Below are 72,089 nucleotides of genomic sequence, written 5' to 3'. Positions count from 1 at the left end.
ACAAGTATGGGGATCTCTAAAGAACCGATGTTGACTTCTCTAGTATCCTCAATTAGAATAGAAGACACCTCTGGTCGATTATCTTGAGGAGGCAATGCTAAATCCTCATGTTCTGCTTGTGACTCTGGATTTTCTTACTGAGGGGTTCTCTTTGCTGCCTTGGCTAGTCTCAGATTCACCTTAGTTCCAGTTTTGGGTGTATCGGAACTAGGTTGGGGATTTTCTCCAAAATAACCCTTGGGATCTAGCTTATAGATATAGGTAGAATCTGGCTTTATTTGCTTGTGAGGAGTTTTGGCTCCCACGAATCTCAGAAGTGCTTCCTCTGATGTGAACTCATCAATGTGTATGACACTTGGTTGGTCCCAATCTATGAGTTGTGGATGGGTGAGTGGTAGGTCAATGAAATGGATGGATAGTTCTTGGAGAACAGAGTCTCCAAGGAAGATTTGGTCTGGGATATTGTCGTAGGCTTTCTTTTCAACTTCCTCAAGAATGTCTTCAATTTTGACAAGGTCGCGGTGAATGTTTGGAAAAGCGTGACCGTTCTCATTGGTGCCCCTGGTTGTGGGTATGCCAAAGCCAAGACCTGACTTTGTTTCCCACTTGTGTGCTTCGATGGGGCACTACATGCCTCTTTCTTCTGGTCCTAGACCACCACCTTGATAGTTCCATTTGTCAGTGATGAGCTTATGTTCTTGGGGATACTTCTGGCTGAAGTGATCAAGGCGTGATTGATTTCTTGGAGGTGCATCCTTATGCAACCAATTGTTGATATCTGGAGTGAGCTCCTCATGAAGAGGGATTTTTGAGGATACAAAGGTTGTTGGGCCAACTGTTTGTATCGAGGAGGTAGAATCTCCTTAGCTTTGTGATATGTCGGTCGTCCATGGGTGTGCGGATCAAGTGGGAGTGCCCCGATAGCAAATGCATCTGACAGACTATACTCTCTATAACCTTTGTTATTGATCTTCATGGTAGACAGGGTGGAGGCGAGGATGGTTTTTGGGTCATTACAAGTGTGGGATGAGTTGGCGATGGCTGTGCCGATATCAATTCCAGGGCAATGGTTTATATATGAGGCTTCAACCGCATTGGAATAAGCAAAGGGTTCTGGATTAGCATGGATGGTTACCTCAGTGCCCTGATGTGGAAATTTGACGCACTGATGGTAAGTGGATGGAACGGCTTTCATGGCATGAATGCATGGGCGATCGAGGAGGATGTTAAATGGTAGGTTTAGATCAGTAACATGGCAGAGTGTTTCTTGGATGACTGGCCCAACCTTGATTGGTAGCAAAATAGTTCCTTCTGTGGTTCTTTCCATGTTTTCATAAGCTTTGATGGTGATAACTTCACTGATGATATCTGCCTCTGTATACCCAACTTGTTTTATGAATTTTAGGGTGCAAATATTCAAGGCTGATCCATTATCTATCATTACTCTTTTTACGAAAAAATTGGATACCATGATGGCTATGCGAAGCAGAAGGGTGTGATCTGGCTTGACCACGCGTATGTTGGTGGGTTTGAATGATAGGGCACATGAGGAGGATAGGTGTCCAATGAGATTACGAAAATTAGTAGCGTTGATATCTGAAGGGACACATGATTCTATGAGAGCATTGTCAAGGATTTTTTTGTACACAGGACTTGTGCGGAGAAGGTCTAAAATGGAGATTTGGGCTGGCATGTTCCCAAGGTGTTCCAAGATATTGTATTGGCTCTTTAATGGAGCTGATGGTGCTGGTGAAACAGGTGGGCCTACAATGTTAAATTGCGCTCTTCGAGTGGTGATTGCACACTCATTTTTTGGTCCTTGGATATTGATAACATTGATAGAAGGCTCTTTTTCAGATATACAACCGATGAGGCTACCATAGTCTATGTAGGATGAAGTGTGGTCATTGTTCTTCCCATGCTATTGGTTTGGCTGGCGGTTGTTGGTGTTTTTGTTGTTGGTTTGGATAGGTGCTTTTCCAGGATTTTGGTTGTTGTGAGGAGGAAAAGCATTTTGATAGATCTATAAGCCTGCATTGGGAGAGGTTTGGGCACCAACGGTGATTTCTTTCTGATCAATGAGGTCTTGCACATAATCTTTCAATTTCATGCATCTGAGGGTGTGTGACCTTTTACCCTATGAAATTTGCAGTACTCATTATCTTTGTACCATGCAGCTTTGGATTGGCTTGGGTTAATTTGCTGGGTAGGAGGAAATTTGATGACGTTTTCCTTAGTCAATTTCTCAAAAATGACATCCAAAGGTTCACCAAGGGGTGTATAATTTCTAGGTGCAGGTTGGAATCTGGGCTTTTGCCCTGCAGCTACATTGATGGCATTAGCTTGATTGCTAGACCCTTGAAAGTTGGGTCTTGGATTGTGATTTTGATAGCTTTGGTTATTTTGCTGTTGGTAGTTGATAGCTTGTTGATTGTTTGGTTGATAAGGTGGGTTGGACTAGTTTTGGGAAGGACCAACAATATTCACATGTCTCGTATCGGTAACCCCATTTGTTGCAATGTGCTTGTTTTTGTTCCAATACCTAGACTTGTCATGTGAATGTGTTTGATTTTGGTTGGCTTCCTTGTAAATCTTGACCACACCATATTTAATGAGTCCTTTCTCAAGGATCATTTCTTTCTCTTTGATATCTTTGTAGGTCTTCAAACAGTTCATGGTCATTTGGTGAGCCAAGCTAGGATGGGCATTATCAATAAACATTTTCAGCAACTGGCGCTATGGCAAGGTGCAAGATATGCGAGTGGTAAGGGTTTGCCATCTTTGCAGATATTCGAGAAGGCTTTCTCCACCTTTTTTCTTAGTGTGGACAAGATCAACTACTAAGAGCTCTGTTTCAACAAGATGGGCATATTGGGCTACAAATGCCTCAGACAATTCAACAAAGTTTTTAATTGTGCCATATGGTATTCTATAAAACCATTCAAGAGTTGGTTCAGCCAAGCTTTTGGGAAAGAGACGCAAGAGGAAGACGTCATCGTATGCCACTTCTTGACAGTGCATGTAAATTTTTTTGATATGTGTGACAGGGTCTCCTTTTCCTCTAAATTTGTCAAATTTGGGTGTCTCAAAATGCTTGGGAAATGATGTCATGGTAATGGCTTTGTCAAATGGGTAAGGACACACATTCTCAAACTTGAAGGTTTTTGGATCATTTCCCTCCTGGATGTTTTTCAAAGTTGTCTTCATGGCTTACCATTCTAAATTAATGGGTGATGGCTAGGGTGCCCCCAATGTAGGAGTGCCCTAAGGTAAGTATGTGCTAGATGGGGGAATGGAATATGGATGGCTTTGAGGTATGGGCTGGTAGGGATTGTACATTGCTTGGGCAACTGAATGGTGGATGATGGGTTGTTGAGGTGGAGGTGAAACATATTGCTGCATGTGTTGCGAGGCTTGCTGTTGGTATGGGATTTGGGATAGGTATTGAGGGATATAGGCTAGATGTGGGATAAATGGATTGCTTTGTGGAGGTAAGGTATAAGATGGGTGTGAAGCTTGGGGAAAGGATCGGGGAGCTTGTGGAACTTGACTTTGAATTTGAGGAGTTTGACCAATATATGTGGGCTATGCCCCCATCTAAGAAGGTATCTGCATGGCAAAATAGGCCAAGTAATTGGTGGTTGGTGGTGGTGGATTTCATCCTAGAAGTGGCATATAAAAATAGGTGGTAATAGGAGGTAATGGACTAGTTGGTGGTGGAGGTGGTGGGAATTGAAAGCTTGGAAATGGAATTGATGGGGTTTGATATCTTGGTGGCTGGATTTGAAAGCTTGGTAGAGTGGTGGCAGGAGCTTGGGTCACTTGAGAGCTTGGTAGAACATTGGTAGTGGCTTGTAGGGTTTGATAGCTTTGTGGATTGAGGGTAGTAGCTTGTGGATTTGTGGCTGATGGCACTGAGCTCCAAGGACCTAGTGGAAATGATGAAATTGTGTTCTGAGCTGAGGTAAACAAGCTGGGGGTGATGAAAGGTTGATTACTTGGCCCCATATCTGGCATCCCAGTTGTATATTGCTAAGGTTGGCCAAAGATACTAGTACTAAATTGGGAGATGGGTGGATTTGGAAGGCTGGGTTGGAGAGCAGTAGTAGCAATAGTGAAGGGACTTAATGGTGAGGTGTTTTGGGCAAAGGGGGGTTTGGGATGGAGTGGTATGGACCAATGGTGGAGTGGTGGTGGCTGGATTGGCTTGCGGAAGGGAGATTTCAACTTGAGTGCAGGCTGGTATGTTTGGGTCTATTGGATCATATGGGGTGGGTTGGGGCTCTTCTTTTGGCACATATTGAGGATAATTTGAATCGTAAGAGCCTATTGGGAGTGGTAGTTGTCCAAACAACAAGAGAGATGGCTCTGATAGGGGAGGAGGTCTTCCAAAGTCAAAGGCTCCAATGTTGTCCCTTCGAAAGTTAGCCATGATTGTTTCTTTGTTTTTGTCTATAATGGCGTTCACCAATACTGCATTTCCTGGTTGGTTCATGAAAGCTTCAGTGTCAGTAGGTGATGGTATGGTATTCTCTAGGCTGAAGGATGGTTGACTGCTCAAGGGGAGCGATGCTGTTTGATCCAAATGATAGGGCTCCATTGTTTCCTTCTTCTTCTTGGCTAAGCGAGTGACGGGTGGCATGAAAATGCAGAATGTTCTTAGGGATGAGATGCAACAATGCTGATGGATGCAAAAGGGGAAGGCTTTTCTATGCAAAATATTTCTTAGGTTGAGGCAAATCTATATGACAAAACCTAAGGAGGATTGGGTTGGGGATTCTAACTTCAAAGATATGTTGCCAAAGCATGAAAGGTCTTCTTTCCTATGTGCAAGCTTGGTGGTGATTATGTCAACTTAAGGATAGACTGATGATCCTTTAGGAAGAACATGAGATTGACCACTTGTGGATCCCAACCTTTAGCTCAAGGTGATGAGGGATAACAAGTGACAAAGCTAGATTACCCTAGACAAAGCTCTATCAAAGGGATAACCTTGGTGAGATTGGTGGATTTTCAAGATGGTAGGAATGACAGACTTTGGCAAGGTGACAACAATTTGAAGACTTGGATGTGAAGTTTTTGGATTGCTGGCTAGATGGTTTGGTTCTAAATGAGATGGATGAACTAAAATGCTTAAGGGGAGGACTAAAGATGGCTGGCTTTCCTACAAAGATGAATCTAAAGGGGAGCTTATGCAAGAAGATGTGGAGAAACAAGGGAGTCTAATCATAGAAATCATGCCTAGTTGGTAATGCATAAACAGGGTTAACTCCTGGATGTTGGCTAAATTTGATAGTGCGATCTAACCAAGCTTCTTGAAGGGCTTCGTTGGCAGCTTTGTCTTCTACTTTGTGGAGTTTGGAAATTTCAGGGCTTGGTGTTACTTCCTTCTTCTTAGCTGCAATTTCTTGGTATACTTGAGATGGCTTGAGTTTTGCTTTGTGAAACTTCTATTTGGGTTTGTGTTGTTCTAACATAAATTCCTAAATCTGCTTGGCTTTGAGAGATTTCAATTGTTTTGCTTCAACTTGTTCAGCTTATGGAACAAGCAGTGACTATGCTAAGTGTGCCCTAAGCTAGGATCGACCAAGTTTGGCAAAGATTCATTCAACAAATAAAAAATCAAGCAATAGATAGGAACAACCAAATAGAAATTTTTGATTCTCAGAATGTGATACTTGCGCCAAGGAGTGTGTATGTTTTACAAATGTTTTGATCAGTCACTTCAAACACATTAACACCCTAGATGGTTTTCTGCAAGGCTGATAGTTGGTTTAGCTAGGGAGTCCTCGATATACCCAAGGTACGTGAGACCCAAATCTGTAGATGAAACAAAAACAATGTCACACAGCCGAGAGCAGAGGTAACCCACTTCTCCTCTTTCACTTCTCAAGGGTATAAAGTTCCTTTAGGCTTAGCCTGAGTGACAAAATCTTGATTCCAAGAGAGGTGTCTTTGGATTCACCTCTCAATCTTTATACTCCGCTGGAATGCTAGAGTTGAGGTCACCCCAAGGGGTGATGAAATCCCCAAGCAGGCCTCCTAAAACTTAAACAAGATTTTGAATCCTAATCTTATGCACCCAAGATGGCCTTGAAAGATGACAAGGGGAGAGAAGACTTGGATGATCTTGGGCTAAAAACACATTTTTTCTTTTACCAACTGACTCTTATGTGTGCTGATCTAGACTTTGCAAGCACTCATGTTTAAGATGCAAATGTTCAATTCCAACTTTGAAATGTGCCAACAAAGCAAAATCGATCGAAGAATGCAAACAAGAAGAAGAGTTAGGGTCAACAAGAAAGTAAACCCGTGCGCCCAGAGGCCCTCCATGTCAAGTATCGATTAATTTCCTTTAAGGCATTCAAGAGTTGGTGTGATTTTGTTTAAAGCCCAAAAAAAAGATGTGTGAAACTCAATTGTCAAGCACGCCCCCGGAGGCCCTCCACGTTAAGATTTGTTTAATTTTTTCTATGCCCAAATGAAGTGTTAGGGAGACTAATGCTCATTCAAGAGATTTTTTAACTTAGAAAAACCACTAAAAACCCAAGTGAGTGGAGTTTGATTTGCGTGGAGCACTTAACACCCTCTTAGGTAGACCCATCCCCATAGATGGCGCTGAGATTGTAACCAATGGTTAAATTGATGGGTGATTAAAGAGGGTGAGTCCGACTACAAACTCACTCAAAGCGTCTTTAATTAGTTTTTGTAACTTAGAAATTTTTTAAAATGTGGATTCTTTTTATGCCCGAAATTGAAGTGTGAGATATTGCAATGGTTAATTGATCCTTTGTATTCAAGATTGAGTTTGTTTGTTTTAAGCATGCATTCCAAGAAAGGTTGATTTTATTCCATGGCATTCGAGAGTGATTTGAGCAACATTCATTCAAAGAAAAAATGTTTAAATATTCAAGTTCGTTTTAAGAAAAACTTGCAATGGGACAAAAAACAATTCGAGCAGTCACCCAAAATCTTTCAAAATGAAAGCTTAACTATGAAGAAAAATAAAATTAACTTTTTAATTTTTTTTGATATGCGTAAAAATGCTTAGAATGGTCTAATCCTACGAGACTACTAAAAGTCAAATTTTGATTTATACTCTTTTTTTTTTTTTTTGTTAAAATAAATAAATATGATTAAAGATATGATGAGAAAACCTGCAGAAAACTAGTTAGAATAAAAACATGCACTAGAAAATGTTAAAAAATTGAACCAAGTAGCTATCAGAGCGATCCCGCGGGTTAAGAATGTGTTCCTGCAGTCACGAGAATGCGAGAACTGTTAGCGAGAATGCGGCAAATGTGAAGTAAAGCTTTGGTCAGACAGACAAGGTGATCTCGCTGGAGTTCCTGTTCGTGGGAATGATAATCCCACCATGAATCTGGATCGCGGGAATGACAGGAAAGACTGTTAAAAAGAATTAAAACTGTGAGCCAAAAACCCAAGAGCTCTTTTTGACAAAGCGATCCTATGGGTTTATGCTCTTACAACGTTTCAGCAAGCGGGAATGATGATCTCGCTAATAAAAATTTAATACAGTCCTGAGAAGTTTAAGACAGGAAATGGCAAGGCGAGAATGACGATCTCGCTGTTTCTAAGGCACGTTCCTGCTGGAGGATTTGGTAGCGGGGATGAAGAGGTTGTTTGATGATACGTGGCAGACTGTTTTGTTGATGAAGTGCGAACTCGCGGTCGTGGGTTCACATTCCTGCTGGAGAGTGCGTTCCTGGGGTCGCGGGGATGCAAAAAAAAGTTTTTTTCTTAAGGTTGACTGGGTCAAAACCGCTTATAGGGTTGTATGCACGTTCTTGCGACGGTCAATAGTACCTTGCAAGCAAAAACCACAAGTCAAAGACGCAAAACTTAAAGCACAAAATGTTAGTTTCCCATGGTTAGTAAAAACATGAAAAAGTATGTGAAACTAGCAAAATGGAGATTAAAATGACCCTTGCGGGGTCCCACCAGGCATGCCAACATGTATATGAGAAAATATGATAGCAAGTAATACTAATCTATTAAAAAACAAAAGCATTAAGTAGCATAAAAATCATAACATATGAGATAGACAAAGTGAAACTCTCAAATGAGAATATGAGCCATGGAATGGCTCTCCCAATGAGGATGGTCACTTGATTTAGGGATGAATCTAATTTGGGTATGGATTTAGGATGTGTGCTCAAGGTTCTCAAACTAACTTCAATGTATTCTTGGTATTTGGGTGTGGGTGTATGGAAAAGTATGAATTTGGGCTTCTCAAAAGGGCATTATAACTTTAGCTCAAGGATTGTGATGATATGGCTTGGGAGGGGATCCAATTTATAGGCTAAGGGCTTGAGGGATGGAGGGTTAAGATGCAAGGAGAGATGAAAGCTTAAGGAGGGCTAGGATGCACTCAAAGGGGAGCACATGGATTGTGCTTGTTTAGCACCAAATAGGGAGTGACACATGTCACAGGGTGAGTGGATGGATGAGTCAACAAAGGAGGCTCAAGGCTTTAAAGACCCTCATAAATGGCTTGTAAGAGCAATGAATGGGCTTGTAAGAGTCTTTATGGCTTTGTAAGAGCAATGAAGGCTTGGTGGTTGGGATATTTTGGAAGGAGTTGAGATTGTTGACTTTTCTTGGCTTAGGAAAGTCTTAAGCTTACTTAGGGAATGTGACAAGGTTAAGGGGGGGGGGGGATTAGAGGTGATTTAGGATTATATTAGGCTTGTTAGAGATATTCAAGTGGATGGCATTCATGAGGGTGGGTGAGTTAGTGGCTAAGCTTGGTTAGTATGGATGGATGGGGTGGATTAGGCTAAATGGAAGATTTAGGATAGTTTAGGGGTTATTAGATTTGAGGGCTTTATTTATCAAATAGATTTATTTAATAAATGAGGGTTTTGGAATTAGATAGGAGAATATGATTAATTGATAAATAATGGGTTATTTGATTTATCAATTAGGACTATAGATGATTAATTAAATTAATCAGCTAGGGGATGGCAAAAGGATTAATTAAATAGGAATTTAATTAATGATGCCTTTAGAGATAGCTAAATAAGATTACCAAAGTGGTGTAATCAGATTTAGGTGTCTACAGAACCTTTATGATATTATCGATTATAAATTTAAAATCAATCAACACTTAATTTATTGAAAACTACACAAAGGAGAAACAATATGTAATCTTTTCTTCATTCATCTTTCCTTCACCAAATCAAAATTTGTATGCACTTAATCTGTGTACAATGTTTAGTAAGCTTGTAGTTTATGAATATGTCATCCTCACTAAATGTTTAAAATTCTATATGTACAATTTGATTTGACTCTTACCTCAAAACCCATCACATTGAAGGTAGGAACTTTGGCACTTGTGCCCCTTGTTGTATATGAAAATGGTTTCCTTTCTATGTGCCTGTGATTTTTTTTTTTTAAAACTAGTGTTTCTTTTGGTAAGTAGGAGAATTTTAAGTTGGAGATAGTATTTTTTTTTTGGGGTTCCTCCCGAGTTGCAATATTTCAATTTGTGGATAATGAAATGACTCGATTTTGTAGTTTTTCTAAAACTTGTGTGAGTGGGATGGGATTTTATTATTTCGATAATTAATAGTGTGTTTTGTGTGTGCTTTGTAGAGGTAGAAAGAGTCTATATTTTATTTTATATTTATTGTGTGTTACCATGATTAGTATTATGTTTTCATGTTGGATTGTGAAGATAGAAGAGTATATAGTGTGCTTGCTTAAGATTTTCGCTGATCTTGCATTTGTTTTATGATTTTCCAATCAACTATTAAAAATCACTTATGGAAATTTACTTTCATTTTTCATAATGCTAAAAAATGAATAATCAATAAGTTCGCAACACCTATTCCATAATTTATTACATTTGGTCTTAGATTTTGATTCGACCTATTTAATAAAATGTTGTGAGATATATTGAAATTTCCATTGAGATATGAAGAAATGTGTAGGTTAGAAAAAAAATGTACAATGCTTTATTTATTTTGTTTGAGTTGTCTTAGTTGTAATTCATGTTCATACAATTTTCAAATGTCCTTAATTTTAAAAATGCTTTGAGATTTTGATTTTACATGTTTTGAATGCAAATGAGTAAGAGAAACATTTTATTTAATAAGAAAAGTGTGGACTTTTGCAGGTTTATGTAAATTTTGTGTGCAATCTTACTATATTTTTTTGAAAACAAAATAAGATTCCATTATGTATTGAGTGATGTACATGCATTGTATTAAAGGCTCCTATTTCATCACATGCTCCAAGAATGGTGACAAAAGTTGTTGAACAAACAATGCTTAACAATTTTATTATTTCTCTCTTTGATAATAATATGCATGTAGTTGGGAATAATAACGGTTATTTTATTTTTTTTGATGGAGGTCAGCTTTTTTTGCCAAGCCTCTTTGGTTTAGAACCAAGGACTAAGGGGTATCCATTTAGCAAGACTTGATCCCTAGTGGGCTCCCTGTGAGCCTTTCAACTTCACTAATAGACCAAGGGCCTTTGACAATAATAGTTATTTTGAATTTGATTTGTCTTCAATATGTAGGAAAGTAAATATTAGTTAATTTTTTATTTGACAATTAATCTTAAAATTAATATATTTTTAATTTAATTATTAATTATAAAAAATTAAATTTATTTTAATTCTATAATTTAAAAAAATCTACGTGAAAAAGAAATAATAAGATTTTTGTTACTATATTTAGAAAAATATAGAAGTGTTCTATTTGTATCTAGATTTTAGTTGTAAATTAATTGTAAATTTTTTTAGTTCTTTTAAAAAATTACAATTTATTTTAATTTAAAATATGTAAAAGTTTGAAAATAAACTAAATAGAAATATTCTTTATACATTTCAAAAAAGTTTAGAAAGGTTCTCCATATACTTAGATTTTAGTATTACATTTTTCTAAGACTAATTCAAATTTTAAAAATTAAAATATAATTTAATTTTAAAAAATAGAAAACTTACTTATATATGTAGATTAATTTATATATTTAAAGTTTCACAACTAAAAATATATTGTATACATTTATAGTCACTAAATTCTACTAATGTAAATAACTTATATTAGTTTAGTTTCATTTAAAAAATATATACAAAAAAAATTAAAGATAAATTGTTAGTATAAATAAATATAATAATAAAATACTAAATCACTATTTTCTATTGCATATCAAGAAATAATGAAAGAGTTTTTACAAAATTAAGGGACCATAAACAAGGATATCCCAACTCAAGAGTTATATCAAATTGGACAGGAAGTTTGTGCAATTACATTGCCTAAATACATATACATATATAAACAAAAATGAAAATCATAGAATTAGATTTTGAAGCTACTCTTCGTCCTCCTCACTAGTCTCTAGAGTAGTGAACTGAATTGGAGAAGGCCAGTTTAGGGACACATCCTCATCCTCTAGCTTCCTCTTCCATTTCCTTTCCTAATTTAGCTTTTGTATGAGGTTTGAAAGTGGCACGTTGAAAACGATTAACATAATCATTAGTAGTAGTGTACCCATGGCAAGATCTTTCTTTTCCAAAGTGCATTTCCCGTCTATAAGCAACTGGAGGAACAAGGTTTCTTTAATCTTGATAACAATAGTGACCTGCAAGGCAACGTCAACATATATGAGTCTCCTTAGAGACTCAGTAAGGTATCTACTTTTACTCTGAAATATGTCTTTCTTCCTACATTTCCATAGAAACCAAAGAATAATAGAGGAAAGAATAGACCATTTTTTGCTACCATAGATTTTACAAAAATTGATATTATCAATAGAAAAATTGCCATCGAATTTGAATCCAAATATTGCCCAGATTTCCCTAGCAAAGAAATAGTGGAAAAGAAATGGAGCACAGATTCAGGCTGTCTATAGATTAAACAAATGTTATACTCCCCCCCCCCCCCCCCCCCCCCCCCCAATTTTTTGAAGGGCAATTTATGTAGAAAAAAATCTATAGAAAACAAGTGACTTTAGGTTGAATTGGTTGTGCCCAAAAATTATGTAGGATTTTTTCCACTTAGGATAGGTAAGATCAAGGCTCCAATAGGTATTAAGGTGGTCAAAGATAAATGTAGAAGCTGAAAGCAAAGAGTAAACATATTTAGATTTGACAAGTTCAAAAGGGGTAGAGTTCGACCACCGCAGGTGGAAACAACATGAGGAGGGAGAGCAACAAAGAAGTTTGACATCGCTTTCCTCCATGGCTCTTTTTACTAGACAATATGTTCTTTAATGTTATAGAGGAAGAAGATATTTGTCTCTGAGTTCATCCCACTGGATCAACATGCCATCCTAAAGAATATCCTCAAATGTGCATATTCTTTCCCTATCCCATTTCTTAGCTTAGCAACCCTAAAACATAACCAAAAGTTTAGAGTTACTTTTCAAGTTCCACCAAATAGACCCTTTGGTACACCATATATTACGCTCCTTTGTTCTCTGAAACTTGCCAAGAAAAGGTCTAAAATATGCCTAGCTCTTCCACAAGGACTTGAAAACATTAGAGCCTCCCACAAGGGTCCTTGATTCCAGAGCTAAGAAGTCCAAAATATCTAAATTGTGCCAAAATTTGGCACCACAAGGATGCCCTCTACTAATGTTATTTCTTATTAGCACCTTCCATGACTCCTCCTCTTGGACTGATTTTGTAATCCATTTGACCGCTAGGGCCATCCCTTGTTGTCTAAGGTCCTTCAACCATAGGCCTCCAAGTCATTTACTTTTCGTTCACCAATCCTACTTGACTGCATGAGTTTTCTTGCCCCCTCTACAATCTAACCAAAGAAAATCTCTAATAATCTTTTGAAGCATCTCAAACTGATTGGTATTAAACAACTAGGCTAAGGAGAAGTACACCGAGTAAGAAGAGAGAATTTTCTGACATACTTGAATTCTTCCAGCAAGGGAAAGGTAAAAAGAGATCCAATTGTTAAGTTTAGCAGTGATTTTATCCTTGATCCAATTCCACATATCATTGGTATTAGGACTGACTGCAAAAGAAATTCCTAAATATTTCACAACATGAGAGAGCCCTTCCAAGAAATGCCATACTTAGCACACCAAGGAGGAGAAGAAAGCTCCCACCCTAGTAAGAAATATTTAGAAATGGAATTTTTGTTTCCTAAGGCCTGAAAAATAGGTCCAACTTAGTCATCAAATGCTCCATATTCCCCTCTTCTAAAACAAAAAGAATGTTTGTATTATCTACAAATTGAACATTGGAAATCTCTTCCATATTCAGGAGAACAGTCCCTTGGACTCTAGGGGAAAGAGAGGAATCCTTAAGGAGATAGTGTAGAGAATTAGTAGCAATATAAAATAATGCTAGAGCTAAAAGGAAGCCTTGTTTGATCGATCTAGACTATGAGAAAAAATCAGATATGTTCTCGTTGACTTCCACAATAGCTCTAACATCCTTCATAAGAATTTCAATCATATTAGAGAAAATTGAAGGGTATCCAAGAGCTTCTAACATCATTAAAATAAATCCCATTCCAAACTATCATATGCCTTCTCATAGTCTATCAATAATATCCCCACATTTTGGTTCAAAAATTTTGCCCACTTCAAAGTCTCCCAACATGTGATGAGATTCTCAAGGATTTATATACCTTTCACAAAACCTGTCTAGGTAGGATTGATAATCTTAGGAAGAATATTTTCAACTCTTAAGGCTAGAATCTTATAAACCACATTAAGAAGTGTGATTAGTCTCCAATTCTTAATAAGTGTTTTGTCTCCTCCTTTATGAATCAACTTAATCATTCCTATATTAATGTTTTGCCCCAAGAAACCTTTTTCCAGGGAAAAGTCATAGACATCCTTCAGCATTGGGCTAATCCACAAGGAATTAGTTTGAAGAATTCTACAGTGATACCATCTAGACCAAGGGCCTTCTCTTTAACCATTAGAGAAATCACAGATCTGATCTCCTTAATAGAAATAGGGTTTCCTAGGTGCAATGAGTCCTGTTCTCATGACCTTCTAGGAACAATATTGGAAATTTTGTCCCAAGCTTGCTTCATGCTGGAGCTAATGTCTTCAAAAGAGAACACACTTTTATAAACATGAGCATAGATAATCATGAAATGTTCAAGATCTGAGATGATAACCCCATTATCACATACATAATCTATCCTATCCTTAGTCTCCTTTCTTTTTAGTAATTGAAAGAAGACTCTAGCTCTGGTTCTGACCCCTTGACTCTTTCTAGTTTACAATACCTTGAGAGCATGCTTGGCCTTAGTTACTTGTTCCACTGCTTGGGGTTTGGAAGGGAGGGCTTGCTCATTAGACTCTGCAACTAGGAGAGAATTAAGAAGAGACAATTCCTAGGCTCTACTATCCTTGGCTTTCTTTTTTCCAACTACCTTAAAGATATTCCGCCACAAGCTTACTGTTTGATTCCACCTAGAGACAAGGTTTTCATGCAGACAAATGGAATAGTTGAACCAGTGGATGATCTTCATAGCTGCTTGCACTTCCTGATCTTCCAAGAGGGAAGAGTTTAGCACAAATGCACTATTCTTCTTGTTCAAAATATGAACTGATGAGCCTAGTTTGATAATATAAACTAGGATGGGGTGATGATCAGATAAAGAAAAGGGGAGGTTTTTAGTAGGGTTATCATTTGAGGTTGAGAGTAGTTGAATACATGATTTTCAAAGTAAATACTATCCAGTCTTGAGTATGTCCTTCTATTGCTTTTTTGGATATTAGACCATGTGAACCAAATCCCTTTAGATTGGTTCTTGAGATGAGAAAGGGAGTCAATTAGATTGAATTTTGATATAAGTCTATTCCAAAAGTATTTATCATTACCCTTCTATTCCAATTTAATTCCTCCTACTTTATTCTTTTCCCTTTCAACCATATTGAAATAACTTGCTAAAACCCATGGGATATTGGGAAGGTTAGAGAGTCATTGCCATAGGACGATCCTATCAGTGTGCTCATTAGGGCCATAAATGGAACAAATACCAAATTCAAACTCTATTTTTTTGAAGGAGACCTAGGTTTCTCTATTGCAAGGGCAACTCCTTTTCTTATCAGCGGAGTTCCTCCATTAGGGCCAATCAAGGTAGAAGTGCCACTTTTCCCTTGCAAATGATTGGTAGACACTAAAAAAAAATCCTTCCAAATACATTTGAGGGCAATATCTAGTGCAAACTTGATATATTTCACTTCTTGCAAAAGAATAATGTCAATTTCCTTGATCCACCTAAGAAATCTTTTAATCACAGACTTCTTGTTAGAAGATTCCAACCCTTTGACATTCCAAGAAGATAACTTTAGGAAATCCATGGTAAGAATTATTTATCATTTTCCATGGGGGACTAGAAACCTTTGAAACAATCCGACATTTTTGTCCTAGCCACCTTGCAAGGCTTAGGATTACCAGTCAGTAAGGGAGGCCTTCCTCTTTTCCTTTGAATCACTTCACCATAATCCAAAATCAATGGTTCATGTTTCTTGGATCTCCTTTTCTCCTTGGGATTACTAGAGCTAAACACAAAGGCTTCCTCGATATGATTGATATCAATAGTAGACCCTTCCCCACCACCATTTTCAAGGGTGCCAGCAGATGACCTCTCACATTCCTTCTGATTACCCCCTACAAGTGCATGATAAATAGTTTGGTCCCCTCCTTCAATCACAAAAGGCTTTTTGGAGGTTGTAGGAATAACAACCGTAGAAAAGTCATGAAGTCTTTCATCCTTGCTAAGATAATCCAAAATGGGGTCATTAAGGGATTCAATCTCTTGATCATTCTTTGAGAAACCAAGCTCAATGGGGATAATAGGAACATGGGACGTAGTCTCCTAACAACCCCAAATGGGGATGGAGAATGATTTCTTTATATGGTGCAATTCTTCTCTCTTCAATAGAGAAACTTTCTCATTAATAGATGTTAGTGCTAGTTGTTGGGCATTCAAAGGAAAAGCCTTATTAGTAGGGTGATTAGTCTCAAAGTCCTAAGTGTAATGCCTCGCCAAGGGATCCAAAAGAATTAACCTAAAGTTTTGCTATGTTTACCAAACATTTTTTTTAAAGAATAACAAACACAACAATCATAAAGTAGTGGAAGCAATAACATCCAATCATACATAAGCAAACATAACAAATTACATTCCTTAAGGATCGCAAGATGTTGAGTCACATATAAAGTTAAATAATACTAAGTCAAGTAAATAATACATCCATATGAAAGAACAACTACAAGTTCATTCCACTTAAATAATATACATTTGTTCTAAATGCCACTTGGCAACAAAATTCGAAATGCACAATCATCCACTGTACATGTCATAGGGTATGAAAAGTTAAAAGAATATACATTTATAAAAATATATTACATCATCCCTTTCAGATCCATGAAATAAAGTACAATATAATAAGTGAAATCATCCATCATAATACATAAAGATAGAATGAAAGGAAATATAGACAAGGAACTAGAGCCACGACATCAACATACATATCTCAATGGTAAAAGTAAAAAGCACTACCACCCGACCTTGTGGCAACCCAAAAAGGTCCACTCCCACCACTTTGAGGAGATAGTCTCAAGTCCCACAATGGATGTCAATCCAAAAATCAAAAGTAATATCTATGTCAAGGAAACCCTAAAAGTAATCTAACTCAAAGGTTCCAAGATAAACCAACATCTAGACCCAGAGGCAAACAAAGACACGTAGGGAATCTACTATGTAAGCAGGAAAGTGTCATCGCATGAATCAACACTAGAGTTATCTTGGCAATCTGACTTGAACTCGATCCCCTAATGACTTTATGCGGCACTAGTATCCTTTCGTACTAACAAGGCATACTAATGATGCATGGTCGCAACCAAGTGTTCTCTCTACTCCCATCCTAGTTTGTACTAGCACTCAAGGCATGCACGAGAACATACAAAGACTCTTATTAGGTTCATTTTAATCCCCTTTAATGTAGTGTTTTCACTTATTAAACAATTTACAATTGGTTACATTGGCAGCCACTTTGGGCCTTGAAGTCCATTGCAAGCCACTTCTTGACATTACATATAGTTAACCTACCTAAGCTCATAAAAATTACAAATAAAAGAATCATAGTATTTCCCTCAGTCCTATACAAGTGACTAGAAAACATCAAAAGATAATTCATAATAACCCATTAGTTCTTTACAAGCATCTGGAAAGCATCCCAAAAATACTGCTCGAAGACTCAAAAAGATTAGGTCAAATATGTCATAACATTCATCTTGTTATCCCACAAGGACACTGAAAGCAATAACAAACAATATAACCAAACTCATCATAGAACATGCCAAACACATTACCATGGTTGAGATTAAAAGATCAAAGATCATATCATCATATCACAAACACAGAACTCCCAAGCCTCTGGTAGACGTCCTAAAAATTGGTCAACACTCTAGTCAACCCCAAACCCAAAACATAGACAACATACAGATAATAGAGTAGTTTTATAGTTTGGTTTGATTTTAAAAACATAGGTGAGTTAACGGTATGGTCAAGTTTTCATTTCAATGTATGTTTCAAATAGATGAGATTCACAGTTTACCCTTACAAATTAACCCATTTCTTATATTTGAATAAAATGCACAATTAATCCTTAATTTATGAAGTCACAATTAACCCCATTAAATATCACATGATAACTTAAAATAATTATCTATCAAATTACTAAATTACTAAATATTGATTATTAAATAAAATACTCACGATCTTGTTAATAATTCATTTATTAAATAATAACAAAGTAAATATGTTATAACATTACTGATTGATTTCATCAATAATTATTTAGATTACTAAATTAATAATTATTAAATAAAACTCTTTAATATTTAATATTTATTAATTTAATAAATATTAATAAAAACTATTAATAAATAATAAATTAAATTTATTAATAAACAATAATTTTAATTTAAATAAAGCTAAGTTTTTGAAAAAATTAACTCTTTTTTTAAAACATTGTCTACATAGTTAAGGCTCGTTGGCCAGCCTTAATAAGCAGTTGTCGTGCAACTACAACTTGTCTGCTATCACACACAATAGTATTTAATACTATTGCTACGGTGGTAGTGCAGACTGCGCCGCAGACAGTAAATGAGCCATGGGGAATTAATGGCCCCACCCCCACCTCTCTCTGTGTGTGTGTGTGTGTGTGTGTGTGTGTGTGTGTGTGTGTGTGTGTGTGTGTGTGTGTGTGTATATATATATTTATATGATTTAAAAAAAAAAAAAAATTTAAAAACAAAACAAGCTCCCCCCCCTCCCCAATTAACATTTTTAATTTTTTATTTTTTAATATAAACTTGCAAATTTACCCTAATAGGGAAAACATGACAAAGCTGTCAAATTTATATTCTAAATTTTTTATTTCATTACAAACCTTCTTGATTAAAATATTAATGTATTTACTCTATAGAATGAGGGTTTCTAATTGCTTTTTCAATCCTGATATACAGATATAATTCGATACGAATATTGAGGAAACTTTTGGAATCGTTTGATCCAGTTTATTAGTTTAAATTCCAAAAAAATTCAAGTCTTGCTTATACTCATTAAAGTTTTGTAATTTTCTCATATTTAAAAAACAAGGATATTACTATTTATTAAAAATTCTATTGGCTTAACACAAAAAAGGAAATGAAAAATTTATTTTTTTGTGTTAAAAAATTAGTGATTTATAGGATGTGTTTGCCACATATCAATATCATTAAATGAACAATAAAATTAAATAATACTATTGACAGTTGTTCATTTACATACAATTAAATCTCCATTACTTCAGTGTCTAACAAACTAAGCTTGATTTAATTGTTTATCAAGTCCACTTCCTTGTTGCTGAGGAAGATACTTTCATCCATCTTTCTTCATCTTTTACTCGACATGGACTATTTAGGGAACATCTGTAGAAGCAAGGTTTGATTTTTTTGCTATTGTCAAGAATTCCTGGTGACAGGTGTTGATTTACGATGGCATTTGAAGAAGGTATTACAATTTATTTTTTAAAGTTTACCAAATCAACTGGAAAATTTGCTCACATTGTTTTAGTGTAGTAAGGTTTCTTGGGTTTCCATGTTTTTAGGATGATTATCTTCGAATTTTACCCCTCTATTTCCAGAAATCATTTGTTTCCCCTTCAACATTTCCTTTGATTGCTCTGATTTTTGTGGAAGGTGAACCATATTGCCTTTCATTGTGTGCTTGACGATTATTATGATAGAATTTTCTTTGGTTTTTGCTAATCATTGAATGCTCATCCATTCAAAATGTACAATGTTGAGAAATTTGGAATATTTGTTAAGCTATTTGTTTTTTGGTTGCATTTTTGCTAGAAACTATTTTGTGACCATCTACTTCACACACTCATTTTTGTTTTCTGCAAAGGAATTCTACATCAGCAGGCTTGGGATAGCTGTGTTGGTTTTATGCATTATGAAAAAACCCACTAACCAACCTCACTATTGTTATGAAAAACTCCAATTTGCTGGTGCACTATTATTTTCAGATAGAACCCCTAGGTGAAATACCAAAAAACTTGTTTGCGTGATGTGCGTCATTGTGTGTGTGCCTTGGGCCAACTTTGTTCTTAGCCCAACCGACCCCAAAAGCAATGGTGGATCAGCCCTAGTGGAAGTAGGGCTAAAATGAGAAGTTGGCCTTAGGCCAAGTTTGCTCAAATGGCCTTCTTTTGTTAAGATCTTTCAATACAAGTGAATTTTAATAATGATATTGTAAATTTTTTAGAATTGCAGGTATATCTAATATCACATCTGCCAGGTGCAAGTTTTGTCTTTATCCTATGTCTCAATAACAAGTTTAATTGCATTTTAGTCTTATTAGGTAATGATCACATTTTGTGTATTGCTCTCTAGCTGTAATAACGTATACAAAACCCATTGTTCCTCCATAGAAATAAACAAAATATTATAGACAAAAATATAAGCTTGTCAAGAGATCGATGATGCCATGTTCCTCTGCAAGTGGTGGTGGTGGTTTCTTTTTAGCCTTTGGTTGGGTATCTATGCTTAAAATTGTGTGGCTCTGAGTGGTTTTCTCTATAGCTTTAAAATTATTCTTTGTGTTTTCTACATCTGTAGTTTTGGTCTCATTTTCTCCAATCAACTCAATAGATGTTCTTGGGCTTGGTCTTGGGGTTGGATTGCAATAGATCACATTTTTAGTCTTAGTGGTATGGCCAAAGGCTAACTTTAGAGAAATGTAAGGAGGAACAAACAACACCATAGTCAAGACCAACATGTAAATACCTTGGCTCTCTGCATTCTTGAAGGATATGAATTCATATAACTTTTAGCCATTTGGATAATTGTTATAGATTCATTATTATACATGTTTCAAAGTATTATTCATGCTTCATACTGATCTGTCCAACAAGTCTATTGTCTTCTTCACGTATTTCACTTAACCCTCTCTATCTAGATATCATGATGCCTACTATTATAAGGGGTAGGAGTATTCAGAAAATAAATCTAGGGGTTTCTGCTTGGTATGCTACATTTGATATTTTTCTTTATAAAACTAAAGACATGGTCATTTGAGCAATGTTCTGTTTCATTTTTGGCTTTTATAATATTATATTTTAAAAAGTTAAAATTTCATTTTTGAAAACCGTCAAGTTCCAAAGTTTTTGTTTCTCATCTGTAATTTTGAGGCTTTATATTAACCAACATGTTTTGTATGGTGCAAGTGAAAAGGCCATAGGCAATACTAATAAAAAAGCAAAGGGAAAGTTGCACGGTAATAAAAATGGGAAGCTTTTGGAGCCACTCAAACTATACGGCTGAACCTGGCTTTCAATTGAAGTTATTTCATTTTTCCATGTCTATAATTCATCCATTCGTACAATATATTTTAGAATGAAGATATCATATTTCATTCCAAAGTTTGTGCATTCATTGTCCAGAGTCTTTTTGTAGTTGCATGTATATTATGTGGCGATTGATCACAGAAAACATTTTCCATATTTTTGCATCCATATTTTGCAGCTATATCATTACATTGTTGCTAATTATTTTGTTTATAAACAACCTTTTAAGTTCACTATATAAATATTGGTATTATATTATTTTAGATAGAAAATGCATTTAATCATTTTTACATCTTTTTAATGTTCATTGTCTCATTGAGAGGCAGGAACTATGACACTTGTGCTACTTGTTATCATTTGAACATGAGATATAATTTATATAATTTTAGTGTTATACATTAATATCCAAATAGTTAGAAGAAAAAATAGATAGAAACTAAAATCAAATTTATGGTAGAGTGGAGGAAGAAATAGATGGAAGGTAAAATAAAATTGAGGGTGGAGTGGAGAAATAACTATAAAGCTAAATAGGTAGAAGAAGAAATAGATGAATACTAAAATAAAATTGAGAGTAGAGTATAGAAATAACTATTAAGCCAAATAGTGACAAGAAGAAATAGATAGAAACTAAAATAAAATTGAGAATAGAGTCCAGGAATAACTATTCATAAAAAAAATTACCAAGAATTCTAAAATAAAAATGAAAACATATATAATGTTTTCCATTTGCCATGCAAAAGGAGTTTTACATATTTTATTAAAAGTAATTTTGCATTATTATTGATACAAAATGAGTATTTGATGTAATTTATTTATTTTAAATATTATAATGAGATATTTATAAAAAAGTCATTTCATTTATTTGGGAAGTAAGATTTTATAATTTTCTAAATTAGAGTGTATTGATTGTCAACAAGTAATTTACAAACTATAAATTTACTAATTTTTAACTCTTCAATCTTAATCACATTTTCTTTACACATTCCTTGAGTGATTGTACTGTAAAACCTTAAAAAAAAAAAGAATTGTAAGGTCTACATATCATGCATTACTTTTGTGCCTCTATCTAGTTAAAAGAGATTCATGAGTGTTATACATTATTATGATTTTATTATAGACTATTTGGCACTAATGCCTTTCTTCTAACTATTTTAAAATATAATATTAGTCTTCTTCATTTATTTCACTTAACTCTGACATGATCATTTGAGCAATGTTTTGTTTCATTTTTGGCTTCTATAATATTATATTTCAAAAAATTAAAATGTCATATTTGAAAACTGTCAGGTTCCATAGTTTTTGTTTCTCATCTGTAATTTTGAGGCTTTATATTAACCAACATGTTCTATATGGTGCAAGTGAAAAGCCATAGACAATACTAATAGCAAAGTAGAGGGAACATTGCACAGTGAAAAAAAAACATCCGAAGCTTTTGAAGCCCTCAAACTATACAGCTAAACCTAGCTTTCAATTGAAGTTATTTCACTTTTCCATGTCTATAATTCATCCATTTGTACAATATATTTTAGAATGAAGATATCATATTTCATTCTAGAGTTTTGTGCATTCATTATCCAAACTCTTTTTGCAACTACAAGTATATTATGTGGTGATTGATCACAAATTTTTTTTTCCATATTTTTGTATCCATATTTTGCAGCTATATCATTAGATTGCTACTAATTATTTTGTTTATATATGACCTTTTAAGTTCACTATATGAATATTGGTATTATATTATTTTGGAACTGATGACTTGACTTTAATGAGCTCAAATTAGAGGAGGGCCTGGGGCGCATGTAGTGCTCCTAAGCACTGTTATTGGCTTTTGGCCAATTATTCAAATAAATAATCTAATAATTAAATAACACTCTGAGTGTCAGTCTTAGCCAACTTAGTTTAAATTTGTTTTTATTTTTGCTAGGCCTTGTGTTCTTGGGGCATCATGACTATTTTATTATTATTAGATATTGGGGAAAATAAGTAATATGCTTGGCAACATGATTGAGAACTAATAATAGGGTGGTAGCCTATTATTGTAGGGGGATCCCACCCAAATTAAGAATTCAAAGATTCATAGTTTCATAACTTTTGATAAGTTTTGTGCATTCATTCTAAAATATATTGTTTAAGATAACAGTTCCGAATTGTTCAGGACACTTATATTCTTTGGCTGGAGCTTTCACAAGCCTCCATCTTTTAAATAATGAATTTTATTTAAAAATCGATCATAGTGAGAGTTCTGTTCAAATTCCACTCAATGAAAACTTCATTTACAACTATTTTTCCTACTGAGAACAACTATGTACAAGGGTTTACCCAATTAGTGTCTACATTTGCTTTTCTTTTGAATTCTAAAAAATATAAAACATTGTTCTGTGTATTCTATTAATATACCTTTAAACACAAATAAATAGCTCTCAAAATCTATTCAAGTCATGATTCTTCTTTAATACTTGACATGAAATTTCATAGCTTTGTAGACTAAAAATATACTTGTACCTTAATATACTAATGAACTTATTCTGCATAGACTTCTTCCTTTCCAATGCAACAACTGCTGGTTTTTTGCTCCCTGATTAAAAGTTCTTTGTCATTTTGTGAATGTCAAATTCTTATGGTTTTCTTCATTTTCCATAACATTGCTTGTTTAAACTTGTCAATTTGAAGATCAACTGTACAATTTAAAAGGAGGGATCTGTATTGGTACATGTCATACATGTAGGCTTCCAAAACAAACAAGACATTTACAAGTAACAATGTGTTCTATGTTTCTTTACTAATTTCATATTGTAAGTTAATAATAAAGTATCATGAATATGTTAAGATTGGAGAATGTGTTATCCTGTACAAATTTATTTTTAAAATTCTTTTGCTACTTTACAGTATTCATTTATTTTATGCCATTTCTGTAGTTTCTAAATTATAGTTCTGTGAATTTATTTATGGAAGATTGTTGGTGCTTTATTTCTTATTCTTTTTTTCATGACCCATCTATATTTTGGTTGTTTGTATTAGAGAGAATAAACTCTAATTTTTTTCTTAGTTGACAACTGGAAAAAAGGCTCCTTTCTCTAGTGTTGAAAAGGCGGTGATCTGTAGGTCAGCAACAATCCTCTTTCCCTTGGTGTTGAATTTAGGTGCTCTCTTCTTTCTTTTTCCTATCACGGTTCACCCAGATCATCTTCAAAATCACATGTATATACCATAAAGTAGTTTCATCTTTCTCTATCAGTTTATGATTTTTATTTATTTATTCATAGTTTAATATCAATTCCAGTATGCCTGTCAAGGAAATGCATTGATTTTAGACATAAAATGCATTTAATTATGTCTACATCTTTTTAATGTTCATTGCCTCATTGAAAGGCAGGAACTATGGAACTTGTAATTAGTTGTCATAATATGTATATTAATTATAGACTAACATAGGAAAATGAGTTTCCAATAATAATAAAATTCATGTTGCCCCAAGAACACAAGGCCTAGCAAAAATAAAACAAATTTTAACTAGGCTAAGATTGACACTCAGAGGATTATTTAATTATTCGATTATTTATTTGAGTTATTGGCCAAAAGCCAATAATAGTGCTTAGGGGCACTACATGTGCCCCAAGCCCTCCTCTAATTTGAGCTCATTAAAGTCAAGTCATCAGTTCTATAATAATATAATACCAATATTAATGATGGGATCATAACCCAAGACAAAATGAACGCAATAAGAAAAGGGGAATAGTATTATTAGAATTGATATGCTATTACATCTAGTACAACAAAAATTGACTCTATGACATGCCCTATGGGCTTACAATGTTATCAGATTCTGGAGAAAACCCTTCTCCCAAACTCCACCAAAAAAATGCCTTTACAATGTCAACAATGTCCTTAAGTAAACCAAATTAGGTTTAGGGTTAGGAATACATTTTAGAATATGCCATTTGGAATCCACCTCTGAAACATAAGGTTCTAGAAAACACGTCAAAATTTGATGTAAAATTAGAAAAATCCAGAAATGGTACTCCAACTTCTGGGAGGCATAACTTTTGATTCAAGACTCCGATTGACGAATTGTTTACATTTTTGAAAAGCTCTTCAAGTGTTCTATAGCCCCATTGACCAACTTTGCTCGTCCCCCATTTTTTGGGCCCATACGAGGCCATTTAGTGCCTCAAATCTGATTTTGAAGTGCTATTAGGAGGTTTCCAGTCAACTTAAAATTGCAATAACTTTCAAACTATAAAGCCTTTTGACCTTATTCTTTTTTTGGAGTGCTTTAAATTATAAGTATTCATCCCTCCAACTTACACCCTCTAACTCATTATAATTATGGATCAATTATAAAATAACCTATTTTCTATATTGGCACATATCTCAAGGTGCTCAAAAAATATAACCTAGAAAACCAATAGTGGAACTATTAAAGTTGGACTCTTTATTTGACCCAAATCGGTATCTAAAAATGAAAAGACTTTAAATAGAAACTGACACTAAGCATATTTTTAGGTGATACAAGATTGCCCTTACACCACTAGATGCTCCTACATCAGACACCCAAGGTAGATTTAAAAGTGACCCTATCACTTTATAGCTAGTAGAGAAAAACCCAAATGGGCAACCTCCATTGCAGATATCCAAGTTGAGTCTTCTATTCCTCATCCTTTCGACTTCACCAAGTATTCTTCATACTAGTTGTTTCTAGTACTCCGGTCCACATGACAATCTAGAATGTCTTCAATCTCTCCCTTTGTAGAAGTAGGAATTGGACATGACTCTGGCATCAACTCCTCATTTGCATCATCATCATGATATTTTGTTAAGTGTGTACTAGTGAAAATAGGAGAAATGTGAATCCCATCTAGCAACTCCACCTGATATGCATTCCCTGAATCATGTTTCTTCAAAATTTTGTAGGGGCCAAATTTCTTCATCTTCAACTTGTTGTAGGTACACACTAGAAATCATTCCTTTCTCAAATATACCATAACTTGATCACCAACTTGGAACTCCTTGTATCTCCTCTTTTGATCTACCCTAGCCTTATACTGTACGTTCATCTTGGTAATATGTTCTTGCACCTCCTCATGTAGGTTCTTGACATGTTCAACAAAGTCTTCTCCCTCAACACCTATCCTCTCCCCTTGCTTCATCTTCCTCAGCTCTAGTGTAGTCCTTGGACTACTCCCATACACAATTTGGAATGGTGAACTACCAGTACTCCTGTTTATGGAATTATTGTAAGAAAAGTTTGCTTGTGGTAGAATCAAATCCCATCCCTTGGGTCTATCTCCTACTAAACACCTCAACAAATTGTCCAGACTTCTATTCACTACTTATGTTTGTCCATCAGTTTGCAGATGTTGTGCAAAACTTCAATTTTGTCTTCAACTTCTTCCACAAAGTCCTCCAGAAAAACCCAACAAAATTAGTATCTCTATCAGAAATAATACTTTTTGGAAGACCATGTAGCCTTACCACCTCTTTGAAAAATAAATCTGCAATATGCACTGCATCATGAGTCTTGTGACATGGAATGAAATGTGCCATCTTGGAGAATCTATCAACCACCACAAATACTGAGTCACTACCCCTTTGTGTCCTTGGAAATCAAAGAACAAAATCCATAGTTATGTCCTCCCAAGGCTTCGATGGAATAGGCAACAATTGGTAGAGTCCAGTATTTTGACTAAATCCTTTGGTTGTTTGACATACTTGACAACTTTGCACAAACTTCTTCACATCCTATGATAATTGAGGCCAAAGTGTCTTGCCATCCCTCCACTACTTGATCAAGTTCTTCCTCATGGAACTCCTTGGAATACACAATTGACTTCCCTTGAACAACATACCATCCTGAATCATGTAATCTAGCCACCTGGTCCTGTCTAGAGTAACAGGTTCTTTACAAGCCTTCCAAGCCTTTGAAAAATCAAGATCCTTAGGGTATAAATTCTTGAGTTCATCAAACCCAACCACTTCAACCTACATTACTGTCAGCAGAAATTGTCTCCCACTTAATGCATCTGCAACCCTATTAGAGCTTCTGCTTCTATGTTTCAATACAAATGTATAGCTTTGCATGAACTCTATCCATCTCAAATGTCTTTGATTCAATTTACCTTAGCTATTTAGGTACTGTAATGCCTAGTGATCAATATACAAAACAAATTCTTTTGGAAACAAACAATGCTTGCATTTCTTTAAGGTCTAAAGTATTGCATAGAACTCCTGATCATAAATAAAACATGTCTTCTTTGCATCATTCAATTTTTCATGGAAATAGACAATAGGTTTACCTTCTAAGCTCAATACAACCCCAATAGCAATGACACTAGTATCACAATCCACCTAGAGCACTTTGCTAAAATCAGGAAGTTCCAACACAAGTTTCTCTATCACCTTCTTCTTCAACAATTCAGCAGCTCCCGTAGTCCACTTGAACTTTTTTCTATCTCCCCTCATTGTTTTAGGTAGGGGTGCACATATACTATTGAAATTCCTAATGAATTTCCTATAAAAACTAGCCAGACCATGGAATGACCTCACCTCAGTGGAAGACCTTGGAGTAGAAAATTCCAAGATGACCTTCACCTTCTTTGGGTCCATTTTGAGACCATTAGCTAATATGAAAAACCCCAAATAGAATAACTCCCTTTTGACAAAGCTACACTTCAAATTAATCAATGATTTTTCTTCCCTCAACCTTTCAAGGATGCTATTAATGTGCAATAAATGTTCATCCAAAGACTTAATGAAAATCAAAATATCATCTAGATAGACAATAACAAATTTTCCCAAAAAAAATTTAGTACCTCATTCATAAGTTGTATGAAGGTGCTTGATGCATTGGTCAGTCCAAAGGGCATGACTAACCACTCATATAGACCCTCCTTGGTCTTGAATGTAGTATTCCACTTATCTCCCTCTTGTATCTGTATCTAGTGATAACCACTCTTAAGATCTATCTTTGTGAAGTACTGAGCTCCACTCAAACAGTCCATAAGATCATCCATTCTTGGCAAAGGAAACCGATACTTGATTGTTATTCTATTTATAGCTTGAGAATCTATACACATTCTCCACTCTCCATCCTTCTTTGGTGCTGACACTACAGGTACTGCACATGGACTTAGGCTCTCTCGAATCAAACCTTTCCTCAACAGCTCCTAAACTTGTCTATTTACCTCCTCAATCTCATTAGGAGTCATCCTATGAGAAACCTTGTTAGGAAAACTAGCTCCAAGGACTAAATCTATTTGATGATTGATTTGCCTTACTGGCGGCAACCCTTCAGGAACATTATCAAAGATGACATATCCATACTCACTTAACAGTCCTGAAACTTAAAGTGGAATTTCACTACTACCTCCCTTATCTTTCCTAGGAATTAAAGCATAACACATATGCTGATGTTTCATGCCATCCATAAATTTTCTTTTATCAACAAGACATACCTTAGCACTACTTCATACCTTTTCACCCTCCTTTATCAAGGGCTTCAATTTGTGGTGAACTCCATCCTTTGTCAGAGAGTATATATTTGCATGACCATTATGTATAGCATGCCTATCAAACTACCATGACCTTCCCAATGATAAATGGTAGACATCCGTTGGAATGATGTCATAGAGAGCCTCATTATGGTAACTCCCAATCTTGAACTTTACCAAAGATTGCTCACTAACCATGATCTTATGATCATCCTGCACCTAAGTAATCCAATAGGGTTGGGGGTGTTTCACCCTCTTGAGCTTTAGCTTTGAGACCATCTCCTCTAACACCAAGTTGTTAGTGCTTCCACCATCTACAGTAACATCACAACATTTCCCCTTGCACTTGCATCTGGTACGAAACAAACTCCTACTTTGTCTAGGTTTAGTCTCACAGCTCAATAAGACCCTTTCATTAACTAGAACCTCTCCTCTTTCTACATCCTCTGAATGTGATGACTATGCATCATCATCCACATGAGAAACCCTTGCTTGACCATCAATTCTCCTATCTGTCCTTCCTTGTCATTGAGGACATTCAAAGGCTCGATGACCTTCTTCATTATAATGAAAATAGGTACCACGGAAGCCTCCTCTTCCTAAACCTTGTCCACGTCCTCTACCTCTTCCTCTCTAATCTCCAAAGTTTTGATCATGGGAGGGTTAAAACCCTTGTTCCTGTGATTTTGGCTAGTACCCACATTGTTATTTTTCTTCTGGTTCTCATTTTAGCCTCCAAATGATCTGCCACCACCCCTTCCTCCTCGACTATGCCCTCTTTCTCTTCCACCAAACTTGTTTTTTAACTTCTCCTCAACTCACAAGGCAAATTGATATGTCTCTTCAATGCTAGTCATTCTAACCAGACTTAACTCCTCCCGAATGCTAGGTCTTAACCCACTAAGTTAACACGCAACCTTCCCCTTTTTTTCTTTGGCATGCATCACCCTAATAAGGACTTGGTAAAACTCCTCGATGTATTCCTAGACATATTTTTCTACTTGCTTTATCCCTTGCATCTTCTTGAAAAAATCAAGCTTGTAATCAATAGGAATGAATTGCTTCTTTAGTTTGTTCACCATGTGATCCCATCTTGTGATTATCTCCTTTCCTCTTCTATTTCTTTCCAATTGAATCTCTTGCCACTAGATTTTGGCATGGACTTTCATTTTTTCCTTTGCAAACTTAACCCTATCAAGGTCCCCAATATCCTCATACTCAAAGTATTCCTCCAACTCATTGATGCAGTCGATCAACTCATCGGGGTTTAAATTTCTTGAAAACATGTCGACGTTAGTTTTAGGTCTTTTCCAAACTTGGAAATGACCCTAAAATGCCTCTCCTCCACTTGGTTTAGGACTTCTCCATCTCCTTCCCCTTCCCGCCCAATATTTCCTTCTTCATTTTCTTCCTCACTTTCCTCACCTACGATAACATTCATCTCTCTATGGATCTCCTCCTGTAATGCCTGGACTTTTCTTTGGAGGGCTCTAACCTCAAGAGTAACAACTCCAACCCTTCCACCATGATCCCTTCATGGAGGCATCTTCTTGTATCAAAACACACAACCACACAGTCTTGGTGCAAACTCCCTCATAGTTAGTGCTATGTCTACACACTCAAGAAAACCTACTCTTATACCACTTGATGGGGTCACAACCCAAGACAAAATGGATGCAACAAGAAAAGTGGAATATTATTATTAGAAGTGATATGATATTACATCCAGTACAACAAAAATTGAATCCACGACATGCCCTATGGGCTTACAATTTTATCAGATTCTGGAGAAAACCCTTCTCCTAGTACCTTCTCCCAAACTCCACCAAAAAATTACCTTTACAATGCTAGAAATGTCCTTAAGTAAACCAAATTAGGTTTAGGGTTAGGAATAAATTTTAAAATATTCCATTTAGCATCCACTACAAAAAAAAAGGTACTAGAAAACACGTCAGAATTCGGTGTAAAATTAGAAGAATCCAAAAATGGAAGTCCAACTTTTGGGAGGCATAACTTTTGATCTGGGACTCCGATTGACAAACCATTTACATTTCCAAAAAGCTCTCTAAATGCTATATATTCCTATGGAACAGCTTTGGTTTTCCCCCATTTTTAAAGCCCATATGAGGTCATTTAGTGCCTCAAATTTGACTTTGAAGTGCTCTTAGGAGGTCTCCAGGCAACTTAAAACTGCAATAACTTTCAAACTGTAAATCCTTTTGACTTGATTCTTTTTCTTGAGTACTTTAAATTAAAAGTATAATCATACCTCAAACTTCACCCTCTAACTCATTATAATTATGGCTCAATTACAAAATAACCTATTTTCTACATTGGCATGTATCCCAAGGTGCTCAAAAACTCTAACCCAGAAAATCAATAGCGGAACTATGAAAGTTGGACTCTTCATTTGACCCAAATGGGTATCCAAAAATGAAAACACTTTAAATAGAAACTAACACTAAGAATATTTTTGGGTGATACATGATTGCCCTTACACCACTGGATGCTCCTGCATCAATTCATATAATGAACTTTGTAAGAAATGATAAGATTGAGCAAGGAATGAGAAACAATCCAAGTAAGTTAAGTGTGAAACAATGTTACCATAAGATAAGAAAAATCCAAGAGCATACACCAAGATGGTTCAACAATGGAGACAAGGATTTATAAGGGGAAAGCAAAGAAAACCCCTTGTGAGTATTGTGAATGAAGGCAAATGCCTAGAGAAGAGAGAGAGAGTGTGTTGGAGCAAAATAGCTCAATACAATAACATCAAGTGCTAAGAGTGAAGAAGAAAGAAGGAGGAGCATCTCTTATCTAGAGATGAGAAATGAGTTGCATTTGTAACTCTCATTTCTATGAATGCCACATTCATAATAGGTGTGTGCAAAGTGTCACAATCCTCTTAAGGAGGATAAACTAAATAAAGGAATAAAAAAGAGTTGTCCTTACATGTGGAATAAAGGACAAACAATGACATGTCCTCCACATGTATACAATAGGAAAAACTACATTTAGGGATCCTTGGAATATCCCAATTAATACATCCAAGGAAAGATTAACCTTTCTAACACCCCCCCTTAATCTTTACTTGGGGAGTTTACATCAACGGGTTGTAAACCCAAATTTTTACAATGGAACTGAAATCTCTCTTTAGAAAGTGGTTTGGTTAAAATATCAGCCACTTGATCTTCTCCTTTACAATAAAGAAGAGTAATTTGCTTGTCTTCAACTTGTTCTCGAATCAAGTGATGTTGAAGTGAAATATGTTTGGTTTGTGCATGAAAAACTGGATTCTTTGCCAGGGCAATAGCACTTTGATTGTCACAATGTATGGGGGTAGGTGATTGTTGAGGTAGACCCAAATTGTCAAGAAGTCTTCTAATCCATAAAGCTTCCTTAGCTGCATTGGTACAACCTTTGTATTCAGCTTCAGTTGAGCAAAGGGAAATAGAGTGTTCTTTTTTGCTTTTCCAAGAAATTGCACCTGAACCAACAAAGAAACAATAACCACAAGTAGATTTCCCATCATTGGGATCTCCACCTAGATTGGAATCAGTATAGCCACGTAAAATAAATTCAGAATTGGCATCATAGAATAATCCCATATTAATAGTTCCTTTAATGTACCTTAAGATTCGTTTAGCAACTTTAAAATGAGATTGTTGAGGTTTAGACATAAATCGAGAAACTAAACCAACACTATAAGCAATATCAGGTCTAGTAAGAGTTAAATAATTTAAACTTCCTACCAACTGTCTATACAAAGTTTCATCAACAAAAGGAGTATTCATATCAGCCATTAATTTAGTTCCTAATTCACATGGAATTGAAACATGGTTAGAGTCATTCATCTTAAATCTTTGTATAAGATCATAAGAATACTTCCTTTGAGAAAGAAAGATACCCTTAGGAGTTTGGCAAATTTGCATACCTAAGAAGTAATGTAAGATACCTAAATCAGTCATATGAAATTTTTGTTTAAGTTAGAACTTGATATCAGAAATCAAAGCGTCTGAACTAGAAGTGAGAATTAGATCATCTACATAAACAATAACAATGATAATATCATCGTTAGTATGTTTAATATACAAATTAGGATCATTCTTACTTCTAGCAAAACCTTGAGAAATAAAGAAAGAATTAATTTTAGAATACCATTCTCTAGGTGATTGTTTAAGACCATAAATAGATTTGTTCAATTTGCAAACCAGATTTTCACTACCTTTCTTAACAAATCCAGGAGGTTGAGCCATATAGATTTCTTCATGTAAATCACCATTTAAGAAGGAACTTTTAACATCCATTTGGTGAATGGGCCAATTCATTTTAGATGCTAAAACAAGAACTAATTTGATAGTAGGCATTTTAGCAACAGGAGCAAAAGTTTCATTATAATCTAATCCTTCAATTTGTGAAAAACCTCTAGCAAGTAGTCTAGCCTTAAATTTACTAATTTCATTATTAGTATTCAATTTTGTTTTGTATAACCATTTGCATGAAACTATATTCTTGCCATGAGGTAACTTGACTAAGTCCCAAGTTTGATTATCAATTAAAGAATCATATTCCTCTTGCATGGCTTGCCAATGAGGTTGAGAGTTAGCTTGATCAAAAGACTTAGGATCGTTAGAATTCATAATAGTAGTCATCAAAGCATAATTACAATAATTAATCCTTCTATGTTTAATTCCACCAAATCTAGAAATGTAATCATCACCTTCATTGATTAAGTTTTGAGCCCATTTAGGTTTACGTTTAGTTGCAATGGAATTATCACTAGAGGAAGAATCATTAGCAATAAAAGCATCATTAGTAGCTACTTGATTATCATGACTTGTAGGAGCAGAAATAATATGTGGTACTTGAGTTGAAGGGTTAAGAGGAGGAGTAGGGTTAAGAGAAGGAGGTTGGTCCTCCACCAGCACAATTTTAGTGCCACTGAATTCTGCATCATGTGTAGTAGAACAATCATGGACTCCATTTTCTGCAATACAAACATCTCTAGCAACTTGAACTTTGTTAGTAGTGGAATCATAAACATGATAACCCTTAGTGTTTTCATCATAACCAACAAATATATAAGGAGATGACTTAGCATCTAATTTATGCCTTTTTTGTTTAGGAGTATGAACATAAGCAATAGATCCAAAAATTCGCAAATGATGTAAATTAGGTTTCCTACCAGACCAAGCCTCTTCTAGAGTAATAACCTTGAGAGCTTTGGTAGGAGTCCTATTAAGAACATAAGTTGCACAAAACATGGCTTCAACCCAAAATTTATAATGCAGATTCTTAGCATGCAACATGCTTCTAGCCATTTCAACAATGGTCTGATGCTTTCTTTCCGCCACACCATTTTGATGTGGTGTATAAGGAATAGTAAGCTCGTGTTTAATTCCACATGATTTCAAATAAGAGTGAAAAGCATTATTCACATATTCCTTTTCATTATCAGTTCTGAGAATTTTAAGTTTAAAACCAGATTGCCTTTCAACATATAATTGAAATTCAATGAATATATCAAGAACTTGATCCTTGCTATGCAAAAATAAGATCCAAGTTCATCTAGAAAAATCATCAACAAAGGTAAGTGCACACCGAGAACCTTGGATGGAGTTATTCTCCATGGGGCCCAATAGGTCACTATGGACAAGATGCAACTTATGAGTTGCCCACCATGATTTTCCACTTGGAAAGGGCTCCCTATGCATCTTACCACTCATACAACCTGTACAGGCAATCTTAGAAGGAATAATGTGAGGCAAGCCATCAACCATATTGTGCTTTTGCATGAAAGTAATATAATCTGAATTTAAATGGCCAAGTCTTTCATGCCATTTATTGAAATCAAGAAAAGTATGTAACGAATATCGTGAACTAGCAAATTCATGGAATTTAAACAAATTTTCATTATCCATTTTAGCATGAGCAATCACTTTTTGAGTTTGAGGATCTATGACATAACATGTATCTTTGTAGAATTCTGTTGAGATAATGGGTGTTGCACACATTGCATAATATTGTTATTTTATTATTTTATTTTTATTATGTAATGTTGTACCTAGATGGACGTGCAACATGTAAAGATTCCCATGGAATATTCTTGATGAGTTGTATTGTAACATTGTGATAATATTTCATGTAATTATTTAATATTGGGGAAAAGAATTAAATGCCTAATATTAAATGTGGGGTCAGTGGGTTAGGTAGCACATGGTTTATGTAATACCACTTAGTGGTTTTGTGGGACTTGCTACTATATAAGCAGCCACAAGGGTAGTTGTTGTATAGAGAGAGAGTGACAAGGAGAAGACAAAAGGCAAGAGTCGAGTAGGACAAGGCTTGACAGGTTAGCCAAGGGAGCATTTATGAAGGTTGAAAGCATGGCATGGGATGTGTGGATTCATGCTTGTTCACATACTTTGCTCGGTTGTGGCTATGGCCATAAAGGCTTCCATGGTTGTATGGCAATGGTATTTTTGCTGAATAATACATGGTGATGGATGCTTTTGGAGGCTGGATTTTTCTCTCAATGAGGGTTTCCCAGGGTATATCTTGTGTCACAATTTTGTGGGTATGTTGTCTATTCTCTTGCATGTGGATTTTTAATTCTGTATTTATTTCAGATCTATTATGGGTTATGTGGAAATGGTTATATTCTTTGTTGCCAAGTTTCCTTACAAGTGGTATAAGAGCTATGGTTTTATTGTTTGTAACCCTAGATTGAATCCATGGGAATGCATAAGAGGATAAAAGAAAGGGCAAGATATATGAATGATTTATTGCAGATTTGAGGACTTTGGATTTGTTGTTATGATGGGATGTTAAAATATTTTGGGCATGTGAAATTGTTGGACAAAAAGATTTTTTCGGATGTTTCATTTAAATGAGGGTTTTTTGGGGGGTAGCTTGCAGAAATGACCTCCTGGGTAAAAATAGAACTCACCATTGGATCCGGGTCGACATTTCCATAAAATTTGATATATAATATGCCCTAGTTTGGCCATGTTAAGAGGAAATGAAAGAGTTTTTTGGTTTCAGCCCATGATGGCCGTCAAATTTAATCCCGTCAGAATTTTCGTCACTGAAAAAATAAAAAATGAAAAAATCGTACTGAAAATGGTAAAAAGACCGTCTTAGTAAAATGGCCATAACTTTCTCTCAAAATATCAGATTTCAGAGTTCTTATAGGCATTGGAAAGCTAATTCAGAGCACTACAAGATGGTGTAGGTTTGGTTCTATGGTTTTGAAATTTTTTCAAGTTTTAAGAGCCCTAAAGTCAGATGTTCTTTATTTTGAGCACGAATTAGGGCATAACTTGGGCATACAGAGTCAGATTTTGGACTTCAAGTAGTCAACGGAAAGCTCTTGGAGAGCTCTACACATTGGTTTAGATTTGGTGCAGGTTTAGCATGATTTATTTGTTGAAATATTGATCTGAACAATTTATAGGTATATTTTGACTATGGTAACATTGTGAGTTTATGGCATTGGAGATTTAAGATTTGATGTCATTGTATACTCACTTCATATTTCAGATTGGTCTCATGATGATATGGTTATCAGTGTTTGGTTTGGCTATGCATGATGACTTGTTGGGTCTACAAGTTGTGCAGTGTTGTAAGCGGTCTATACTTACAGGTTGCATTTATAGCTTGGTTATGGGTTGTCTTTGCCCATTAATCTTTCATTATTGATGCATATTCAGATTGGTGGCTTGGATTTGGGTTGTCTATGCCCTAAGTCACATGATTTTATGATTTTATCTTTATGTAGAAGGGATGAGATGTTGTTACCAGGTATAGTCATGGCAAAGGATTGTGGTTGACTATGCTGACAAATTGGAAATATTGAGAGCCAGATGCTCGGTTCATGGATGTGATCATGGTGTCATGGATTTTGGCATGACATGATTGGTTATACAGGTACATCCTTGATGTTCATTAGCTTGGATTTTCTGATTTGGTTATGGTGGAATATCTTCTTGGTTAAGGATCATGGTTATTTGGTTTTTTTTGAGGAGCTCATGATGTGCACTTTGAGTTCTTTGATGGTTTGATGCTTTGGTTGATTCTCATGGTTAGAGGATGGTTTTTTTTCATCATTATGTCATGGATAGCTTGGATACACGGTTTAGTGGGAGCTTGTGACAGTGATGGGGTGACAGTGCATGATTAGTTTTTGGTTTGGTTTATATCTTCTTGGTTTGGAGAGGATGGATTTTATGATGCCATAGGTGACTTGGTACCACAATTGAGTGGCAGTTGTTGGCATTGATATATTTATTGAGTGTTTGCAGATGTTGGAGGTTTGTCTTAGATCTTGTTGCTACAGAAGCGTCTTTGACATTTGCATGGTGCACTTGTTATCTTCATGGTGTTTGAAGATGATTAGATTTTGAGGACTCATGGAGTTCTTGGTTATCTTCATGGTATGTGGAGATGGTTCTTCCTAGTATGTGAAGATGGTTTTCTTCATGGTGTGTGGAGATGGTTGCATCTTGAGGACTCACAGGGTTCTTGGAAAAGGTGTGGTTTATGCTTTTATTTGGCATGTTATCCTTGGTATGAGGATGGTTTCATTATTATGTCATGGTATACTCTTGATACGCGTTTAGAGTTGTGACATGTTATGGTGTGTTCATATGGAGCATGTTATCTCTTTAGTTGAGATGGTAAGATCATGTTGTCATGTTTATGTTCCTGAGGCCATGGTTGGAACTTTGACATTGATCTTGGTTTAGTTTCTTGGTATTGAGTACACTGATCATAAGTTGGATACTTCATGATATTGCTATGTTGCATTTGGAGTTGGCATGGATTGATTGGTTACAGGTGCTCATGGATACTTAGAGATGGTGGTGATGCTGATTTCTATTGGATTAGAGAAGTATTTGTTGGGACAGTTGATGGTTTCAGTAGGAAGTCCGAGGGGCAGTCACCTGATATGGACTTGAGAGGAGATTGTTCTTAGATGAGTCTTGGTTGGAGACTTGGGTATCTTGATGAGCATTCTCATTCCCCACTCTTGGTCTACTCGGTGATTTTCTACTTGAGAGGTATAGCCCATTGTTTTCTCTCAGTTGCATTATATTTATGCTTGTCTTTCATGGATATGGATCTTGAGCTATGGTACATGAGTTAGTTTTGGAGGGTTCATTTGAGAGATGGTTTAGCATTGGTTATCTCCATTTGCATATGTTGTTATGCTGGTTTAGTTTGGGAGATGGTTTTATATTGGGCATATTCCTTGGATTAGGAATGGTTATTCCTTGGTTTAGGAATGGTTTTATGAGTTTGATCTTCTTGTGAGAGGCTTACATCCATGATTAGTTATATGGTATGGTTTGGGTGTTGTTGAAGCTTCTTGTTGGGGTTTTATGGAGGAGATCATACTTGCACAGTTTACATCTAGAGGTGTGTGTAGAAGGACATGATACAGGTTATGATTTGCATGGTTTTTCTGGTCTTGGTTATCTTCCTGGATGTTCAGTTTTGCCTACATTGTATTTGAGATTGGTTGGATATTGTGATCACTAGTTTGTGTTCATGTATGTCATGTGAGAGATGACATGGTTATTTCTTTCTCTTTCCTCTGTTGGTTGTGGTGAACTTGGGAGAGCATTGGAGACTTGTTATGAGAGTTGTTCTTGCAGGATATTAGTTTATGTATTGTGGATGTCCTTGATACTACATGGATTCACTTCTTTGAAATGTTGTGAGTGGATTGGTTATAGATTTGACATTATCTTTTGCAGTGGGAGCTTCTTGGTATATATGTGGCAGGTATTGCTCTTGAGGCTTGTGATTGCAGGTTATAGATTGGATATGTTAGTGATATGAGATTCATGTGTTATACTTTTGAGGTATGGATAGTTGGATGGGTTTGGCACTTGCTGTGGGTGCTATTTCAGCTATGGATATTTTGACAACTACGGATACATGTGATTACCTTTTGGATCAAGTTTTTGTGCTTGAAATTTTTAGTTGGTATAGGATTTTATGATCTTCTAATGCGACAAGTTGGGTGGCTTTCTCTTTGGATGGCTTCTATGTATGTCCAGTGGGAGTGGCATAATAGGAGGTGAGATCATTCATGTTCGAGATGCTGGATACATTGATTTTGTTGCGGGTACCAGGATGGAGCACTCAGTGTATTTTGATCCATGATGGTGGATGGGCTGGGAGGGATTGTTCCCTTGTTCATTTATGTGGCTACGGATTGACCCTATACAATGTATACAACAAGTGGGAGATTGTTGAGATAATGGGTGTTGCATACATTGCATAATATTGTTATTTTATTATTTTATTTTTATTATGTAATGTTGTACCTAGATGGACGTGCAACATGTAAAGATTTCCATGGAATATTCTTGATGAGTTGTATTGTAACATTGTGATAATATTTCATGTAATTATTTAATATTGGGGAAAAGAATTAAATGCCTATTATTAAATGTGGGGTCAGTGGGTTAGGTAGCACATGGTTTTAGCACATGGTTTATGTAATACCACTTAGTGGTTTTGTGGGACTTGCTACTATATAAGCAGCCAGAAGGGTAGTTGTTGTATAGAGAGAGAGTGATAAGGAGGAGACAAAAGGCAAGAGTCGAGTGGGACAAGGCTTGATAGGTTAGCCAAGGGAGCATTTGTGAAGGTTGAAAGCATGGCATGGGATGTGTGGATTCATGCTTGTTCACATAGTTTTCTCGGTTGTGGCTATGGCCATGAAGGCTTCCATGGTTGTATGGCAATGGTATTTTTGCTGAATAATACATGGTGATGGATGCTTTTGGAGGCTGGGTTTTTCCCTCAATGAGGGTTTCCCAGGGTATATCTTATGTCACAATTTTGTGGGTATGTTGTCTATTCTCTTGCATGTGGATTTTTAATTCTGTGTTTATTTCAAATCTATTATGGGTTACGTGGAAACGGTTATATTCTTTGTTGCCAAGTTTCCTTACAAATTCAACTTTATAGTCCTGACATAACTGTGAAACAGAAAGCAAATTAGTTTTCAAATTAGGTACATATAATACATCATGCAATTTACCATTAGGAATAGTTACATCACCTAAACCTTCAACTTTACAAGTCTGATTATTAGCTAACTGAATAGGAATGTTAGCAATATCAGGTTGTAAAGAATCAAAAATTTCTTTATGAGAAGTTACATGTTGTGATGCACCACTGTCAACAATCCATTCTAAAGGTCTACAAAGATTAAAGCTACAAGTAAAAGCATGACGAGAATTAGAACCAGTAAAGTTACCTTTTTTGTGATTTGATTTTTGATTATTGTTACTGTTGTTCATAGGTTTTTTATCATTTTTCTTTTTAAAACAGTTATTGACAATATGACCATCTTTGCCACAATAAGAACAATGGGGTTTGGAATTGGAATGATTCCTTTGATTATTAGTATTATGATTGTTATTATGATGATTATTATTATTGTTATATTTCGCATGAAATTTATTGTTGGAATTATTTGAATTAGTATTATATTGTTTGTTGTTGTTATTATTATTATTATTGGAACGAAAATTATTATTTGAATTTTGAGACACAAATGCATGTTTAGTTGATTTAAGGGTACCAAACTGAGTTAGCTTAGCTTCTTCCTGTCTTAGTAAAGTTTGAAAAATAACATAAGTTAACTGAGAAGTTAAAGTAGGAATAGCAAGTTGTGCATGAATATTAGTTATAAACTGTTGAAACTGTCTAGGAAGACACTTTTTAAGAATAAGATGAATTAAACGAATGTCCTCTAATTGAACACCTAAGGCAGTAATTTGGCTTTTAAGAGAATCAAATTTTAACAGAAATTCATCCATACTCTTAAAATCTGCATACCTGAGATCTTCAAGTTGATTCTGCAACTGTATTTTGCGGTATTCATCTCCACTATCATACTTGGTTTGCAAGATTGACCAGGCATCATGAGCTTTAGAACAGTGAGCAATTAACACATATAAATCTAGAATAATGGAAATACCAATTAAACCTAAAGCTTCTTCATTTTTAGATTTCCAAGAATCTTTTTCGTCTTGGGTAGCCCCTAAACCAGGTTCAAGAGAAGGATCAGTGGCTATTTCGAAGAGGTGTTTAAAATGAAAAATGAATGAGATATGAGTTTTCCAGGAATGATAATTAGAATAACTAAGTTTTATTTTTTGAATTAAGGTTGACATTTTTATGAATAAAAATGCCCCCCCAATAGAAATATGACTTATATGTTAACTTGAATAAAAAAACGTGATGATGGAACTGAACAAAAAATAATAATAATAATTTTGCAACAAAATGTTAGTACAAGGATAAACTTGAAAAAGAATCCCGCAGAAGCGTTATTAGGATGATAATAGCCTAAAAAAGAGAACGAATCTAATTCTCTATATTTAGGATGCTTATATTAATGATACCTAATGATATGCCAAATAAAAATAATGATTGAATGCAACACAACTGCATGCAAGAAGGAAACGAAATTTCAAATACTTCTAATGATAACGTAAAACACTATTTGATAAAAATAGCACCCAAAACGTTTAAGATGCAACACTTGGAACAAAGTTAAAAATGAATCTGCAGGAAAAATGATAATGAAAGTGACACGTATCAAAAAGTGTCACATGCATCAAATCAGGTAGGAGCGTTCACTGCGACTACTGCATGGATTCAGAATCGACCTTCAGGAATCAGTAAGTAGGGGCGTTCAGGAGAGAAGTGGTGCCACGTTTCCAAGCAAAAATGGGAATATTGAGCGTAAGTGTTATTTTTTACTATCATATAGCAAAACGTTCAGCAGGGATCTGTTATGTAAAACGGAGAATGGAGAGATTCTCAGTTGTGCGGATATAGCTGCTAAACTTATATCGGGGAATACTCGTGGGATAATATCAGCCCATGTGGATTATCTTCGGCCTGTTGCTCAGGCAGGAACCATTCCTCTATTTGCAGAAATGCTTGAAGAAAATGATCCTTAGGGGAAAGAAATCGTTGAAGACATTTTCTCTATTTTAGCTGTTGCAGAGGAGGACGGTTACGTGCAGGTTGGAGGGCCGTCAGATTTGAAGTATGAACTTCGCAATCATTGAGGATGGAGGGCGTCAATCGCTAAGGAATTTCCACTTAAGTTTTGGCAGAAATCAGAAACCAACGCAGCGGTATAGGGATCTCCTCAGGCATTAAAATAAACTCAGCGAAAATATAACTAATGAATCAGGGCGATGCAGATGGGGCAGAGAAAGCAGCTAATACGCCTCAAAAAAGAGCGTTCTTATTGCATGCAAGCCTGTGAACAACAGAAAAAAAAAAGTTTCTAAAAGATCTAAGCGATCTTTAAGAGTTAAAAAAGGTAAAAAATAATGAAAAGTTTATGGATAAGAGAGTTTTAATTAAAAACTCATAATTTTAAAAAAAATTTGCCAAATAGATATAGATTATAATATATAAAAAATGTATTAGATTTTTTAAAAATTTATAACTCAAAATAGATATATATATATATATATATATATATATATATGAATATCTCAAATGAGATATAAAATTTAAAATAGAAATATCAGGAAAGATTTAAATTTCAATTTTTTTAAAAAAAACTATTGAATGACTGAAATATTTTAAAAGCACACTTTAAATAATGATATCCTTCAATAATAATAAATAAATGATATGAAGTAATATTTTTTTGTTTTGGCGGCTCGCTTTCCAAAACAAAAAAAAACTAAATTTTTTATAGGAAAACCCTTTGGCGGCAAGCCTTCCAAAGAGGGTTAGTAAGCAATGATAAAAAAAATGATACACTAAAATTTGCAGGCAAAGGATGTTAGAGTAAGCATAAAATTGCAACACAAACTTCTTCTCTGAATGACGTCTCCAAATAAGGTGTGCTCCAATGAATGGCAACCTTCAACACAAAATTTAAAACAAGGATTAGATAACCTGCTCTGATACCATGTAAGAAATGATAAGATTGAGCAAGGAACGAGAAACAATCCAAGTAAGTTAAGTGTGAAATAATGTTACCATAAGATAAGAAAAATCCAAGAGCATACACCAAGATGGTTCAACAATGGAGACAAGGATTTATAAGGGGAAAGCAAAGAAAACCCCTTGTGAGTATTATGAATGAAGGCAAATGCCTAGAGAAGAGAGAGAGAGAGTGTTGGAGCAAAATAGCTCAATACAATAACATCAAGTGCTAAGAGTGAAGAAGAAAGAAGGAGGAGCATCTCTTATATAGAGATGAGAAAGGAGTTGCATTTGTAACTCCCATTTCTATGAATGCCACATTCATAATAGGTGTGTGCAAAGTGTCACAATCCTCTTAAGGAGGATAAACTAAATAAAGGAATAAAAAAGAGTTGTCCTTACATGTGGAATAAAGGACAAACAATGACATGTCCTCCACATGTGTACAATAGGACAAACTACATTTAGGGATCCTTGGAATATCCCAATTAATACATCCAAGGAAAGATTAACCTTTCTAACAAACTTAAAAGGTCATATATAAACAAAATAATTAGTAGTAATGTAATGATATAGCTGCAAAATATGGATGCAAAAATATGGAAAATGTTTACTTTGATCCGTAGCACATAATAAACATGCAGCTACAAAAAGACTCTAGACAATGAATGCACAAAACTCCAAAATGAAAAATGATATCTTCATTCTAAAATATATTGTACGAAAACTAAAATAAAATTGATGGTAGAGTGGAGGAAGAAATAGATGAAAGGTAAAATAAAATAGAGGGTGGAGTGGAGAAATAACTATAAAGCTAAATAGGTAGAAGAAGAAATAGATGGATACTAAAATAAAATTGAGAGTAGAGTGCAGTTCTAACTATGAAGCCAAATAGTGACAAGAAGAAATAGATAGAAACTAAAATAAAATTGGGGGTAGAGTCCAGAAATAATATTCATAAAAAAATTACCAAGAATTCTAAAATAAAAATTAAAACATATTTGATGTTTTCCATTTGCCATGCAAAATTAGGTTTACATATTTTGTTAAAGGAATTTTGTATTATTATTGATACAAAATGAGTATTTGATGTAATTTATTTATTTTAAATATTATAATGAGATATTTATAAAAAAAAAGTCATTTCATTTATTTGGGAAGTAAGATTTTATAAATTTCTAAATTAGAGTGTATTGATTGTCAAAAAGTAATTTACAAACTATAAATTTACTAATTTTTAACTCTTCAATCTTAATCACATTTTCTTTACACATTCCTTGAGTGATTGTACCATAAAACCTAAAAAAAAGGAATTGTAAGGTCTACATATCATGCATTACTTATGTGCCTCTACCTGGTTAAAAGAGATTCATGAGTGTTATACATTAATATGATTTTGAATATTTTGTCATGTTTGGAATGTAGTGAAATGAGATTAAGTCATTTTCTAGTGAATGTAAATCTTACACTGAACACCAATAACTAGATGTAAAACTAAAATAATTGATTATATTTATAATATGAATCAAATATAAAAATTTTGTTGATTGATTGTTAAAGAATGATGATAGTTTGTTATTGTCTAATTTTACCCCTTCTCGATATTATTTGGCTACTTGAAACTGTAGTGATGCCTTCTAATAACAAAGCAAAGGGAATGTTGCATAGCAACAAAAACATCTAAAGCTTTTGGAGCCACTCAAACTATATAGCTGAATTTGGCTTTCAATTGAAGGTATTTCATTTTTCCATGTCTATAATTCATCCATTCATACAAGTGTCATAGTTCTTGCCTTTCAATGACGCGATGAACATTAAAAAGATGTAGACATGATTAAATGCATTTTCTGTTTGAAATCAATGCATTTCCTTGAGAGACATACTAGAATTGATATTAAAGCATGAATAAATAAATAAAATCATAAACTGATAGAGAAAGATGAAACTACATTATGGTATATACATGGGATTTTGAAGATGATCTGGGTGACTCATGATAGGGAAAAGAAAGAAGAGAGTGCCTAAATTCAACACCAAGAGAAAGATAACAGTTGTTGACCTACATATGGCCTTTTCAACATTGGAGAAAGAATCTTTTTTTTCCAGTTGTCAACTAAGAAAAATATTAGTCTATTGCCTTTGATACAAAGAACCAAAATATAGATGGATCAAGAAAAATTAATAAGAAATAAAGCACCAAAAATCTTCTAGAAATAAATTGACAAAACTGTAATTTAGGAACTATAGAAATGACATAAAATAAATGAATAATGTAAAGTAGAAAAAGCATTTTAAAAATAAATTTGTACAGGATAACACATTCTCGATTCTTAAGATATTCATGATATTTTATTATTAACTTACAATATAAAAATTAGTAATGAAACATATAATGCAATGTTACCTATAAATACCTTGTTTGTTTTGGAAGCCTATATGTATGCCATATACCAATACAGATCCCCCCTTTTAAGTTGTACAACTGATCTTCAAATTGACAAGTTTAAACAAGCAATGTTATGGAAAATGAAGAAAACCATAAGAATTTGACATTCACAAAATGACAAAGAATTTTTAATCAGGGGAGCAATAAACTAGCAATTGTTGCATTGGAAAGGAAGAAGTCTATGCAAAATAAGTTCATTAGTATATTAAGACACAAGTATATTTTTAGTCTACAAAACTATGAAATTTCATGTCAAGTATTAAAGAAGAATCATTACTTGAATAGATTTTGAGAGCTATTTATTTGTGTTTAAAGGTATATTAGTAGAATACACAGAACAATTTTTTATATTTTTCAGAATTCAAAAGAAAAGCAAATGTAGACACTAACGTGGTAAACCCTTGTCAATAGTTGCTTGCAGCAGGAAAAATAGCTGTAAATGAAGTTTTCTTTGAGTGGAATTTGAACAGAACTCTCACTATGATCGATTTTTAAATAAAATTCATTATTTAAAAGATGGAGGCCTATGAAAGCTCCAACCAAAGAATATAAGTGTCTTGAATAATTTGGAACTGTTATCTTAAACAATATATTTTAGAATGAATGCACAAAACTCATCAAAAGTCATGAACTATGAATCTTTGAATTCTCAATTTGGGTGGGATCCCCCTACAATAATAGGCTACTGCCATATTATTAGTTCTCAATCATGCTGCTAGGTAGATTACTTATTTTCCCCAATATCCAATAAAGAAAAATAGTCATGCTACCCCAAGAACACAAGGCCTGGAAAAAATAAAACAAATTTAAACTAAGTTTGCTAAGACTAACACTTGGAGCATTATTTAATTATTAGATTATTTATTTGAGTTATTGGCCAAAAGCTAATAATAGTGCTTAGGAGCACTACATGTGCCCCAGGCCCTCCTCTAATTTGAGCTCATTAAAGTCAAGTCATCAGTTCTAAAATAATATAATACCAATATTCATATAGTGAAGTTAAAAGGTCATATATAAACAAAGTAATTAGTAGCAATGTAATGATATAGTTGGAAAATATGGATGCAAAAATATGAAAAATGTTTTTTTTGATGAATCGCCACATAATATACATGCAACTGCAAAAAGACTCTGGACAATGAATGCACAAAACTTTGGAATGAAATATATATCTTCATTCTAAAATATACTATACAAATGGATGAATTATAGACATGGAAAAATGAAATACCTTCAATTGAAAGCCAGGTTTAGTTGTATAGTTTGAGTGGCTCCAAAAGCTTTAGATATTTTGTTTACTGTGCAACGTTCTTGTTTACTGTGCAACGTTCCCTCTGCTTTGTTATTATAATTGTCTATGGCTTTTCACCTACACCATATAGAACATTTTTGTTAATATAAAGCCTCAAAATTACAGATGAGAAACAAAAACTCTGGAACTTGATGGTTTTCAAATATGACATTTTTACTTTTTGAAATATAATATTATAGAAGCCGAAAATGAAATAGAACATTGCTCAAATGATCATGTCAGGATTAAGTGGAATACATGAAAAAGACTAATATTATATTTTAAAATAGTTAGAGGAAAGGCATAGTGTCAAATAGTCTACAATAAAATCATATTAATGTATAACACTCATGAATCTCTTTTAATCAAGTAGAGGCACATAAGTAATGCATGATATGGAGACCTTACAATTCCTTTTTTTTTTATAGGTTTTATGGTTCAATCACTCAAGGAATGTGTAAAGAAAATGTGATTAAGATTGAAGAGTTAAAAATGAGTAAATTTATAGTTTGTAAATTACTTGTTGATAATCAATACACTCTAATTTAGAAAATTATAAAATCTTTCTTCCCAAATAAATGAAATGACTTTTTTTATAAATATCTCATTATAATATTTTAAAAAAATAAATTATGTCAAATACTCATTTTGTATATTCTATGTTTGATCTATATTGTGTTCGGAGTGAATCTTTTAAAATACAAGTGTAGAAATTCTCTTTGGTCATGTGAGGTTGCAGCCGCTTCCTTCGAAAGTCTCTAGATGCCATATTATGAAATATAATGAGTTTTTATTTCACCTTGAGAAAATGAAGGTCCATAAAGTAAACCATTGCGTATAAAATTTATTTAATTTAACGAAAATATCAAATTTGATTTCAGATATTGATTATAAGGGTGACCACAAATTCTTAACTTTTAATGAATAGCTAGAATTGAAAGGTAAGTCAATGGAAAAAAAATCTAAATTATGTTTTAAAAGATATTTTAATTTGCTAAAGTTATTTTATTAATCTAGATTTACAAATTAGTTTATTAGATTAGTTAGGATCTATTTAACTTCATCAATAAATTAAAGGTCTATTGATACTTCTTTTATATCTAAAATAATTTAAGAAATAAAATATATTAAAAAAAATTAAGAATAAATAAAAAGATTCTATAATAATAACAATAATTGTCAAATACACAACAACTGCTTTGCAACTTACTACCCAACTTTGCATTTGAATTTTGATTTTGAATGATGTAGGGCCCTAAGCCTCCGGATCCGCCACCTTGCTCTGACCTGCAACTCATGCTTGCAGTTTGTAGGGAATTGGAGGACAAGTTGGATGGTTGTGGGTCCAGAGGGGGTGATGGGAAGATTACCGACATAGTTGCATTGGATAATGGAGGCCTTGCTAGTTGTCCTCCTCTGGGGAGTGGTCAGATGCGGGTAGATGGAACCCTAACAGGTTGGAAGAATGTGCTTGTGGGCTCCTCAATGGTAAATGTCCCTACAAAGGATCCCAAGATTGCCTATGGTTGAGATGGTCCAGTGATCTCCCTCCCTGATAGTTTGGTGGACAATGTGATAGCTGGCCTCAAACTTTGTGTTGTGGGCAGATTTGTGGCATTTAGACCCACTATCAAGATGGTACGTAAATGGGTGAGTCAGAAATGGAAGTTCAGGGGCAGTGCTAGTGTTTCTGCAATGCCTAGTGGCCTCTTTTGTCCTAAGTTCACCACGGGGGTGGATATTAACTTCATTCTCTCTGGTACTTGGTATTATGGGAAGCACTATCTTGCCTTAACAAAATGGCATCCGGGCTTTGATGCTAGTGTAGAGTTCAATAAACTTGCCCTAGTCTGGGTTAGATTACCTGGACTACCCCTTGAATTTTGGGATGATAAGATCCTAAGGTGGGTCAGGAATTCTTTTGGTCATTTTGCCATGGTGGACAAGGTGATTATGCAAAAAATATGGCTTATTGTGGATTGCAAGGCCCAAATGCGAAAGGAAAAACAAAAGGAGGGTTCTCCAGGGATTGTTATGGAAACATTGGGGGAATCTTTAGAAGCCTCTAAAAAGTTGTTGGAGTTTGTTGTTATTCATACTATGGAGATTCCCTCGATGCTTTCCATGCTTGACAAAAATAAGGTCCCTGGGGATGGGGAAACTATGGAGGATAAGACAAAAATAGATTAATATGCCTTTAGAAGGGATTTAGAGAAACTATTGAGTCCACCCGGGAGGAAGGTGAAATAGAGGTGTGCCACCCTCTTCCTGGCTCCCAAAAATTTTGGGTGGTGACAACCACTAGAAAATTATGGCCACATGATGTGATACTCATGAGAGAGTTTGTACCCCATTAAAGATGGTTAATGCCTTCCTCGCAGAGATTGCAACAAAAGTAATGGAAAGCATTGATAAGGCTGAAAAGGATCTTAGCCCTACGTCACCACAAGATGGGGATGATGGGGAATGGGAGGTTTAGAAAAAGAAGAGGAGGGTGGGGAAAAACCATATGTTGGTGCCTGTAGGATAGCTGGAAGACCGTCTAGTAGAGAAACCAGGACAAAACAAGTAGCAAGGGATGTGGCCAGTGGTAAGCAACTTACATTGGAGATAGTTACTAGAGGTAAGAAATGAAATTACTTTCTTGGAATTTGAGGGGGTTAAATAACACCAAGAAGAAATATTCTTTGAAGCAATGCATATTTTAGGAAAAAGTAGACTGTGTTTTAATACGAGAAATTAAAATGTCTAGTGCTAGTTTTGACAAAATAGTTAGTCATATTTGGTTGGTTACTAAGTATTTACATATGGATGCTGATGGTGCCTCGGGGGGTATTGCTACTATGTGGAATCCAAACTTTATGACGGGAGCTAAGGTTTGGAAGGATAGAAAATTTATAATTACTGATTTCCATTCTAGTATTCATTGTTGGGAGCTGATCAATATTTATGCTTCTAATAGAAAATTGGGGAGGAAGGAAACGTATGATAAACTAGCTAGAATTAATGAAACAATGAAGGATAAGCAACTGATGTGTATGGGAGATTTTAATACTCCATTGTACCATTCAAAGAAATTGGGTGGTAACAGGGACTAGCAAAAAAGTTTGCAAGACCTTAATGACTTTATGAGCAGAATGAACTTTATTGATGTGGAACTGAGAGGGAACCCATATACTTGGACTAACAATAGAAAGGGGAAGGACCTTATCTAGGTTAGACTGGATAGGTTATTGGTGACAAGGAACTGGAATATTCTTGGGAATTCCCATCTAGTGAACCTCACTAGAACTGCTTTAGATCATTCCCCTATTACTTTCCAGTAGGAGGATGGTTTCAAAAGTGGGCTGAAACCTTTTAGATGTGAAATAATGTGGTAGTCTCACCCAGAATTCAAAGAGAGAGTTCAAGATTGGTGGAATATAAGGATAGATGGTACTGCTATGTATAAATAGACCCAAAAATTGGATAACATAAGGAGGAATGTAAAGGGTTGGGCTAAGAGTTCATTTGGAGACTTGTTCAAAATCAAAGGTGATGTGGAGGAAAAGCTTTAAAAACTCCAAAGGAAAATTGCTAAAGGGATTAACCTAGACAGTGCAACTCAGGAAGAGGAGGAGTATAGAAAAAAGTGGAAGGATATTATCTTGAGGGATGAAATTTTTTGGAAAAAAGGATCAAGAGTCCAATGGCTTAAGGAAGGGGATAAGAACACTACTTTCTTTTACAGGTCGGCCTCTAACCATAAAAAAAGAAACATAATCAATAGGCTGGATGGTGAAGGGGGAAGGATCTTTAAGGATCAAGAGGAGATGGGAAGACATGTAGTGGAATACTTTAGCAAGGCTTATGTCAAGGACAATAAAGTTGGGAATCTAGTGATCAGAAGAAGCTTGATTAATATGGATCCACAAATACTTGGTATGGAGGAAAACAATCACATTCTTGGCAATATTACGGAGGAGGAGGTGAAATGTGTGGTGTTCTCTATGAAAGCTTATAAGGCTTCAGGTCCGGATGAGTTCCCTCCTGCATTCTTCAAGCATTTTTGGAAGGTTATTAAATCTAAATTGGTTTGGGCTACTAGGGATTTTTTTAGAACTAGAAAGTTACTAAAGAGGATCAATAAGACCTTTATTGTTTTAGGTCCTAAAATCCCCACACCATTGAGCCTACTTGATTTTAGACCTATAAGTTTGTGTAATACTGTTTACAAGATATTTGCTAAAGTCTTGGTGAACAAAATAAAGCCTTTTCTGGATAGAATAATTGGTAGCCCTCAGAAAGGATTTTTTTCAGGAAGAAAGATTCTAGATGCGGCCATAACCACACATGAGGTTATTCGCTCAATGGAAAAAAGCAAAAAATTGGGGATGGCATTCAAATTGGATATCTCCAAGGCTTATGATAAGATTAAGTGGGATTTTCTCTATGAAGTGCTTGAAAGAGTGGGGCTTAATAATAAGGTTATAAATCTGATCAAAATGATGATTGGCTCAGTTCAATATTCTATTCTCCTAAATGGTTCTCCCTGGGGCAATTTTGGACTGGAGAAAGGCCTGAGATAGGGTGATCCACTTTCTCCCTACCTCTTCATTATGGTTGCTGAAGTCTTAGGGAGGTCTTTCTATAAACTTGTGAATATTGGTTGTGTCAAAGGGGTAAAGTCTACCACTACTGCTCATACTGAAGTCTTACAATAATTTTTTGATAACACGTTCGAAATTTGGAGAATCTTTAGTTATAGAGGTTGAAGCTTGGAAGACTATACTACACAATTATGAAGAAAGTTCAGGACAACAAGTTAATTATCATAAGAGTAAGATTTATTTCTTTAATATTGATGCCTCATTACAAAGGAGGATAAGGAATATCCTAGAATGCCAATCTGCCAGCCTCCCGAATACTTATCTTGGACTACCACTAACCACTAAAGAAACGACTAATGACTTATGGAATATGATAGTGGAGAGAATTTAGAGGAAACTTTTAGGATGGAAAGGGAAGATATTAAACAATGCTGGAAAAATGCAATTGCTCTTAGCTACTCTCTAGGGTATTCCCATTTACTTCCTTTCCCTCTTCAAAATTAACCAAAACATGGCAGAGAGGATTGAGAGAATACAAAGGAATTTCCTTTGGTCAGGAATAGAAGAGAGAAACAAATTGAGTTTAGTTAATCGGAAGGAGGTGTATAAGCCAAAGGTTAAGGGAGGGTTGGGAGTAAGTAGACTTCAAGACCTTAACAAGGCCCTCCTTACGAAGATTGGCTGGAGGTTGCGAGAAGACAATATGGATTGGGGTAATATTATGAAAGCTAAATATTTGTCAAATTCCCCTTTTAGTTGGAATCTATTTAATAATGACCTCCCAAGAGGGTCTAAAATCTGGATGAATATTGTCAAGAGTAGAGGATTATTAAGAGAAGGGATAAGGTGGATTGTGGGGAATGGTCATAGTATCAAATTTTGGGTAGACAAGTGGATGGGAGTGAAACTGCTGGTTTTCAGCAAATTTAGAAGATTAATGGAGTTGCTTAAAGAAGATGTGGGAAGAAAAGTTGGAGACTATATTGATCAGGGGAGGAAGTGGAAGAAACTTTGTAAGGAAATTTACTCCCAAGAAGATATTCAACTTCTCAAGGAGTTGGAAGAGCTAATAGGAGAACAAAGACCCCCAGTTCTATTCTAGGAGGACATTACGACTTGGGACTTCACTTCAAGTGGTAGCTTTACTTTAAAATTGGCTTACTTACACCTGTTTAGCAAGGACCCCTACCTGTCATTGTGGAGTAAGATTTGGATCAGTAACCTTATTCCTAAAATCAATTTCTTTCTATGGATAGTTCAGCATGGCAAAATTTTAACCTTAGACAACCTGAAAAGAAGGGGCTTTTATATAAAAAATCATTGTTATCTTTGCAAGGAAAAGGAGGAGAGTATTTCTCACCTATTCCTAGAATGCTAGTATGCCTTAGAAATATAAACTAGGGTCTGGGAGAGATTTGGTTTGGACTGGGTTATGAAGGACAATCTGGGTCAATTTGTGGAGAATTAGAGTTGTCCCTTTTATCACCCTAGATTGATTTTCCTATGGAAAATTGTTCCACAATATGTTTGCTAGCATATATAGAAAGAAAGAAATAATAGAATATTTAGAGAGGAGAATTAACTGATGGAAGTAGTTTTTGGAATAATGGAGAAATTATTGAAGGAAAATTTAAGGGTGGCTAAATGTAAAATGCCAAAGGAAGAACCAGGTAGACAAGAAGGACTAATTGCTGAAAAGTGGGGTTGTCATGAGGATTTTTTCCACTTTGATAACTCAAAAGTGCTAAGGAGACAACGAACGAGATGGAAACCACCTACCCTTACACAATATAAACTAAATTTTACTGGTGTTGCGAGAGAAGGTATAGGAGCAGTGGGAGGAGTGTTGCGAGATAGGAATGGTGAAGCACTATTGGTTTATGCTAGGAAGGTGGGAAATGGAAGCAATAAAATTTGCTTGAGGCAATGGCATTGTTTTGGGGTCTTCAGCTAAGTAGTGAAATGTAAATTAGGGAAATAACAATAGAGGGGGACTCCAAATTAATAATTGATCTGATTAAGGGAATGGCCCAACCAGGATGGAATATTCAAACTATCATTATGGATATCAGACAAATTTTGGAAGGGATGGAAAGTGTCCACCTGCAACATATTTACAGGGAAGGAAATAAGGTGTCCAATGCGATGGCTACCATGAGGTTTAAATCAACGATAATCACATGTTGGAGGGATATGATAGACCTTAACAAAGACATTAAGTCATTGATAACCAATGAAAGCGGTGAGAATATCATTTAATTTATGACCTATAAATTTTAAAGTCGAGGCCAATTTTGGCAAGTTTGTTTTGATGTTCACTAAATTTAACAAAGGCTTTTTTGAAATGAATAGAAGACGTGGCTGTGCAAATGAAAAAATGAGTGAATGTAAATTAAGAGAGATGTCTTTTCACCATTATGGTAATCCATCACAAAATTCAAATTACTTCCCAATTAAAAGTACAAATGATATCATTTATCAAACTGTCAGAGATTTTCGGTGTGTGAAAATTATGATACTATACAATCATGATTCCTATAATGAAATTGCATGGGATTTTGAAACTTATCAATCACGGGAATGTAAAATTATTTTGCCTATTGTTAAAGGTCTCAAGCTGGAAAGTAGTTGCAAAGATTTTGTAGAGAAGGAAGTTTAGATGTGCACCACTGAAGGAGAGGAATGAGATATTGGCGGAATAGATATGGGTGGGGACTTGAACAGGTTAGAGCCCATGAAAATGGAGAAATTCAAGGATAGGATGGCCACCTAGTTTCTACTGAAGGAAGGGGGTTTTCTACCCTACATGCAATCGATGGCAGGGTACGACGATAATTGTGCCCTCTAGTTTTTTGATGGGTGCAATGACCACAAGGTCATCATTAATGGAATCACTTTCCAAGTGAATGAGGAAGTGATTGCCATGGTGATTGACCTTTCAATGAAAGGGAAAAAATGGAGAAAGGTCACCAAAACCGCTAATGAGGCCATTATGAAAAATTTCTTTGCGAAAGATGAGGAACTGGTTTGATATAGAGGAGGGTTTAAAAGGGACAAGCTGCCAACACCATGGGACAATGTGTGCCTGGTTCTCATGAGATATATGATGCTAGAGGGTAGGTTCGATGTTTGCTACTACTACCATTTCCCTTTGTTAAATCATTTTAGGAATAGGGATTTCATTTCTATCTCATTTTTTTCTTCTGCATTCTCTTGAGGACATAGTAGCTAATGTTAGGGAAAAGAGGAATAAAGGGCATAACTTTACCATAATCTACCAAGGACTAATTTTCTACCTCTACCAATTCCCCCTTGCCTTGTGCCCCCCTAGGATGGTGGTGGTTGACAACTAGTGCTGCCGCCAGAATTCACCCTTGAGCACTAGTACTGGCACTAAAATTCATACCCCCCATTCCTCCCCTAGTTGGGAAAACAAGAAAAAGAAAAAACTTGATACGATTGTAGAACAAAAGGGCAACAAAAAGATAAAAGTTGAAAAAATTGCTAAGGTGGAAGAGGAGGATTTAGAGAAGGAGGTCGGGGGTAAGGATAGGAGGAGATTTGGAAGACTCGCCCAATCCCAAGCAAGGTGCGAATAGGAATCCAACAGATTCAGAGTTGAGGAAGTTGAGGAGGACAACTCAGAAAATAATAAAGAAGAAAGGGAGGAGGAAGAAAACTCTAATTCTAAAGGAGAAGAAGGAAAGGAGAAGGTGGAAAAAAGTGTTAACTCGGAGGATAATTCTATTGAAAATGCTCAGACTTAGGTGTCAGCTGACAATGCTGCTACTACGAAGATCACCCATGTTTCTGCTAGCTTCACCCTCTAGCCTATAACCTTCTATGAAGAGAGCAGAAAAGTGGACACCTCCCCCATAACCATCTCATCCCTGACTAATGAAAATCTAAGATTTCTACTAATCCAAGGGTTTTGCAGGATGATATCTAGGTACAGAAAGAAAAGGAGGATGCAAAAAAGATGGAAACATATATCAAGGAAGAGACCGAGGAGCAGGTGGAGGTGTATGCCAATTTGGATAAGAGGGTTAAAATTTTAGAGGAATGGTTATTTACCTTCTCTAAATTTTCCCTCAAAGTCACCCACACCACAACCACCACCCTCCAGCTACTGGCACAGGAAAAGTACGATATTGGAATGGATATGGAGGACCATAAGCTCCTCTTCAAATTCCTTGCTGATGACTGGTCTCAAATTTTGTTGGCTACAAAGGGGAAGGAGAAAAAAGAAAATTGAATTTTTTAGTTTAATGGGATCCTTAGATCCAAGACTTTTATGTTATTCTGTTGTTTTTGGTTTTGTTGGTATCCAACTATAACTAAGACTTGGGTTGGCTTGATATGCCAACAGTTATTTTGTTGAACTTTCGTAGTTGTTAGATCTTCTGGAATTTTATTTTAGTTTAGTTGTTCTTAAGCTTTTACTGGTTAGTTACATTCATAAGGATCTGTAGTTTTGTGAAGCTTTAGTTAGTCTTTTGTTGGTTGTTGATCACTGCTGCTAATGCGCTAGTTACCAGCTTTTTGTTTGTAAGGGCCGACCCCCTTGTTTTTGGTCGCTTTTTATTTCAAAAACAATAATTGTCAAAAAAAAAAGTTAGCAAATAGAAAGAAGTAACATCTAATCCAATGTCTATAATTCATAGACATTAGTTAAGAATAAATAAAAATATTTCATAGTAATAACAATATATGTCAAAATAAAATAGTTGCTAAATAGAAGGAAGTAACATCTAATCTAGTGTTTATAATTTATAGGCATGGTCCTCAATTAAAAATATATATTTTTAAAGGATTTTTAATCAATAAAGTCATTTTACTAATTTAGATTTAAAAATCATTTACTAATTTAATACAAGATTTAGTTGTGGACTAATTAAGAACTATTCAACATTATCAATCAAGTAAATATCTATTAATACTTCTTTATATCTAAAATAATTTTAAAAATAAAATAAATCTAAAAAAGATAATTAAGAATAAATTATAAGATTCAATAATAATAACATTAATTATCAAACAAAACAGTTGTTGAATAGAAGGAAGTAACATATAATCTAATGTTTATAATTCATGGACATGGTCTTCAATCCAAAAAAAATAAAATTTCAGGATATAAAGTCATTTAATAATTTAGATTTAAAAATCATTTTACTAATTTAATACATGATTTGTTCATACACTAAGTGAAAATTATTCAACTTTATTAATAAATTAAATATCTATTGATACTTCTTTTATATCTTTAAATAATTAAAAAAAGATTATTATATAAAAAATTAAAAAAAGATAATTAAGAATAGATTATAAGATTCCATAATAACAACAACAATTGTCAAACCAAATAGATGATAAATACAAGGAAGTAACATCTAATCCAATGTCTAGATAATGAGCAATTCATAGACATGGTCCTCCAACATAAATAATTACAAACCATGCAAAGTTAGCAATTTTTTTTTTGAAAGAACCATTACAACTAGCTTAAGCCCAACAAAAGAAGTTTTACATTGCTAGACAAACCAAAAGCATTACAACCTAAATTTTAAGTAACCTTCCAATTGGTTAATCCTATATTTTTCAAATAGTCATTAATCATGAAGAAAATAATTATTAAAGGTGAAATTTAGAATTGTCATTTTAAGGCTAGCATATTTCCATTATCAAGTTGAGGAAGATGATGATGAAGGATTGGAATGTTCTAACAATTATGAAAGGGATGTAATTTCTTATTTAAAAATTTATATTTTCAAAAGAAAAAAAAATTAATAGTAAGTAAGCACTTAATATATTGTCATAACTAAAATTGTAAAATTTTACCACGGTATCTATTGGGTAAAATATTTCTTACAAAGTACAAGATAATTGTTGAGTTGTCATTTTGCACGATGCTTAATGACAAGAATCCTTTTGAACTCTTCTCTTGAAAATCTAATCTAAGATCAACTCCAATCTTTTGAGTGATCGTGCAACCTACTAAAATCCGCTCAATTGAAGATAAATGTGTACGTTCACTAGGAGGCATTTGTTGGTTCTAAACAATTTCAAAAATTTTGTTTGATCTATTGTTGTTTGAAACAAGTAACCACCAAAAAGATATATTTTTGGTATTTTATGTTTTATGATGAATGCAATTTATGGATGCAACTATATGAATTCCTATTTCAACCAAGTGTTAGCAAACCAAATAACAAAGATAAGGTGACAAGAGATTAAAGAAAATAACTTGAAAGAGAAATTCTTAATGGACATAAACCACGGTAACAACACATCTGCGAGGTAAATTGTCAAAAAGATGGGTGAGTGCACCAAGATGGTGTATAAAAAGGGGGGTATAAGTGGACACCTTTTTTCTAAAATCAAGTAAACCTAAACTTGGATGAGACATTTGAGGGTCATCTACTAAAAATGACAAGATGCATAAAACATATAAATTGTAGTACTTTGAATCCAATTTCTAAAATACTAGAGTTTTTACAAAATGGATAAGATTAGGTTGGTCAAACCCTGCACACACAAAAAATAGTTCCTAATTTTTTTAAGAAAATGTAACATAGTTGTTTTCGTGTGCAACACAAAAGACGTAATATTATTTAGTATTTTGCATATCCCTTTGGTAGGATGATAGTTAAGAGTCATATCTAGAAGTTGTGTCTTTATTTGTAATTTTATGATGAGTTTTTTTTTTTTTGAGTTATTGAATATACTACATCCTAAAATTTTGGTACATGTTTGTGTGCTGAGCATAACTTGCATCAAAATAATTGAAAATGGAAACTTTTTCTTTAAAATGTGTATATAATCAAGTGTAGAATAGTAATATGTAATTTATTTTTAATTTGGTTAAGTATATCATAAGTTATTAAAAAAATGGTAGACATATATTTGTAAGGAATGCCAAGGCATCGGTAAAATTAGTTAAAGTTTACAATGTTAATTTTGTCAAAAAAAAGAAAAAATTATTTGGTTAGAAAGCTAAGAAGACAAGTAAGATTATGGTGGTAATCCTAGAGATACCCACTTCACCATTAGCGTATCTAATGAAGACAAAGACAATAATTCATCTTAGAAGATGAAAAAATGTCTAAAAGAAAAAAAATGGAGGGAAAACAGTCTCCCAAGCCTTTCGGCCATTTTCCTAGGCTACCACTATTAGGAATAAGACATCTCAACCTTGGATAATTCCTATTCTTATTATTTGTTTTGTAAATGTATTTTTTGTAAATAATGCAATTAAGTGTGAGTGTACATGTCTAGTTGGCATGTTGATGTGTCACTCCACTTGCATGTGTCAACATCATGAATTGTGTGTAAGGAGATCACGACTAAAACGGTTATGATGCATTCTTGTTATGTGTAAGAGATATCTTTGGAAGATATGATGATGGGTGAAGACATGAAGACATGTGGCAATTCATCATTGAGTATTGTACACTCGATTCTCCATCTAATGCATTTTTTTTGGATTCCTACTTTTTTAGAGAATGATAAAATCCTAATACGGTTCTTCTTTGGAAGTTTCCCTAAAATGAAATGTGCATGATATAAGAGACTTTAGGGTTTTAGATAGGAGAGAGTGAAAGTGTATTGTTGGTTACTACTAGATTAGTCTTTTGTGTTCTAAAAGAACTTGCATTGCAAGTGTGTTGTTACTTTTGTGTTAAAGATAATACATTGTGCAAGTTTTAGAAGGGTGGGGTTGTTTTACCGAAAGGTTTTTCCTCACTGCCATATCTTTGTGTTTATGTATTTTCTTTCTCTATCTATTTTCTATATTCATGGTTGACTGCAATATTATTGTTTACATAATATAAAATCTAAAATTGTAAGGATTTAATAGGAATTTGCACAATACTTTCCTTAAGCAATTAGTGTAGGAAGTTGTTTCTGCACTTGAGTTTCCTTACAAGTGGTATCAGAGCTTAATCAGCTTTTGATCCTAGTTTTTTGGTAGGGTTTTTTGAGCTAATATCAAGTTGAGTGGGATTTTTTGTGTAGAACATTTTGAATCTTATTTTTAGATTGAGATGGCTAGTTCATCATATGGAAAAATGGAGGTGGATAAATTTAATGGCAATAATTTTGATTTGTGGAAGCTCAAGATGGAAGACTTGCTTGAAGATCGTGATTTATGGGAGGTGGCTTCACTTGATGTGAGACCCGCAACAATATCTCAAGTGGATTAGGATCTCAAGGATTGAAAAGATAAGGGTCTCATTAGACACTGTCTAACTAATTCAGTTCTCCTGAATGTTCTTGATGAGAAGATCGCAAACAGTTTGTGGACATGGCTTGGGTCTATGTATCAGGCCAAATCTTTGGTAAACAAGTTGTTCCTAAAGAAGAATTTGTATTCTCTAAGAATGGAGGAAGGAGGATCTATTATAGATCATCTAAATGTTTTTGATTTACTGATTGCACATTTGACATCATATGTTGCCAAGATAGAGGAGGATCGATGTATGACCTTGTTATGTTCCTTTTTGGATTCATGGGAGCATCTTGTGATGGCTCTTGGAAGTGCTTTAGTCACTTTCAGAATGGATGATGTGGTTTCTACACTGTTATCTGAGGAGACAAGGAGAAAGTCTTTAGATTTAGCTAAGAAAGCTCTTGTTGTTCATGGGAGATCCAATGATAGAGAGAAGCAAAATGATAAAAATTCTAGAAAGGGTAGATCCAAATCTCATGAAAAATCAAAGACTCTTAGAACGTCCAAGGCAAAATGCTAGAACTATGATAAGACTAGGAACTTCTATAAAGACTGTAAAGAGCCAAAGAAGAAGAAGAAGGCTTCAGATTTAGGTTCAAAAAAATCTCAAGAAGATGGAGATGATTTCATTGCAGCCTTGGCAACTTATGCATTTGATGATGTGTGGTTGATAGACTCAGGTGCTTTTTTCCACATGACCTCTCATCAAAGTTGGTTCTCAAAGTATGAAGTTTTCAATCGTGGAAAGGTGTACTTGGGTGATGATTCTCACCTAAAGATAGTTGGACGAGGATGGGTCACTATCAAATTCCCTAATGTACAAGTAAAGGGGATCAATGGGGTAATGCACGTCCCTAGTTTGGCATGAAACTTATTATCTATAAGTATGTTGAATGATGTAGGTGTGTAATTTTTTTTTCCTAAAGATGGATGCAAGATGATGAGAGGAGCTATGGTGTTTTCTAAAGGTTCTAGGAAAGGTACTTTGTTTCAGCTTGATACATGCATTTCTCAGTGCAATAGTTCTTCTGTTTCAAAGAAGAGAGAAACTATCACTTCATCCCCACCATCTAAATGAGTAGTAAAGAAGAGTATGGTTATTAGTTCTGATGGTAGTGTAGCATGTATACTCAAGGGTGCAAACACATTGGAAGGCAAGCTTCCTGCAGAAAAGACAATGTTGTGGCATATGAGATTTGGCCACATTGGTGAGAAGGGTCTTAGAACCCTGAAAAAAAAGAACCTCATTGAGGGGTTAAATGATTGTAATCTCGAGTTTGACTTCTATGAACATTGTGTTTATGGTAATCAAAATTGTGCTAAATTTTACTCTAGTTCTCACAAATCTTCTGATGCTTTGGATCTTATTCATTCCGATGTATTTGGTCCTATAAAAGTTTCTTCAATCTCCAAATCTATATTTTTTGTATCTTTCGTAGATGATTATAGTAGAAGGACATGAATTTATTTCCTAGAAGAGAATTTAAAGACCCTGTAGAGAATCATACTAGTAAGAAGATTAAGTGTGTGAGAACTGACAATGGTGGTGAGTTTTGCTTAGTAGAGTTTGAATAGTTCTGTAAAGAATGAGGTATCGAGAGGCATGAGACAACTTCTTATACCCCATAGAAAAATGGAGTTGCAAAAAGAATGAATAGGACATTGATGGAGTATGCTTAGTGGATCTGGTCTTGAACAAAGGTTTTGGGCCGAAGCTGTGGCCATTGCTTGCCATATGGTTAACATATCTACTACATCAGCCCTTGTTGGTAAGACACCCATGGAGGTGTGGTCTAGTAAGAAGCTTTCAATTAGACATCTTCATGTTTTTGGTTGTGAAGCTTATGCACACATTCCAAAGGAGAAAATATCTAAGTTGGAAAACAAAGTTGTCAAATGTATTTTCATCAGATATAGTGTTGGTGTGAAGGGATACAAGCTTTGGGACCCTACAACTAGTAAGGTATTGCATAGCATAAATGTTATTTTTAGAGAGCTAACATCTTCTCCTATTGTGCTACAACTAGATGAAAAAGAGAAGAAATAAGATATTATTTAGTTGCCTCCTACACTTGAGAAGACTGAATAGAAAGACCATGTTGGGTCTAATGATGAGGAGAGCTTTAGCAACTCTAATAGTTCAGAAGAAGAGGAAGAACAACCTCAACCTCAACCCTTGAGGAGATCCACAAGAGTAAGAAAGTAGCCAGAAAGGTTTGGTTATTCTATGTTAGATTCCAGTTGTGCCTTTATTTTGATCACTAATAGTGATGAGCCTGGATTTGTGAAAGAAGCCTTGGATATGGAAGATGCAGGTTCCTGGATTGAGGCCATGGATGATTAGATGGCTTCATTGGATAAAAAAAAAGCTTGTGACCTTGTACCTTTTCCTAAAGGATGGAAACCTATTGGTAGAAAATGGGTGTTCAAGAAGAAATTCTATGCAGATGGTAGTGTTGAAAGGTACAAAGCTAGATTGGTTGCAAAGGGGTACTCACAACTAGAGGGAATAGATTATGGTGAAATATTTTGTCCTATTGCAAAGTTGACATCTATTAGATTTCTTTTATCTCTTGCTGCATCATATGATTTAGAGATAGAATAGATGGATGTGAAGACAACTTTCCTTGATTATGATTTGAAGGAAGAGATTTAAATGTCATAGCCTAAGCACTACAATTTTAAAGGTAAAGAATCTTTGGTTTGCAGATTAAAGAAATCTATGTATGGTTTGAAACAATCTCCTAGGATGTGGTATCTTAAGTTTGTTTCCTTTGCATTTTCAAGTGGATTTGTAAGATCAAAATTAGATCATTGTGTTTATTTCAGAGTTGAAAATGATCGCCTTCTTATTGTTGCATTATATGTTGATGATATGTTGTTGTTTGGAAAGGGTAAGGGTATGATTTTTGACTTTAAATCTCAGTTGTCAGTACAGTTTGGGATGAAAGATCTTGGGGCAGTAAGGTACATCTCGGGTATGGAAATCAGTAGAGATAGGTCTAACAAAAAACTTTGGTTGAGTCAGAGTAAGTATGTGAAGTCTGTGTTGGACAGGTTCAACATGGCAGATGGTAGACCATTGTGTGTTCCTATTTCTATGGGAACAAAGCTATCTGTAGATGATTGTCCAAAATATCCTAGTGAGGTAGAGGACATGAATAGAGTACCTTATGCTAGTTTAGTTGGCAATCTTATGTATGCTATGGTCTATACTAGACCAAAAATTACCCAAGCAGTGGGAGTTTTGAGCTAATTTTTGGCTAATCCTAGACGGGTACATTAAGATGCAGTTAAGCAAGTATTCAAATATTTAAGGGGTACACCAAATTACTCCATTTTTTATCATGGTAACTCTTCTGGAGCTCCGCATTCAGTTTGTATTCATGGGTTTGTGGATTCAAATTGGGCAGGTGATATTGACAGTAGGAGATCCATCAATGCTTATGTGTTCACTATGTTTGGTGGTGCCATCAGTTGGATGCATAAGAGACAACTTGTGGTTGCTTTGTCTACTAAAAAATTTGAGTACATGGTTGCTACTCATGCTTGTAAGGAAGCCATTTGGCTTAGGAGATTGTGTTTTGATATTGGTGTTGATGCAAGACAGATTACTATTTGGTGCAATAGTTGGAGTGTTATTTTCCTTGCAAAGAATCCAACTTTCCATGCTAGAACAAAGCACATTGATGTGCAATTTCACTTTGTGAGAGATATGGTGGAAGATGGAAAGGTAAATTTGGAGAAGGTAGATATTATAAAGAATGTTGCAGATGCATTGACAAAACCAGTGGGCATAGAGAAGTTCAGATGGTGTTCAAAGTCTATGGGCCTTTCAGCCTATAGCGGTTAGTTCTTGTTATGTTCATGTTGCTCTTACAAGGTGTTCAACGAGTGAGAGAATGTTAGGAATAAGGTGTCTCAACCTTGTATAATTCCTATTCTTTTTTTTTTGTAAATATATTTTTTGCAAATAATGTAATTAAGTGTGAGTGTACATGTCTAGTTGGCATGTTGATGTGCCACTCGACTTGCATGTGTTGGCATCTTGAATTGTGTGTAAGGAGATCATGAATGAAACAATTATGACAGATTCCTATGATGCATAAGAGCTATCTTTGGAAGATATGATGATGGTTGAAGACATGAAGACATGTGGAAATTTATCATTGAGTTTTTCCCCACCAACATATCATTGTGTTTATATATTTTCTTTCTCTATCTATTTTATGTATTCATGGTTGACTGCAATATTATTGTTTACATAATATTGAATCTAAAATTGTAAGGATTTAATAGGAATTTGCACAATCCTTTCCTTAAGGGATTAGTATAGAAAGATATTTCCACACCTGAGTTTCCTTACAATCACAAAGCCATAACCCGGTCAGGTTTTTTGGATTCAAATAACCTGATCAAGTTATAAAAATAAAAAATGCATTTTGAACCAGATCAGGTTTTTTATTACTACTTTACAAGGTTAGATTGTGAGAGAGAGACAGAGAGATTAGGTTATGTATTATACTAAAGAAATGTCTATCATATCCCCTATTCCTTCTCTCTCTCTCTCTCTCTCTCTCTCTCTCTCTCTCTCTCTCTCTCTCTCAATCACTCCCTCTCTCTCATTTTCGCTCTTTATCCTATCCCCATCTCTCTTTCTCCTATCCCCTTCTCTCTCTCACTCACTCTCTCTCTCTCTCTCTCTATATATATATATATCCCCCTATCCCCCTCCCTCTTTCTCATATCCCCTTCTCTCTCTCTCTCTCTCTCTCTCTCTCTATCACTCTTTCTATCCTTTCCCCAAATCTCTCTCTCTCTCTCTCTCTCTCTCTCTCTCTCTCTCTCTCTCTCTCTCACACACACACACACACACACATTATTTCTATCATATCTCCTAATCTCTCTCTCTCTGACTCTCTCTTTCTCCAATCCCCTTCTCTCTCACTCTTCTATCATATCCCATGATCTCCCATAATCTCTCTCTCTCCTAGCCCATAATCTCTCTCTCACTCTCACATCCTCCTCTATCTTTCTCCTATCCCCTTCTCTTTCTCACTCTTTCTATCATATCCTCTAATTCTTCTCTCCATCCCATCCTCTCTCGAGCTCTCTCTTATTCTCTCTTTTTCGTATACCCTCCCTTTCTTTCTCTTATCCCCTTCTCTCTCTCTCATGCCCTCCACCTCTTTCTCACTCTTTCTATCATATCCCTAATCTCTCTCTCCATCCCTCTCTCTCTCTCTCTATCATATCCCCTAATCTCTCTCTTTCTCCTATCCCCTTCTCTCTTGCTTATTCTCTCCACCTCTCTCTCACTCTTTCTATCATATCCCTAATCTCTTTCTCTCTCCTCTCCCTCTCTGTCTCTCCTATCCCCCTCTCTCTCTTATTCCCCTCTCTCTTTATCTTATCCCCCTCTCTCTCACTCTTTATATCATATCCTCTAATTCTTCTCTCCATCCCATCATCTCTCTCTCTCTCTCTCTCACACACACACACACACACACACACACATAATATCTATCATAACCCCTAATCTCTCTCTCTCACACACACAGACACACTCACACTCACTATTTCTATCATATCCCCTAATATCTCTCTCATATCCCCTATTTCTCTTTCTCCCATTCCCTTCTCACTCACTCATTCTCTCTACCTCTCTCTCACTCTTTCTATCATATCCTCTAATCTTCCCTAATTTATCTCTCTCTCTCTCTCTCTCTCTCTCCTATCCCCCCCTCTCTCTCATATCCCCTTCTCTCTTTATCTTATCCCCTTCTCTCTCTCTCACTCTTTCTATCATATCCTCTAATTCTTCTCTCTATCCCATCCTCTCTCTCTCATTCTCTCTTTGTCCTATCCCCTTCCCTCTCTCTCATTCTCTCCATTTCTCTCTCACTCTTTCTAAAATATCTCTAATCTCTCTTTCTCTCTATTTCTATCATATCCCCTAATCTCTCTTTCTCCTATCCCCTTCTCACTTACTCATTCTCTCCACCTCTCTCACTCTTTCTATCATATCCCCTAATCTCACATAATCTCTCTCTCTCTCTCTCTCTCTCTCTCTCTCTCTCTCTCTCTCTCTCTCTCTCTCTCTCTCTCTCTCTCTCTCTCTCTCTTCTATCATATCCTCTAATTCTTCTCTCCATCCATGTTCTCTCTCTCTCTCTCTCTCTCTCTCTCTCTGTCTCTCTCTCTCTCTCTCTCTCTCTCTCTCTCTCTCTCTCTCTCTCATTCTCTCTTTGTCCTATACCCTCCCTCTCTCTTTCTCCTATCCCCCCCTCTTTCTCTCTCATTCTCTCCATCTCTCTCTCACTCTTTCTATCATATCTCCTAATCACTCTCTCTCTCTCTCTCTCTCTCTCTCTCTCTCTCTCTCTCTCTCTCTCTCTCTCTCTCATCCTCTTCTCCCTCTCTCTCTCTCACCCCCATTCACTCTCCCTCTCTCTTATTCCCTCTCCCTCTTCATATCCCCTTCTATCTCTTTATCCTATCCTCACCCTCTCTCTCATTCTCTCCATCACTCCCTCTGTCCTTCAATCTACCTTTGTGGGGTAGTAATACAGAACCCAATTGAGTTATACAAAAATTGATCAGGTTATTTCTCCATATGGATAATGCAGTTAGAAGTCAATAATCCTATCAGGTTATACAAAACCTGATCAGGTTATTGAAAACTATAAATAAAACAACATGTCAATAGTTATTATGTTGTTTCAGTGTGGTCCATCAAATTCTACTATTATTTCACATGTATTTCTATACCATGTATACAAGTGTAAGGTTTTTTGTGCTTGAAAATGATAAATTTTATATTTTTCATGTGCCAACATCTTATTTTATTTTGGTATCTTATTATTGAGCATAAAATAATCATGCAAATTTTTTTAGTTTTGTATTTTATTGTTTATTTTATTCATGTTATTATTTGTAGGGTATTTTGCATCTACAATCATGGGAAAGAACAAGAGAGGAACAATTGAAAAATGAGAGGCAACAAAGGAAAAAGCAAGGGAGACACTAGTATATTTTGACTTTTTTTTTGACAAAAAATGGTCAAATTATCAACTCGTTGGTCAAATTTTCAACCAACTATTTCGTCGCTATTTTTGTTGTAAAAATTTTGACCAATTTTTGTTTTAGTTGAAATTTTGACCAAATTGTTGATGATCTCTATATGTTATAGCAATAAGCCTCCTTTATCACTCATTGATGATCACTATAACATATAGCGATCATCGTCAATTTGGTCAAAATTTCAACCAAATTGGTAATGTTTGCTATATGTTATAGCAATAAGCCTCCTTTATCACTCACCGAAAATACTCATCACCATGACTTATAGCCTCCTTTTTTATCACCAAAAACACTCATCACCATGACTTATAGCAATATCTCCTCCTTTTTGATAGAAGAGTTCACTATATTCTATAGCAATATCTCCTCCTTTATCGCTCACAAAAAACACTCATCATCATGACTTATAGAAATATCTCCTCCTTTTCGATAGTAGAGTTTTTTAATATTCTATAGTGATATTTCCTCCTTTTCGATCACCAAAAATACTCATCGTCATGACTTATAGCGATATCTCTTCCTTTTTGATAAAAGAGTTTGCTATATTCTATAGCAATATGTCCTCCTTTTCGATCACCAAAAATAATCATTGCCATGACTTATAGCGATTGAACATCTCTATCTCTCATCATTGTAATAATTATATTTGTTTTCCATTTGCCAAAGATCACTATATGTTATAGTGATAAGCCTCCTTTATCGCTCATCGATATATGGTTTTACAATTCTTTGTGCAGTAAGGAAAGTATATCACTATATGTCATAGTGATATAATTTCCTCATCGCTCATCACTATGTCGAGAGAAGAGTTTGCTATATTCTATAGAAAAGTGGTGAAAGCTTATAATCACAACTTTGCATGGTTAAGCTATTAGTTAAATTTTGGAGTTGTGAATCCACAAAGAGAATATAACCATTAAAAAAAATCTATCACATCATCGCAAAGTGTAAAATATTATATGTTTGGTGGTTGTGAAGAGGTGATAAGGTTAGGGTTTGAGTCATCACAACATCACAAAAGATGAAGAGGTTAAGTCCTTAACCATAGAGAGGTTGTGAAGAGGTTAAGTCTTCATATAGCGATAGAAGAGTTTGCTATATTCTATAGAAAAGTGGTGAAATCTTATAATCACAACTTTGCATGGTTAAGCTATTAGTTAAATTTTGGAGTTGTGAATCCACAAAGAGAATATAACCATTAAAAAAAAAGCTATCACATCATCGCAAAGTGTAAAATATTATATGTTTGGTGGTTGTGAAGAGGTGATAAGGTTAGGGTTTGAATCATCACAACATCACAAAAGATGAAGAGGTTAAGTCCTTAACCATAGAGAGGTTGTGAAAAGGTTAGTCTAAAAGGTTTTGCTACTTCGTAGGTGAAACTAATAGTAAAGAATGAAGACAAGAATTTTGTGATGAGAAATTTTGCACCTTCAAAAGTGTTAGGATGTGGTCAGTTCGTAAGGTAGTGATGTTGTGAAAATGGTTAAGTCTTGTCACTGCTACTTTGTTGTAGTCAGTAAAGTGTAAAAATAAACAATTGCGATGAAGCGATTAAAGCTTGAATGAAGAGATCATAGTCTCGTGGGTCAACATGGTCAATAAAGAAATAAAGCTATGAAGTGGTGATTGATATAAATTGTGATATCACAAGGTTGGCCTAGTAGTTAGAAAAAAGGGTAATGAAGTCATGAAACATTGAAGATAGCCCATTTCGGATGGTGGTAGCCAGAAGTAAATAAGAATGATAAACCATGTCGCTATGACCTATGTTGATAACTTCATCGTCCATTGATATAACTAAGTTTTTCTCATTTGAATTATCAATGATCATTGAAGGTTGTAGAGATGGACATTTCTCATCACTCATCATTGTAACAAAGTTTCATCTCCTGTGCTTAGCGATAAGCCTGATCACTATGACCTATGGTGATAACTTCATTGTCCATTGATATAACTAATTGTTTTCTCATTCCAATTATAGATGATTGTTCAAGGTTGTGGTGATGGACATTTCTCATTGCTCATTGGTGTAACAAAGTTTCATCTCCTACACTTAGAGATAAGCCTAATCGCTATGACCTATGGCAATAACTTCAGTGTCCATTGATATAACTAATTTTTGCTCGTTCAACTTATCGATGATTTTTGAAGGTTGTGGCGATGGACATTTCTCATTGCTCATTGCTTAACAAAGTGTCATCTCCCGCACTTAGCGATAAGCCTGATCCCTATGACCTATGAAGATAACTTCATCATCAATCAATATAATTAAGTTTTTCTTATTTGACTTGATGATGATCACTAAAGGTTGTGGTGATGGACATTTCTCATCATTCATCATTGTAACAAATTTTCATCTCCTACACTTAGCAATAAGCCTGATTGTTGTGACCTATGGCAATAACTTCATCGTCCATTGACATAACTAAGTTCTGCTCATTCAACTTGCTGATAATCATTGAAGGTTGTGGTGATGGACATTTCTCATCGATCATCATTGTAACAAAGTTTTATCTCCTATTCTTAGTGATAAGAAGAAAAACTTAAGGTCATTCATGATTGACCAATTTCCAAAGTCACCAGGTACATTTGTAGCTTAATGGACATTGCTTGATGTAGGAAACTATAATATGACAACACATAACAAATGCATAAGTCAAAAACCTCAATTGATAACAAGAAGTCATAGTCACATAATTAATAATAATAAGATTAGGTATCACAAAAATTGCATAGAATTCATCTACAAAAAATTTGAAAATGTGTATATGATATTTATTAATAGTGTGTAGGACATCTTCAAGGATTTAGTTTTTGCAAACGCTTGAGCTTAACATCTTTTCTTGCAATGATTTCCTTCAATTTGGAAATTTGTTCCTTGAGATCTCTAACATTTTTTCTTTCCTTTTTTCTACGTGCAATACCCAATTCCAAGTTGGACACTCTCTTTTCAATTTTATAGCGATGATTGTCTCCAAATAAGAGTCAATGTCTGGATTGAGATGTACAAACATGAGTGTCTTTTCTTGGCCACCTAAGGAATCTTGAAGAATTTGAGTCAGTTTGTTGTTATGATATGAGACATGTGCACTCTTATTAGCTAAAGAAAATATAACATCCCTAAGAGCAGAGAGAGATTTGTTTATGTGTGTTGCTACTTTAAGTCTTCCCCTAGTGACCTTTGACTTGTCAATCCACTCACTCCCTACAAGATCAATCAAATGAAGGTATCCTCTTAGACTTCCTCCACAAGATAAGTTTGTACCTTCTAGTGGAAATCAATATTTTTTCACCTTTTACTTACTTTCATTTCTTACCTTTGTATGTCCTAGATAGATTTTGTGATAAAAATAAGGAATCCATTATTGCATCTCTTTGTGTTTTGACAGAACACAGCTATTTATCACTTAAGTCAAAGAATCTTGTTGCATAATTGCACTCCTAGAGCTTACTCATCACATGGAAATATCCATTGATTGATCTAGGCCTTGGTCTTGTTTAACTTCATGAAGATATTCTCACCTTTGAGATTATCGCTATATTTATAGCAATGAGGCATCAAATATCAAGGTATCTTTCAGTGATTGTAGTTTGGCAAGCTTGAAGTAGGGTATGATATCACTATACAATATAGTGATTGGATTCATCATTGTATGGAGAAGACTGATTATTAATATGGAGTTGAGTGATGAAATTGAATTATCTCTATAACTTATAGCGATCTATCTCATCAATGAGTAGAGAATATGGAATTTTAGTATAGTGATGAGCAATAAGTCTTCATATATCATTGTATGTTATAGTGATCATGATCTATCATTGAGTGGTGAAAGCACAAAAAGGATATAGAGATTAGCGATGGAACTTGGAGATCATTGTAACTTATAGTGATGGATGGTTGTATTATTAAAAGTGCATCATTGTGAGTTGCAGCAATAGGTTGAATGTGATCATTGATTGCATTTTGCATTATGGAGATATAGCGATTAGTGATGAGCTATAGGACATTGCTATATGTTATAACAATATTTCAAGTGCCAATATTGAAGGTTGAATTTCTGATATTGCCATACCTAATAGTAAGAAGGTGTATCAGAGATCACAAATGAAGGGTTTCTAGTAAAGCGATAAGTGATGGTGATATACCATTGTTATAGCAATAGAAATGAAGTTAAAAGCAATTCATTATTTGTGAGAATAGGCTATAGTGATTAGAATTTCATATATTTATATCGCTAAAAGTTGTAGCGATCAAATGTTTGAATATGTTTCAGCAGGCATGTAAATAAGTGCACGAAATGACTTCTGACAGCTAGTTCATTTGCTACAATGATAAAAAATGGCTTTATGTTTCAATTTGTGTGGATAGTAAATGCACAAATGCAATCTATTTGGTAATAAAAGACAATCATTATTGGTTTGAGCTCATGAATTCTTAAAGGAAAATTGTGAGATTGTTATTTGTATTTAGTTTTTACAAAGAGTTATACTTAGAAAAAGTTTCAAAAGGTGTCATGGAGAGTTATGGTTCTACATAGAAGAGGAAAGACGAGAAAGTCAAAAAGGGTAAAGCTAATACGAAGAAAGAAGCAGATGATGAAGTGCCACTAAGGAAATTGAACAAAGACCTCATTGAATAGATGGCTTTTGTAGGTCCTAAGTCAAGAAGAAGAAAATTCGCATTCCTAGAAAAAATTGAAGACAAGTATAGTGACATTGGAGATATATGGACTAGGACTAGGGGTTATGAGCTCTTTTTATGTTATTATGTGAGGAGAAATCACAAGGCACCTATATGTCATCCTTGGGAGATGAATTTAGGAAAATTGACAATGGAAAATGTGTTTGTGAATGTGGAGTTACTCAAGGTCATTATAAGAAACCACAATGTTGAAGACAGATGCATATACGACAAGGATATGCAAATATTCATGGAGATATCTATTGAATCTCTAAATAAATCTTTTAGACTCATCGATGGTCTAACTAAAATGTTGTCATTCATAGAATTGAAAAATGAGTATGAGAGGTTAGATATTTCATATATGCAATTGAAATTGATGTTGCACAAAATAGAAAAGGAGCCTCTAACTGCAGAAAATGGACCTCCTTCAGCATATGACTCTGGCAAGAGGAAGGTGACTATTGAATGAAGCATGCATGATGGTTCTGCCTAGTTGGGATTTGAGTTCATCATAAATTTTTGATAGATTAATTTTAAATATGGTAAATAGGATATGAAACTTGATGTACAAGGAGTCCAATACGTCATAATTGGTTCAAGATTTGTGGAGGATGAAAAATCAATGTTGTTGTGAGCCTTATACCCCCCACACAAAAGGCCACAAATTACTGATGTTGATTAGGATTTTGGTCATTTGATGACACTGAAAGTAGGGGTAATGAACCCTAACAAGGTTGCAGGTATGCAAGTGGACATGACATTGTTTAATCAAGCAAGTGACATTTGAGAGGGATAACTGGAAGACATTATATGAAAATATGTTAATGTCAGGACAACCTCAAGTGCAACCAATGATACCATCATTTTTTGATGCTTTGATAATTGAATTAAAGAGATTGCAAGAAGAGAATGCGAAATTCAAAGAAGTTTTGATGATTAGAAGAGATCTCTCTGGCACTTTAACCAAAAATCATTTTAAGAAGTTGCTTGAAAAATTAGGTTGGGTTTCAAATATTTACAGTACTTATAAACCCCTAGCTTTAAGACATAATGATATATATAAGAGCTTGGTCAAAGAAAAGAATACCCTCAAAGAAGATGAAGATATTCAGGAAGCAAAAAGGTTGATTGAGGATCATACTGCATATTCATACGAATTTAAGTTTTCTTTCAAGTTAATGGAGGAATTGGTTGCAAAACATGAAGTTATATCTTGGCATGATGAAAATGGGGACACCATTGATCAAGAGGGATGGATGGATATGTGTTATGTGATGCACGAATGAGCCCTAGAAGCTACATTGAATAATGACCTAGAGATGTCAAAGGCCAACACACAGATAGAGCAGATGTTCAAAATTGAGATCAAGGCAAGAAAAGTAATCAATGATGTAAATTTTATTGGAGATATCAAATATGAAGAACACATCA

The sequence above is a fragment of the Cupressus sempervirens genome, chromosome 10 (assembly GCF_028749045.1).
Source record: "Cupressus sempervirens isolate cs-2001-9-10 chromosome 10, ASM2874904v1, whole genome shotgun sequence".
Classification (NCBI taxonomy): domain Eukaryota; kingdom Viridiplantae; phylum Streptophyta; class Pinopsida; order Cupressales; family Cupressaceae; genus Cupressus; species Cupressus sempervirens.
Note: the sequence above shows the minus strand (reverse complement) of the source record.